At 43.5% G+C, this 72089-nt stretch overlaps 2 protein-coding genes across 3 annotated transcripts; both read left to right on the forward strand.

The window, feature by feature from the left end:
• Positions 1-1262: 1262 nt before the first annotated feature.
• LOC311114324 (tripartite motif-containing protein 16-like) lies at positions 1263-8421 on the forward strand. Its single transcript, XM_084189587.1, has 5 exons — positions 1263-1610; positions 5677-5910; positions 6017-6176; positions 6302-6361; positions 6598-8421. Exons 1-5 carry the CDS (start codon positions 1530-1532, stop codon positions 7116-7118), a joined length of 1056 nt encoding a protein of 351 aa, XP_084045713.1. The 5' UTR covers positions 1263-1529; the 3' UTR covers positions 7119-8421.
• Positions 8422-13986: 5565 nt separating this feature from the next.
• LOC311114323 (tripartite motif-containing protein 16-like) lies at positions 13987-27326 on the forward strand. 2 transcript variants are annotated; one of them, XR_014611091.1, is made up of 7 exons: positions 13987-14646; positions 15060-15155; positions 24451-24684; positions 24809-24968; positions 25094-25153; positions 25390-26086; positions 26212-27326. XR_014611091.1 is itself a non-coding variant. In XM_084189586.1 (6 exons), exons 1-6 carry the CDS (start codon positions 14050-14052, stop codon positions 25899-25901), a joined length of 1659 nt encoding a protein of 552 aa, XP_084045712.1. In that variant the 5' UTR covers positions 13987-14049; the 3' UTR covers positions 25902-27326. The 2 variants fall into 2 exon arrangements, 1 of the variants encoding a protein (XP_084045712.1); XM_084189586.1 differs by having other exon boundaries at positions 25390-27326.
• The last annotated feature ends 44763 nt before the right edge of the window (positions 27327-72089 follow it).

Below are 72089 nucleotides of genomic sequence, written 5' to 3' on the forward strand. Positions count from 1 at the left end.
CCTTTTGAGTTTTGAGTCTTTACCCGATAAAGTCATGGTAGGATATATCAGTTATCCTGTTAGAGCTTTTGTGGCGAATCCACTGCACTGTTTCAGGTGCAACGTTTATGGTCATGTTGCAGCAGTTTGTAGGAGGGAGATCCAAGATGTGGGAAGTGTGCAGGAGGGCATGGGATAGAGGATTGTGTAGTTTCGGTGGATAAAGTTGTGTGTGTCAACTGATGGGATGCCCATGTTGCTGGGGATCGGAAGTGTCCGGTGCGAGAGAGGCAGGTTGAGGTGGCTAGAGTCAGAGTAGTGCAGAAGGTGTCGTATGCTGAGGCAGTGAAGGAAGTAGAGGAGGATGGGTCAAGGGTGAGAGATCCTGAGAGGATCCCTGTGAGTAGTAGATCTGTGCCAGCACAGAGGGATAGGCCAACGAGTGATATATGCTTTAGGAAAGTTAGCTTCTTAGAGTTCATAGGAATGGTTATCAACTGTACCGTAGAAATGGAATGTAAATCACCGAAAATAGATGTTGTGGTGGCAGCTGCAGAGAAGTATTTGGGCATACAAGATTTGACTTCAGAAGAGTTCCAGGGTGTGTTGAGTGGTGGTGTCCCGTCCTCCCAGGCCGTTGGCATGGTGCAGGAGCAGATAGGGTCAAAGTAGTGGAATGGGGTAGTGGGTATTTAATGAGTGTAGGGTTAGTTGGAAGGTTTTTAATTAAATGTTCCTTTCCCCTTTTCCCATTTTGTATAACAAAGTATAATGGATTTATATTATAGTCCAGTTGGGAGCGGTAATGCAACATATTGGATGCCAACCGCCGTTAAACTCCAAAGAAGAAGAAACGTTACATTATGGCAATGTACAGTGTCTCTGCCTCTCTCATTCCATCACTTTTGCAGTAGTTGGTTGAGTAGAAAATTGTACATTGATCTCGTCATTATATCTGGTTGGCAAGCATGGGAATGGTTTGTGTCTGGAGGGTACGGTCGATGAAACGGTGGAGCATGTGTTGTTATATTGTTGTAAGTATGTTGAAGAGAGGGAAAGATTGAAGTGTAGGGTCATTGAGGTTGGACGGGGTTGGGGGGGTTTGGAAGGGATTTTGGGGATGGGGGAGGGTCTATTAGAAGTTAGTAGGGCTCTTCTTTATTTTCTCAGAAGTACTGAGTTAGGTAGGAGGATTTAGAAATGTTGGAAACCGTGATTGACCACACACTCCAGCACAGTAGGTGGCGGCATGCACCTTTAACGTTGGTTTGTGGACCGCCATTATATCATAGAAGAAGAAGTTGTTGCTGTGAGAGATTTGTGGTTCGTGAGGAGGGCTACTATTCTTTTTTCTTTTGGTTCTTGCGTTTTTTCTGAATGTATTTTCTCATGGTGGAGGGTTTGTTTATTGGTTTCCACTGTTTATCGTTTTGAGTTGAGGGGGGAGTAGGGGTAGTTTGTTAGGGCGGCGTGATGGCCTCAACCGAGTGGAGAAGAAACGCTGTCGCTTCGGGTCCGTTCCGGAGAAAGGTGTGGAGGAAGTTTTGCTCATGGTCGGCGAACAGGTTGGAGCGGAACATCTGGACTCTGCATCCAGAATGAACAAGGCGGTGGTTGTGTTAATGAAAAAGGTTTGTCTTGTTGTGAGGGGTGTGTTGGTGCAGATGTCGCCTCTTTCGATAAGAGTTGTGGTGGCTAATCTGCCTCCGTTTATTGCTTCCGAACAGACCCCAAGTAGTTGGTTAGTTTTGGTAAATTTGCAAGTGGTTTCCGTGTGCTCTCGGCTGGGTGCCAAGCGGAATCCGTTAAACATGTCTGTTTTCATAGACAAGTGTTTGTTTCTTAACAAACTTCAAGGTTACACAGGGGAGGGGTGGAACACAGGGTTTGCTAGCACAGATAGTTTTGGGTGTTTCTAGTGTGGGGATCATCAGTTATAGGCTACAAGCAGCAATATGATTGATAGGTAGGACAGGTATTGAACCCAAATAATCCCTACTCAGATGCGCTAACCTCAACCCTAGTAAACATGCATTATAAAAACCTTCTATAGAAAATGATCTCATATTGGGAGTAAATAGCCTCTGAATAGAAAAGAAAAAACACTGCATCTTCCAGCCCACCAATAAATGACATAATGCAACCTTGGCGGTTAGCATATTTACCTCAACATGCCCCTCGCTTGCCTGAGAAGGCAGAGTGCTCGATGCTGGTTGATGAATTTTACAATTAATGTACTAGGAAAATACGTTTTTGTCGACCAGAGGTGACTGAATTAATGTTTAGGCTTATTGATAATCATTATAGTAATGAAGTATAATTTCAAAACATGAGCATAAAAACAGGTAATAATAAACATGAATCATCATTATATTACTTCACAGTAATGTGTTTTCAGTCCTTCCTCTTGCGTTAGCAGTGTGGAAAGGGACAGTAAAAAGCTCAGGCAGGAGTTTTCCTGTGAAACGAACCCACAACCCTGGCGTTGCAAGCGCCATGCTCTACCAACTGAGCTACACGGTAGTAGTGCATGGCCAAGTGGTGGTGCGCAGGCCGTGGAGAAAGCGGTGGTGGGGAGGGTTGCAGCTGGGCTACATGAGCTGAGGTAGGTTTCTGTAGTAACAGAGACTCCGGTGGGCGAAGGCTTGGTGGGCTCATCCCAGGAAATATTGCCTGTCATTGGGGAAGAGGCTCTGATCAGGGGGGAAGTGCAGGGGGGCAGAGACTGGGGAGGAGGAGGACGGTACCGTGCCAATGGAGGAGGAGGAAGAGGGGGGAGGTGAGTCTGCGGGAGCGGAGGACAAGGCGTCTTGTTTTCAGACGGCTCATTGGATCCAGAGCTGACAGCCAGTCAGGCTGAGGGCCCAGTATATACGCTGAGAGAACTTTCTAGGTTCCTGATGGAGACTAAAAGGGAAAAAATAAGGTTCTGCTGGAGTCTTATTTGATTGATCCTGGAAGGTTTGTAAGGTCAGTACAACACGTGATGAAGAATGAGGGGTTTAGTGTCCTCTCACCCAGGAAGCGGTATAGGCTGAGAAAATGGGTCATGGGTTCTTAAGGGCATGTCTTCAGAATCTGCTTAAATTGATGGTTTTTTCTGGCATGGCGGCTTTATGGGCTTCTCTACTGGTTTCTGATTGTGGTGATTTCCCTCCCACCTCTTATGGAGATTTCACGGTTAGACTTCCTTAACATGAACGGCGGCAAAGACTGGGGGAATATGTAAACCAAAAACATTTAAATGCCATGGCAGAAATCTTAGTGCAGGGGTGGCAAAAGAGGTGTGTAAGGGTAGGTTGTTAGTGTTTAGAGCCCAAATAATGACCTTGTCTTTGCTTTCATAAATGTGTCTGCACCTGGTCCTCTGTAGCTCAGCTGGTAGAGCACGGCGCTTGTAACGCCAGGGTAGTGGGTTCGATCCCCGGGACCACCCATACACAACAAAAAAATATATATATGCACGCATGACTGTAAGTCGCTTTGGATAAAATTGTCTGCAAAATGGCACATTATATTACATTATAGTACAGGGCTCAGTTCTCTGTTTCACCAGAGGGGTTGGAAAAACAGAGTGGGTAAACCAAGAAAATCCCTTGTTTTACGTTTGTCTGATGGGCGGGTAACTTCTGTTGTGGGGGTGATGAGGGAGCCTGATGGGTGGGTAACTTCTGTTGTGGGGAGATGAGGGAGCCTGATGGGCGGGTAACTTCTGTTGTGGCGGAGATGAGGGAGCCTGATGGGTGGGTAACTTCTGTTGTGAGGAGATGAGGGAGCCTGATGGGTGGGTAACTTCTGTTGTGGGGAGATGAGGGAGCCTGATGGGTGGGTAACTTCTGTTGTGGGGAGATGAGGGAGCCTGATGGGTGGGTAACTTCTGTTGTTGGGAGATGAGGGAGCCTGATGGGTGGGTAACTTCTGTTGTGGGGAGATGAGGGAGCCTGATGGGTGGGTAACTTCTGTTGTGGGGAGATGAGGGAGCCTGATGGGTGGGTAACTTCTGTTGTGGGGAGATGAGGGAGCCTGATGGGTGGGTAACTTCTGTTGTGGGGAGATGAGGCTGTGGAGTTGTACTCTGATTTATAGAGGGCAGAACTCTGTGGTCCTCTGTAGAGCATGGCCCTTGTAATGCCAGGGTAGTGGGTTCGATCCCCGGGACCACCCATATGTAAAAATGTATGCACATGACTGTAAGTCGCTTTGGATAAAAGCGTCTGCTAAATGGCATATTATTATTATTATTATTATTATCCTGGGTTTTCTCAGGTTCTGCTCACAGACCTTTCCAAACTCTCTCTGTCACAGATAAATCAAATAGACATTTCCCTGGCCTTTCACAAACTCTCAGCTGCTGTCTCTCAGACGGTCTGCCTGTGGATTTTTATAAAAAGTTCTGGGGAATTATTTTACAGGACATGTGTTGCGTGAGTGCGTCGGGGTGGGGGAGCTGTCGCTAAGCTGTAGACGGGAGGCTTTGACTCTCCTGCCCAAAATAGGGATTTGAGCGACATAAAGAACTGGAGGCCTGTGGCATTGCTCTGTTTGGACTATAAGGTCTTTGCCAAGGTCCTCGTTAACAGACTGAAGTCCCACCTGGACTCTATTGTACAGAAGGACCAAACGTACTGTGTACCAGGACGCTCAAACACAGACAATCTGTTCATAATCAGGAGAAAGCCTTTGATAGGGTGGACCATGAATATCTGTTCAATGTGTTGTTTTGGTTGTGGGGAGAATTTTGTGGCCTGTGTTCAAATGTTAAATAAATAAATATAAATAATATGCCATTTAGCAGACGCTTTTATCCAAAGCGACTTACAGTCATGCGTGCATACATTTTTGTGTATGGGTGGTCCCGGGGATCGAACCCACTACCCTGGCGTTACAAGCGCCGTGCTCTATCAGCTGAGCTACAGAGGACCACATAGTTCTGCCCTCTATAAATCAGAGTACAACTCCACAGCCTCATCTCCTCACAACAGAAGGACCTGCAGCGCAAATTAGTGATTTTAAATTAGTGCACGCAAATTAGTGCACCTCCGCAGCTTCCAGGCGTTCTGCTTGTGGACCATTGCAAGTTAGTAAACATTTTATGGTCAGGGTGGCAGCGTTCTGACTCCCTCAGTGTCAATGTTAGACACATCAGGAGCTTAGCAGGAGTGAAGGGGCATCAGTGGCAGGGGGTTGTGGGGGCTGAGAGCATGGCAGGGTATAGGTGGAGGGGCTCTATAAGCTCCCAGTGCTGGAAAGGTCAGGGGTCGTCCAGTGGAGGGTATTACATGGAGCCCTGGACACCAATAGCTGGTTGGCTCGGGTTGACCTGGGAGTTGGGGAGGGGTGTCCGTTTTCTGCAATGACAGACTGTTCATCATGTTTTTTCTGTGTTGCCAGGGTAATGCCATTACTGTTGACGCCTTAGGGTTGAGTTTGAGTTGTACAAAATGATCAACAGTGTGGAGATGTTTCAGGAGGTATGGGGGCTCAGGGGGGCTGTCTGTACGGCTGGAGAGGAGGGGTTGGATGGACGGTTGGAATGTGGTGCTGGTTGGTGTATTGTACTGTGGTGTTGGGTACTGGATAATGTGATTGTGTGGAGGTTGTGGTGTCACGCAATGTGCTTTTAGGGGTGGGGGTGTTAGTGTAATGAGGATGGCTCATTAAATTAAGACAAGTCAGTCTCTCTCTCTCTCTTAACAGACCTCTGCACAGGCAGCAGTGGTGGACAGTGATAAGATCTTTACTGAGCTGATCCGCTCCATTGAGAGAAGGCGCTCTGAGGTGAAGGAGCTGATCAGAGCCCAAGAGAAGGCTCAAGTGAGTCAAGCTGAAGGACTCCTGGAGCAACTGGAGCAGGAGATAGCTGAGCTGAGGAAGAGAAGCACTGAGCTGGAGCAGCTCTCACACACAGAGGATCACATCCATTTCCTCCAGGTAACTAAACTGTCCTGTTACATGTGATATGAAATTAAAACTCAATGTGAAACTCTCAATCATTTGGTTCTGCTCCCTCTCTCTCCCTCTCTCTCTCTCTCTCCAGAGTTATCAGTCTCTCTCCGGTACCAGTGTATCTTCAGACTTACCCAGCATCGTTGTCCGTCCTCTTCAGTACTTTGGAGATGTGAGTAAGACTGTGTCTGAACTGAGAGAGAAACTAGAAGACGTCCTTAAAGGAGAATGGACCAAGATCTCCACTACAGGTGTGTTGAAAATAATAAGAACATCAACTTTAGACCATTGAAAGTTCCCTACTAGTCATATACATGTGGAATATGGTGTGATGATAACATTCCCTCTCTCTGTGAATGTGTTTGTGTGTCTGTAGTGAATATAGTGGATGTTGTACTGCCTCCAGAGCCCAAGACCAGAGAACAGTTCTTACAATGTGAGTCTCTTTATTCTGAAGTAACTAACAGTCTCTTCTTACTGACACTCCTAACAATCCCACTAGAAATATATAGCAATAGTAGATCTAATCAAAGACTGGGTATCTATCTGACTCCTCATATTTCTCTGATTTGATCTCTGCTGTGCTCTAATCAAAGACAGGGTAGATACAGTATCTGACTTCACTTATTGTTCTAACTCCCCTCATTGGTCTCTGCTCTGCTCTTCTCCCAGATTCCTGTCAGCTCACACTGGACCCAAACACAGCAGGCAAACACCTCTCTCTGTCTAAAGGGAACAGAAAGGTGACACCTACAGGCCAAGTCCAACGATATCCTGTTCATCCAGACAGATTCACAAACGACTTGATGGTTCTGTGTAGAGAGGGTCTGTCTGGACGCTGTTACTGGGAGGTGGAGTGGAGTGGGGTGTGTGTTACAGCAGTCTCATATAAAGACATCAGCAGAACAGGGACAGATGGTGGATTTGGATACAATAACAAGTCCTGGAGTTTACAGTGTTATAGTGGTGGTTATTGTTTCAGACACAATAATGTTGTGACTAAAGTATCAGGCCCTCAGTCCTCCAGAGTAGGAGTGTACCTGGATCACAAGGCAGGTACTCTGTCCTTCTACAGTGTCTCTGACACAATGACCCTCCTCCACAGAGTCCAGACCACATTCACTCAGCCCCTCTATCCTGGGTTTCTTTTAAATTGTATTTTCACTGGTGCTGCTGAGCTGGTTAAACTGTAGTAGGGTCCACATAGATACTAGTCATGCTGGTGTAGTCTATAGCTGAGCTGGTTAAACTGTAGTAGGGTCCACATAGATACTAGTAATGCTGGTGTAGTCTATAGCTGAGCTGGTTAAACTGTAGTAGGGTCCACATAGATACTAGTCATGCTGGTGTAGTCTATAGCTGAGCTGGTTAAACTGTAGTAGGGTCCACATAGATACTAGTCATGCTGGTGTAGTCTATAGCTGAGCTGGTTAAACTGTAGTAGGGTCCACATAGATACTAGTCATGCTGGTGTAGTCTATAGCTGAGCTGGTTAAACTGTAGTAGGGTCCACATAGATACTAGTCATGCTGGTGTAGTCTATAGCTGAGCTGGTTAAACTGTAGTAGGGTCCACATAGATACTAGTCATGCTGGTTTAGTCTATAGCTGAGCTGGTTAAACTGTAGTAGGGTCCACATAGATACTAGTCATGCTGGTGTAGTCTATAGCTGAGCTGGTTAAACTGTAGTAGGGTCCACATAGATACTAGTCATGCTGGTGTAGTCTATAGCTGAGCTGGTTAAACTGTAGTAGGGTCCACATAGATACTAGTCATGCTGGTGTAGTCTATAGCTGAGCTGGTTAAACTGTAGTAGGGTCCACATAGATACTAGTCATGCTGGTGTAGTCTATAGCTGAGCTGGTTAAACTGTAGTAGGGTCCACATAGATACTAGTCATGCTGGTGTAGTCTATAGCTGAGCTGGTTAAACTGTAGTAGGGTCCACATAGATACTAGTCATGCTGGTGTAGTCTATAGCTGAGCTGGTTAAACTGTAGTAGGGTCCACATAGATACTAGTCATGCTGGTGGTGATGGTCCCCAGATATAATACTCTGTTTTTCTGTACTATTATTTTTGTCTGACTGATTTAATCTTCAGAATTTAATTAAAACTTAATAACGTATTTTTTATAAAATGCAATGTTTTAATTGGGAACATTTACATTAATCATGATGTATGCTGTTAATGTATGTTGGTTGTCATTCAGAACCATTGAAATGTTTTCTCAATTGGTTCTCTGTCTCAATGTCATTTTCCTCAGTATCATGGAACAGGTAGTGTTACTTACTTGCTAATTGAACTATATGGGCCGGTTTCCTGGACACAGATGAAGCCTAGTCCTAGACTAAAAAGCATGTTTAATGGAGATGTCCGGGAAACCGGCCCTAAGTTTGGCATCTTTTATTCTCCCATACTGCTCAGTCAAGCAACATTAAACCTGTCCAGCAGGTGGTGCTATTAACCAAACAATAAAAACCCAGCAGATATCTTGACTTGTCACTCAGTATATCAGTAATGTTCAGAATTGTACTTTAATATCATTGGAGATTGATGGTCTTTTTAATCCACTACCCAGAGTCAGGAACAGATGAAGTTAGGTCTGCTACTGTTCAGTTATTAAATATGATTCATGGTGATGGGAAATAAAAAATCCATCTAGTAGTAGTTTTCCTTTGCTATTTATTCCAAGGTGTGTCTTTAACTTGTAAATGGATTGTGTTGAAGCTGGCATGTGGTGTGGATGATAGAATAGAGTGAATAGAGGAGAGAAGAGAGGAGGAGAGGAGAACATCATATAGAAGACAGATAAGATAGAGAGACAATTCATACCCAGGGGAGTTACTGACTCTGGCCCAAATGACACCCTGTTCCCTACGTATTGCACTATGCTACTTCTGATCAGATCTAAAGTAGTGCACTACATAGGGAATAGGGTGGAGATTTGCTCACTGTCATTAGAATGAAGATTTCCATCCAGGAGTTACTGTCTCTGTCCCAAATGACACCCTGTTCCCTACGTAGTGCACTAGGCTACTTCTGACCAGATCTAAAGTAGTCTTCTAGATTTTACATGTTTTCTCCCTGTCGTTAGAAAATGACAATATGGTAATGACTTTAGTGGTTTCCTCCCCCTTTGTTTTTATTGGTTGTGTGTTATGTGTGTTGTTGTGTTAGGTTTTCCCCCTGTGTTCCTAATGGAAAATCCATTAACAATGAATCACAAACAAATTATATTCCAGTTGTGTTTAGACAACTTCATGGCTGACATCCCCCAGTTCTGTTAAGACCCATTGAACTGGGTCACATTCTAAATGGTCACTTGTATTGATAGTCCATACTGGGCCTAACTGGGGTTAACCATACTGGAGGGTTTCTTTCTGCACACATATTCCCTCATCTCCAGAACTTTACCTGATGTCCCGTCTCTCTCTCTCTCTCTCTCTCTCTGTCTCTGTCTCTGTCTCTGTCTCTGTCTCTGTCTCTGTCTCTGTCTCTGTGTCTCTCTGTCTCTGTCTCTGTCTCTGTCTCTGTCTCTGTCTCTCTCTCTCTCTCTCTCTCTCTCTCTCTCTGTCTCTGTCTCTGTCTCTGTCTCTCTCTCTCTCTCTCTCTCTGCCTCTCTCTCTCTCTCTCTCTCTCTCTCTCTCTCTCTCTATCTCTCTCTCTGTCTCTCTCTCTCTCTCTCTCTCTCTCTCTCATCAAACCGTATAGAAAGCAGCCAACCTCAATATGGTTCCATTCCTGTAGTTATCAGGACACATGGGGTGTGGAACTATTATCTCCTTTCTAAGTGTGAACTTGTCCACTTCCCTTCATGGATTTAAAAGGAAATGACTGGTATATGTAAACTCCCTCTACCCCATGCCAACACCAATCCAATGCTGTACAATTAATTCCATAGCTTAACATGGGAAATGCTCACTGCCTCCCATAAGAGTCATTGAAGCGTTGGATGAGATAGGACCCTGCCTTCACCAGGGGATATTTGTTGGACCCGTCACAACAGGTGAGGAGGGCCTCATCCTCCAGCTGCCCAAAGCCAGGGACTGCCTTGTGCTCCAGTCTCCAGCAGGGGGCAGCAAAACCCTATAGACCTGAAAGGGAAAGTGAGGAGTAAAAACCTAAGGTGAATTTACATTGATGTTTCCATAGAGACCTGAGTCGTATTCACTAGGCACCAAACTGAAGATAATTAGCTGAAACAGGGAGGGACTAACTGAACGAGAAAAGTTTTTGATGTTTGTACTTTTAGGACTTTTCTATTGGTTCCATTACAACAGGCAAACTCAATCAAACACTGCTTATTAAGTATTCAACATGATTTTAAATAGTAATTGAATGCAGGTCTGTTTCCACGTGCAATAAGCCTGTAACATCTTGTATGATCTTATGAGTCAACAGTGTATCAAATGGAAGGGCAAGTCTCACCACTGAGAGGAAAACATCACTGGTCCACCTCTGCATCAGGTCAGCTATGTTGATCAGTACTGTCCCAGGGATGCTGGGAGCAGAGATGAACTCCCCTGACCTGGTACCCACCTATGGAGTTGTCATTTTAATATCAGTTTAACCCCATCACTGCTATAACACACACAAGCCATGTTAATAGAATGAAATGGATCCAGGTTCCATTTATTCTACAATAGATTTACTGCCTGTGGAACACTTCTCAAAAGTGGTCTTAAATCAAGGTGACTGCAGGTCTCAATCCCAAACGAATGGGGGAAGAATTAATGAAATGGCCACCCGGACTATTTACATTGACACCCCCCCCCCCCCCACCCCCTTTTTGATTTTACACTGCTGCTACTTGCTGTTTATCTATGTATAGTCACTTTACAAATGACCTCAACTAACCTGTACCCCCACACATTGACTGGCAGAGCTACTCCACCTCAAGAATGACCCCCTGTATATAGCCTCATTATTGGTATGTCATTTTATTGTGTTACTTTTTGATTTGATTTGTTTTTTAAATTTAGTTTATTTAGTAAATATTTTCTTAACTCTATTTCTTGAACAGCATTGTTGGTTAAGGGTTTGTAAGTAAGCATTTCACGGTAAGGTCTGCTACACCTGTAGTATTCGGTGCATGTGACAAATGTAATTACATTTTATTTTATTTTATTTGAAAGTGGCACCATCTAAGGTATGGAGAAACAAGATTCACACAACAGAGCTGACCACAACTGGACTGGACTGGCTGGGATATTTTCTTTACACATTGTCCTTTCAAGGATGGTTCCAGAACTTGGCTTGACTCAGCTCTGTAGCGTTAGCCAGCCCAGTTTGGCCCTGCTTGACTCAGCTCTGTAGTGTTAGCCAGCCCAGTTTGGCCCTGCTTGACTCAGCTCTGTAGTGTTAGCCAGCCCAGTGTGGCCCTGCTTGACTCAGCTCTGTAGCGTTAGCCAGCGCAGTTTGGCCCTGCTTGGCTTGACTCAGCTCTGTAGTGTTAGCCAGCCCAGTTTGGCCCTGCTTGACTCAGCTCTGTAGCGTTAGCCAGCCCAGTTTGGCCCTGCTTGGCTTGACTCAGCTCTGTAGTGTTAGCCAGCCCAGTTTGGCCCTGCTTGACTCAGCTCTGTAGTGTTAGCCAGCCCAGTTTGGCCCTGCTTGACTCAGCTCTTTAGTGTTCGCCAGCCCAGTTTGATCCTGCTTGACTCAGCTCTGTAGTGTTAGCCAGCCCAGTTTGGCCCTGCTTGACTCAGCTCTGTAGTGTTAGCCAGCCCAGTTTGGCCCTGCTTGACTCAGCTCTGTAGTGTTAGCCAGCCCAGTTTGGCCCTGCTTGACTCAGCTCTGTAGTGTTAGCCAGCCCAGTTTGGCCCTGCTTGACTCAGCTCTGTAGTGTTAGCCAGCCCAGTTTGGCCCTGCTTGGCTTGACTCAGCTCTGTAGTGTTAGCCAGCCCAGTTTGGCCCTGCTTGACTCAGCTCTGTAGTGTTAGCCAGCCCAGTTTGGCCCTGCTTGACTCAGCTCTGTAGTGTTAGCCAGCCCAGTTTGGCCCTGCTTGATTCAGCTCTGTAGTGTTAGCCAGCCCAGTTTGGCCCTGCTTGACTCAGCTCTGTAGTGTTAGCCAGCCCAGTTTGGCCCTGCTTGGCTTGACTCAGCTCTGTAGCGTTAGCCAGCCCAGTTTGGCCCTGCTTGACTCAGCTCTGTAGTGTTAGCCAGCCCAGTTTGGCCCTGCTTGGCTTGACTCAGCTCTGTAGCGTTAGCCAGCCCAGTTTGGCCCTGCTTGACTCAGCTCTGTAGTGTTAGCCAGCCCAGTTTGGCCCAAACCAGATGGGATGGTGTATCGCTGCAGAATGCTGTGGTAGCCATGCTCGTTAATGTGTGCCTTGAATTCTAAAGAAATTCCTGACAGTGTCATAAGTAAAGTACCCCCACACCATCACACCATCTACTCCATGCTTCACGGTGGGAACCACACATGTGGATATCATCCGTTCACCTACTCTGTGTCTCACAAAGACACTGCGGTTGGAACCCAAAATATCAAATTTGGACTCATCAGACCAAAGGACAGATTTCCACCGGTTTAATGTCCATTGCTTGTGTTTCTTGGCCCAAGCAAGTCTCTTCTTCTTATTGGTGTCCTTTAGTAGTGGTTTCTTTGCAGCAATTTGACCATGAAGGCCTGATTCTCCTCTGAACAGTTGATGTTGGGATGTGTCTGTTACTTGAACTCTGTAAAGCATTTATTTGGGCTGCAATCTGAGGTGCAGTTAACTCTAATGAACTTATCCTCTGCAGCAGAGGTAACTCTGGGTCTTCCTTTCCTATGGCGGTCCTCATGAGAGCCAGTTTCATCATAGCGCTTGATGGTTTTTGCGACTGCACTTGAAGAAACTTTCAAAGTTCTTGAAATGTTCCGTATTGACTGACCATGTCTTAAAGTAATGATGGACTGTCATTGCTCTTTGCTTATTTGAGCTCTTCTTGCCATAATATGGACTTGGTCTTTTACCAAATAGGGCTATCTTCTGTATACCACCCCTCCCTTGTCACAACACAACTGATTGGCTCAAATGCATTAAGAAGGAAAGAAATTCCACAAATTAACTTTTAAGAAGGAACACCAGTTATTTGAAATGCATTCCAGGTGACTACATCATGAAGCTGGTTGAGAGAATGCCAAGAGTGTGCAAATCTATCATCAAGGCAAAGGGTGGCTATTTGAAGAATCTCAAATATAAAGTATATTTTGATTTGTTTAACACTTATTTGGTTACTACATGATTCCATATGTGTTATTTCATAGTTTTGATGTCTTCACTGTTATTCTACAATGTAGAAAATAGTCCAAATAAAGAAAAACCCTTGAATGAGTAGGTGTTCTAAAACTGCCTTATTGCTATTAACGTACCAACGTAATTAGAGCAGTAAAATAAATGTTTTGTATATGGTCTGATATACCACGGCTGTCGGCCAATCAGCATTCAGGGCTTGAACTACCCAGTTTATAAATATATTTACACTCCAGACTCCTACATTGCTCGTCCTAATATTTATATATTTCTTAATTCCATTCCTTTACTTTTTAGATGTGTGTATTGTTAGTTATTACTGCACTGTTGGAGCCAGGAACACAAGCATTTCGCTACACCTGCAATAACATCTGCTAAATATGTGTATGCGACCAATAATTTGATTTGATTTTTGAAAGTGTTACATCATTCTCAATCCACGTTGCGTTGTGCCTAAGAACAGCCCTTAGCTGTGGTATTGTATATTGGCCATATACCACACCTCCTCAGGCCTTATTGCTTAAGTAGAACACATAAGTGTATTATAAGGCATTATAAAGGTCATTAAAATAATTATACATATGTTCTTCATAGAAACTGTTATCCTTTATATATTCTAACAACTCACATTTTAAGATTCATTATTTCATTTGTTCCATGTTAAGGACTGTAACCTAGGAACAAAACTATTTGTCTCCCTCTTCCTGTTGCATGCAGTTCCTCTCTCTCTTCCTCCATTCCTCTAACCCCTCCCTCCCTCCTTTTAACCCCACCCCTCTGGCAGAACCAGGAAGTCCCTCCCCTCCACAAACTCTCTTCTGAGGAAACGAAACTGATCTGAGTCTCTGTGTCGTCTGTCTGTGTGAGAGTGAACAACCGTCCAAATGGCTCAGCAAGGAGTTCTGCTCGACCAGGACCGGTTCTGTTGTTCTGTCTGTCTGGATCTACTGAAGGAGCCGGTCACCATCCCCTGTGGACACAGTTACTGTAGAAGCTGTATTGAGGGCTGCTGGGATCAGGATGTTCTGAAAGGGGTCTATAGCTGTCCTCAGTGCAGAGAGACCTTCACTCCAAGGCCTAATCTGAGGAAAAATAACATATTGGCTGAGTTGGTGGAGAAACTGAAGAAGACAGGACTCCAGGCTGCTCCCCCTCCTGCTCTGTGCTATGCTGGACCTGGAGATGTGGCGTGTGATTTCTGCACTGGGACCAGAAAGCAGAAAGCCCTCATGTCCTGTCTGGTGTGTCTGGCCTCTTACTGTGAGACTCACCTCCAACCTCACTATGAATCTCCTGCTTTCAAGAAGCACAAGCTGGTCAAAGCCACTGCACAACTACAGGAGAAGATCTGCTCTCATCATGACAAACTGCTGGAGGTTTTCTGTCGTACCGATCAACAGTGTATCTGTTATCAGTGTACAATGGATGAACATAAAGGCCATGATACAGTGTCAGCTGCAGCAGAGAGGACTGAGAAACAGGTAAGACCAGAACTACTTGTTGGTGACTGTCTGATAAACAAAGAATTAAAGATACAGTAGGAACTAAGGCTGTTTGAATATGAGATCATTCAAATGATATCGATCCACGGCAGAACAAATATGAACACAAACCTTGATTATATAGATATGCTAACCCAGATTCTCCAAATGTATCACCATTTTCTAAAGTCAAACACCATTATCATTCATTATCAAACACCCAATCAGCTCCCCTGTTTTGTGCACTGTTAAAACTATAATCATTCACATAACAACGTAATAATATCATTTCACACAGACACTTCCTCAACATATTAATCCCTATCTTCAATGTGCCCTATGTCCCATTACTATACTATTGATCTACTGGACAAATAAAGCTTGATAGCTCATTGAAGAGTGATTCTCCACAGAGGCAGCTGGGGATGAGTCAGCAGAAGGTCCAGCAGAGATTCCAGGAGAGAGAGAAGGAGCTGAAGGAGCTCCAACAGGCTGTGGAGTCTCTCAAGGTGAGTATTGTTGACCAGAGGAGACACACCATTTCACTTCTCTCCTCCAGTCAGAGAGAGAGAGAGAGGGAGAGAGGCCCCTATCCAATCCCACTGGCTCCACTGTTGGGAACAGGCTGTCTGGACCCCTTTCAGAGAATAGACTGCTTAATGTAACCGGTGGGATATGAACCCGGGTCTACTGAGGAGAGAAACCAACATCTTGACCGTTTCACCAAGAGGACATTCCCTATTGGGCCGAGGGCCGACACTGATTTTGAAGTCGAAGGCGGGGCTACCTCATCACATAACCACGAGTAACCATGACCGACTCATGTCCCCTATACATTAACATGGAGCTCTCTCTCTCTCTCTCTCTCTCTCTCTCTCTCTCTCTCTCTCTCTCTCTCTCTCTCTCTCTCTCTCTCTCTCTCTCTCTCTCTCTCTCTCTCTCTCTCTCTCTCTCTCTCAATTCAATTGAATTCAAAGGGCTTTATTGGCATGGGAAACATGTTTACATTGCCACAGCAAGTGAAATAGATACTAAACAAAAATGAAATAAACCAAAAAATAGATATTGTGGTGGCAGCTGCAGAGAAGTATTTGGGCATACAAGATTAGACTTCAGAAGAGTTACAGGGTGTGTTGAGTGGTGGTGTCCCGTCCTCCCAGGCCGTTGGCATGGTGCAGGAGCAGATAGGGTCAAAGTAGTGGAATGGGGTAGTGGGTATTTAATGAGTGTAGGGTTAGTTGGAAGGTTTTTAATTAAATGTTCCTTTCCCCTTTTTCCATTTTGTATCACAAAGTAAAATAGAGTTATATTATAGTCCAGTTGGGGGCGGTAATGCAACATATTGGATGCCAACCGCCGTTAAACTCCAAAGAAGAAGAAACCTTATATTATGGCAATGTACAGTGTCTCTGCCTCTCTCATTCCATCACTTTTGCAGTAGTTGGTTGTGTGGGTCTCTGTCAGCACCCCATTCATAACCAATCGTTGATGGATATTTATAGAGCTCTGATCAGGACGACAATTGATTACGGGTGTATAGTTTATCGAACAAGGCAAAACTTGGCTTCAGAAGCTGGACAGAATCAGGTATATAGCTTTAAGGATATGTATTGGTGCATTTAAATCAACATCTGTATGTGCCTTACTGGTGGAGGCAGGAGAGATGCCTTTGGATATACAGCGTAAAAATTGTCATTATCTTATTGGGTTGAAAGGCTGTGAGGTTGAGCATCCCACTGCTACTGTTCTAGATGACTGTTGGGAATATACTAGTAGACAAGGCAGTGGTTTTGGTTGGACAGTTGGAAAGCTTGCTGATGAGAGTGGTTTGAGGGAGTTGGAGGTTGGCCCTTCTGTGGTGATAGGGGATGTTCCTCCATGGTTACTCCCAGACCCTGTTGTTGATCTAACCTTGGTAGAGAAAAGGAAAGATTGGTCAGAAGTCAGTGATATAGAGAAACTGGTTGACAATTACATTGGTAGAGGTTTTTATGCTTTTTTAATGCTTTTCACAGACGGATCCAAGGACCCAGATAGTGGGCTCACAGGAGCAGGCGTTTACGTTCCTGAATTTGATGTGCAGATATGTAGAAGACTAACAGATGAACTGTCAGTATACTCAGTTGAACTGAAGGTATTAATGTTATTATGGAGAATTGAGAGAATGGGTGTAGTAGTGAGATTCTGCTGGGTCCCAGCACATTTGGGTGTGGAAGGGAATGAAATTGTAGACCAGTTAGCTAAAAGAGCTTTGAAACAAGATATAATTGATATTAATGTTCTACTGGGTAGAGGTGAGGCCAAATGTAAGATCAGAGACATTTTGATAGATGTGTGGCAGAAGAGATGGTACTCTGAGCACAAGGGCCGGCATTTATATGAATAGTTTACAGTTTTACAGAAAGGTCGATGGACCAAGATTCAAAAGTCAGATTAGGAAGGAAGATGTGGTGTTTACTAGATTGCGCTTAGGACATTGTACATTGAACTCGTCATTACATCTGGTTGGCAAGCATGGGAATGGTTTGTGTCTGGAGGGTACGTCGATGAAACGGTGGAGCATGTGTTGTTATATTGTTGTAAGTATGTTGAAGAGAGGGAAAGATGTGTAGGGTCATTGAGGTTGGACGGGGTTGGGGGGGTTTGGAAGGGATTTGGGGGATGGGGGAGGGTCTATTAGAAGTTAGTAGGGCTCTTCTTTATTTTCTCAGAAGTACTGAGTTAGGTAGGAGGATTTAGAAATGTTGGAAACCGTGATTGACCACACACTCCAGCACAGTAGGTGGCGGCATGCACCTTTAACGTTGGTTTGTGGACCGACATTATATCATAGAAGAAGAAGTTGGTTGTGTGAGAGACTTTGTGGTTCGTGAGGAGGGCTACTATTCTTTTTTCTTTTGGTTCTTGCGTATTTTCTGAATGTATTTTCTCATGGTTTGAGGGTTTGTTTATTGGTTTCCACTGTTTATCGTTTAGAGTTGAGGGGGGAGTAGGGGTAGTTTGTTAGGGCGGCGTGATGGCCTCAACCGAGTGGAGAAGAAACGCTGTCGCTTCGGGTCCGTTCCGGAGAAAGGTGTGGAGGAAGTTTTGCTCATGGTCGGCGAACAGGTTGGAGCGGAACATCTGGACTCTGCATCCAGAATGAACAAGGCGGTGGTTGGGTTAATGAAAAAGGTTTGTCTTGTTGTGAGGGGTGTGTTGGTGCAGATGTCGCCTCTTTCGATAAGAGTTGTGGTGGCTAATCTGCCTCCGTTTATTGCTTCCGAACAGACCCCAAGTAGTTGGTTAGTTTTGGTAAATTTGCAAGTGGTTTCCGTGTGCTCTCGGCTGGGTGCCAAGCGGAATCCGTTAAACATGTTGTCTCTTTTCGTAGACAAGTGTTTGTTTCTTACCAAACCTCAAGGTTACACAGGGGAGGGGTGGAACACAGGGTTTGGTAGCACAGATAGTTTTGGGTGTTTCTAGTGTGGGGATCATCAGTTATAGGCTACAAGCAGCAATATGATTGATAGGTAGGACAGGTATTGAACCCAAATCATCCCTACTCAGATGCGCTAACCTCAACCCTAGTAAACATGCATTATAAAAACCTTCTATAGAAAATGATCTCATATTGGGAGTAAATAGCCTCTGAATAGAAAAGAAAAAACACTGCATCTTCCAGCCCACCAATAAATGACATAATGCAACCTTGGCGGTCAGCATATTTACCTCAACATGCCCCTCGCTTGCCTGAGAAGGCAGAGTGCTCGATGCTGGTTGATGAATTTGACAATTAATGTACTAGGAAAATACGTTTTTGTCGACCAGAGGTGACTGAATTAATGTTCAGGCTTATTGATAATCATTATAGTAATGAAGTATAATTTCAAAACATGAAAGTTGTCAAGTGGTGGTGGTACCAGGAAGGAGGAGAGTAGAGCAGGGTCAAGTGGTGGTGGTACCAGGAAGGAGGAGAGCAGGGTCAAGTGGTGGTGGTACCAGGAAGGAGGAGAGTAGAGCAGGGTCAAGTGGTGGTGGTACCAGGAGGGAGGAGAGTAGAGCAGGGTCAAGTGGTGGTGGTACCAGGAAGGAGGAGAGTAGAGCAGGGCCAAGTGGTGGTGTTACCAGGAAGGAGGAGAGTAGAGCAGGGTCAAGTGGTGGTGGTACCAGGAAGGAGGAGAGTAGAGCAGGGTCAAGTGGTGGTGGTACCAGGAAGGAGGAGAGTAGAGCAGGGTCAAGTGGTGGTGGTACCAGGAGGGAGGAGAGTAGAGCAGGGTCAAGTGGTGGTGGTACCAGGAAGGAGGAGAGTAGAGCAGGGCCAAGTGGTGGTGTTACCAGGAAGGAGGAGAGTAGAGCAGGGTCAAGTGGTGGTGGTACCAGGAAGGAGGAGAGTAGAGCAGGGTCAAGTGGTGGTGGTACCAGGAAGGAGGAGAGTAGAGCAGGGTCAAGTGGTGGTGGTACCAGGAAGGAGGAGAGTAGAGCAGGGTCAAGTGGTGGTGGTACCAGGAAGGAGGAGAGTAGAGCAGGGTCAAGTGGTGGTGGTACCAGGAGGGAGGAGAGTAGAGCAGGGTCAAGTGGTGGTGGTGGTACCAGGAAGGAGGAGAGTAGAGCAGGATCAAGTGGTGGTGGTACCAGGAAGGAGGAGAGTAGAGCAGGGTCAAGTGGTGGTGGTACCAGGAGGGAGGAGAGTAGAGCAGGGTCAAGTGGTGGTGGTACCAGGAAGGAGGAGATTAGAGCAGGGTCAAGTGGTGGTGGTACCAGGAAGGAGGAGAGTAGAGCAGGGTCAAGTGGTGGTGGTACCAGGAAGGAGGAGAGTAGAGCAGGGTCAAGTGGTGGTGGTACCAGGAAGGAGGAGAGTAGAGCAGGGTCAAGTGGTGGTGGTACCAGGAAGGAGGAGAGTAGAGCAGGGTCAAGTGGTGGTGGTACCAGGAAGGAGGAGAGTAGAGCAGGGTCAAGTGGTGGTGGTACCAGGAAGGAGGAGAGTAGAGCAGGGTCAAGTGGTGGTGGTACCAGGAAGGAGGAGAGTAGAGCAGGGTCAAGTGGTGGTGGTACCAGGAAGGAGGAGAGTAGAGCAGGGTCAAGTGGTGGTGGTACCAGGAAGGAGGAGAGTAGAGCAGGGTCAAGTGGTGGTGGTACCAGGAAGGAGGAGAGTAGAGCAGGGTCAAGTGGTGGTGGTACCAGGAAGGAGGAGAGTAGAGCAGGGTCAAGTGGTGGTGGTACCAGGAAGGAGGAGAGTAGAGCAGGGTCAAGTGGTGGTGGTACCAGGAAGGAGGAGAGTAGAGCAGGGCCAAGTGGTGGTGCGCAGGCTGTGGAGAAAGCGGTGGTGGGGAGGGTTGCAGCTGGGCTACATGAGCTGAGGCAGGTTTCTGTAGTAACAGAGACTCCGGTGGGCGAAGGCTTGGTGGGCTCATCCCAGGAAATATTGCCTGTCATTGGGGAAGAGGCTCTGATCAGGGGGGAAGTGCAGGGGGGCAGAGACTGGGGAGGAGGAGGACGGTACCGTGCCAATGGAGGAGGAGGAAGAGGAAGAGGGGGGAGGTGAGTCTGCGGGAGCGGAGGACAAGGCGTCTCGTTTTCAGACGGCTCATTGGATCCAGAGCTGACAGCCAGTCAGGCTGAGGGCCCAGTATATACGCTGAGAGAACTTTCTAGGTTCCTGATGGAGACTAAAGGGGAAAAATAAGGTTCTGCTGGAGTCTTATTTGATTGATCCTGGAAGGTTTGTAAGGTCAGTACAACACGTGATGAAGAATGAGGGGTTTAGTGTCCTCTCACCCAGGAAGCGGTATAGGCTGAGAAAATGGGTCATGGGTTCTTAAGGGCATGTCTTCAGAATCTGCTTAAATTGATGTTTTTCTCTGGCATGGCGGCTTTATGGGCTTCTCTACTGGTTTCTGATTGTGGTGATTTCCCTCCCACCTCTTATGGAGATTTCACGGTTAGACTTCCTTAACATGAACGCCGGCAAAGACTGGGGGAATATGTCAAACAAAAACATTTAAATGCCATGGCAGAAATCTTAGTGCAGGGGTAGCAAAAGAGGTGTGTAAGGGTAGGTTGTTAGTGTTTAGAGCCCAAATAATGACCTTGTCTTTGCTTTCATAAATGTGTCTGCACCTGGTCCTCTGTAGCTCAGCTGGTAGAGCACGGCGCTTGTAACGCCAGGGTAGTGGGTTCGATCCCCGGGACCACCCATACACAAAAAAAAAAAATATATATATATATATATGCACGCATGACTGTAAGTCGCTTTGGATAAAAGCGTCTGCAAAATGGCACATTATATTATATTATAGTACAGGGCTCAGTTCTCTGTTTCACCAGAGGGGTTGGAAAAACAGAGTGGGGAAACCAAGAAAATCCCTTGTTTTACATTTGTCTGATGGGCGGGTAACTTCTGTTGTGGGGAGATGAGGGAGCCTGATGGGTGGGTAACTTCTGTTGTGGGGAGATGAGGGAGCCTGATGGGTGGGTAACTTCTGTTGTGGGGAGATGAGGGAGCCTGATGGGTGGGTAACTTCTGTTGTGGGGAGATGAGGGAGCCTGATGGGTGGGTAACTTCTGTTGTGGGGGAGATGAGGGAACCTGATGGGTGGGTAACTTCTGTTGTGGGGAGATGAGGGAGCCTGATGGGTGGGTAACTTCTGTTGTGGGGAGATGAGGGAGCCTGATGGGTGGGTAACTTCTGTTGTGGGGAGATGAGGGAGCCTGATGGGTGGGTAACTTCTGTTGTGGGGAGATGAGGGATCTTGATGGGTGGGTAACTTCTGTTGTGGGGAGATGAGGGAGCCTGATGGGTGGGTAACTTCTGTTGTGGGGAGATGAGGGAGCCTGATGGGTGGGTAACTTCTGTTGTGGGGAGATGAGGGAGCCTGATGGGCGGGTAACTTCTGTTAAGGGGGAGATGAGGGAGCCTGATGGGTGGGTAACTTCTGTTGTGGGGGAGATGAGGGAGCCTGATGGGTGGGTAACTTCTGTTGTGGGGGAGATGAGGGAGCCTGATGGGTGGGTAACTTCTGTTGTGGGGAGATTAGGGAGCCTGATGGGTGGGTAACTTCTGTTGTGGGGAGATGAGGGAGCCTGATGGGTGGGTAACTTCTGTTGTGGGGAGATGAGGAGCCTGATGGGCGGGTAACTTCTGTTAAGGGGGAGATGAGGGAGCCTGATGGGTGGGTAACTTCTGTTGTGGGGGAGATGAGGGAGCCTGATGGGTGGGTAACTTCTGTTGTGGGGGAGATGAGGGAGCCTGATGGGTGGGTAACTTCTGTTGTGGGGGAGATGAGGGAGCCTGATGGGTGGGTAACTTCTGTTGTGGGGGAGATGAGGGAGCCTGATGGGTGGGTAACTTCTGTTAAGGGGGAGATGAGGGATCCTGATGTGTGGGTAACTTCTGTAGTGGGGAGATGAGGGAGCCTGATGGGTGGGTAACTTCTGTTGTGGGGAGATGAGGGAGCCTGATGGGTGGGTAACTTCTGTTGTGGGGAGATGAGGGATCTTGATGGGTGGGTAACTTCTGTTGTGGGGAGATGAGGGAGCCTGATGGGTGGGTAACTTCTGTTGTGGGGGAGATGAGGGAGCCTGATGGGTGGGTAACTTCTGTTGTGGGGAGATGAGGGATCTTGATGGGTGGGTAACTTCTGTTGTGGGGAGATGAGGCTGTGGTCCTATGTAGAGCATGGCCCTTGTAATGCCAGGGTAGTGGGTTCGATCCCCGGGACCACCCAAATGTAAAAATGTATGCACATGACTGTAAGTCGCTTTGGATAAAAGCGTCTGCTAAATGGCATATTATTATTATTATTATTATTATGATCCTGGGTTTTCTCAGGTTCTGCTCACAGACCATTCCAAACTCTCTCTGTCACAGATAAATCAAATAGACATTTCCCTGGCCTTTCACAAACTCTCAGCTGCTGTCTCTCAGACGGTCTGCCTGTGGATTTTTATAAAAAGTTCTGGGGAATTATTTTACAGGACGTGTGTTGTGTGAGTGCGTCGGGGTGGGGGAGCTGTCGCTAAGCTGTAGACGGGAGGCTTTGACTCTCCTGCCCAAAAAAGGGGATTTGAGCAACTTAAAGTACTGGAGGCCTGTGGCATTGCTCTGTTTGGACTATAAGGTCTTTACCAAGGTCCTCGTTAACAGACTGAAGTCCCACCTGGACTCTATTGTACACAAGGACCAAACGTACTGTGTACCAGGACGCTCAATCACAGACAATCTGTTCATAATCAGGAGAAAGCCTTTGATAGGGTGGACCATGAATATCTGTTCAATGTGTTGTTTTGGTTGTGGGGAGAATTTTGTGGCCTGTGTTCAAATGTTGTATGCTGGGGCTTCATGTATGGTCAAGGTGTGGGGAGGGCTCAGTAGGCCAGTCTGGGTAGGGAGGGGCATTCACCAGGGATGCCCTCTGTCAGGGCAGCTATACACTCTTGTTATTGAGCCCTTTCTGGGCCTGCTACGCAGGAGGCTACAGGGAGTGTGGGAGCCAGGCATAGGGTTGGGGACAGGCATAGCAGTGTCAGCATACGCTGATGACGTCTGTGTTGGTTAGGGATGAGCAGAACCTACAGGCCCTGGAGAATAGTTTGAGGGTGTACGAGGGGGCGTCTTCTGCTTAGGTAAACTGGGGCAAGAGTGAGGCTCTGTTATGTGGGGCATGGAGGGACAGGGCACCTCCGCAGCTTCCAGGGGGGTTGCAGTGGGGCTGTGAGTGGCTCAAGATGCTTGGGGTGTATCTGGGCTCGGAGGGTTGGGATAGGAAGAACTGGGAAGGAGTGTCACAAGCGGTGGTGTCGAGGCTGACGAAGTGGAGGTGGCTCATCTCCCAAGTGGCATACAGAGGGATGGTGCTGATCATCAACAACTTGGTGGCATCCTCTCTATGGCTTAAATTGGCCATTCTCAACGCCCCCGGTGGTCTGCTTGTGGACCTGCAGCGCAAGTTAGTAAACATTTTCTGGTCAGGGTGGCAGCGTTCTGACTCAGCAGCACAGAGGCTACTGTACCGTACGGAGGTGGGCTGGAGGGAACCAGCATGTGCTCTGTTGAGGAGGGCTGGTGGTTTGGGGCTGGATCAGCAGCTCTTCATCATGCGGCAGGAGAGACTCAATACAGCAGGGGTCTCTGATTTCTATGCTGCAGTACTGAGGGCTGGAGCAGCCTGAGGAGGGGCCACCACCGTTTCCACCACTGCAAGTGACAGCAGAGACTGGGGACTGGCAGGAGAGTCCGGAGGACTTACTGACTTTTAACACTCTGAGCTTAGTGGGAGTGAAGGGGCATCAGTGGCAGGGGGTTGTGGGGGCTGAGAGCATGGCAGGGTATAGGTGGAGGGGCTCTATAAGCTCCCAGTGCTGGAAAGGTCAGGGGTCGTCCAGTGGAGGGTATTACATGGAGCCCTGGACACCAATAGCTGGTTGGCTCGGGTTGACCTGGGAGTTGGGGAGGGGTGTCCGTTTTCTGCAATGACAGACTGTTCATCATGTTTTTTCTGTGTTGCCAGGGTAATGCCATTACTGTTGACGCCTTAGGGTTGAGTTTGAGTTGTACAAAATGATCAACAGTGTGGAGATGTTTCAGGAGGTATGGGGGCTCAGGGGGGCTGTCTGTACGGCTGGAGAGGAGGGGTTGGATGGACGGTTGGAATGTGGTGCTGGATGGTGTATTGTACTGTGGTGTTGGGTACTGGATAATGTGATTGTGTGGAGGTTGTGGTGGCACGCAATGTGTTTTTAGGGGTGGGGGTGTTAGTGTAATGAGGATGGCTCATTAAAGTAAGACAAGTCAGTCTCTCTCTCTCTCTCTCTCTCTCTTAACAGCGCTCTGCACAGGCAGCAGTGGTGGACAGTGATAAGATCTTTACCGAGCTGATCCGCTCCATTGAGAGAAGGCACTCTGAGGTGAAGGAGCTGATCAGAGCCCAAGAGAAGGCTCAAGTGAGTCAAGCTGAAGGACTCCTGGAGCAACTGGAGCAGGAGATAGCTGAGCTGAGGAAGAGAAGCACTGAGCTGGAGCAGCTCTCACACACAGAGGATCACATCCATTTCCTCCAGGTAACTCAACTGCCTTGATACATGTGATATGAAATTAAAACTCTCAATCAATTGGTTCTGCTCCCTCTCACTCTCTCTCTCTCTCTCTCTCTCTCTCTCTCTCTCTCTCTCTCTCTCCCCCCAGAGTTATCAGTCTCTCTCCAGTACCAGTGTATCTTCAGACTTACCCAGCATCGTTGTCCGTCCTCTTCAGTACTTTGGAGATGTGAGTAAGACTGTGTCTGAACTGAGAGAGAAACTAGAAGACGTCCTTAAAGGAGAATGGACCAAGATCTCCACTACAGGTGTGTTGAAAATAATAAGAACATCAACTTTAGACCATTGAAAGTTCCCTACTAGTCATATACATGTGGAATATGGTGTGATGATAACATTCCCTCTCTCTGTGAATGTGTTTGTGTGTCTGTAGTGAATATAGTGGATGTTGTACTGCCTCCAGAGCCCAAGACCAGAGAACAGTTCTTACAATGTGAGTCTCTTTCTTCTGAAGTAACTAACAGTCTCTTTTTACTGACACTCCTAACAATCCCTCTAGAAATATATAGCAATAGTAGATCTAATCAAAGACTGGGTATCTATCTGACTCCTCATATTTCTCTGATTTGATCTCTGCTGTGCTCTAATCAAAGACAGGGTAGATACAGTATCTGACTTCACTTATTGTTCTAACTCCTCTCATTGGTCTCTGCTCTGCTCTTCTCCCAGATTCCTGTCAGCTCACACTGGACCCAAACACAGCACACAAACACCTCTCTCTGTCTGAAGGGAACAGAAAGGTGACCGATACAGACCAAGTCCAACCATATCCTGTTCATCCAGACAGATTCACATACTGGTACCAGGTTCTGTGTAGAGAGGGTCTGTCTGGACGCTGTTACTGGGAGGTGGAGTGGAGTGGGGAGGATGTTGATACAGCAGTCTCATATAAAGACATCAGCAGAACAGAGACAGATGGTGGATTTGGACTCAATGACAAGTCCTGGAGTTTAGTGTGCTCTAGAGGTGGTTATTGGTTCAGACACAATAATGTTAGGACTAAAGTATCAGGCCCTCAGTCCTCCAGAGTAGGAGTGTACCTGGATCACAAGGCAGGTACTCTGTCCTTCTACAGTGTCTCTGACACAATGACCCTCCTCCACAGAGTCCAGACCACATTCACTCAGCCCCTCTATTCTGGGTTTTGGCTCTCTGGTACTGCTGAGCTGGTTAAACTGTAGTAGGGTCCACATAGATACTAGTCATGCTGGTGTAGTCTATAGCTGAGCTGGTTAAACTGTAGTAGGGTCCACATAGATACTAGTCATGCTGGTGTAGTCTATAGCTGAGCTGGTTAAACTGTAGTAGGGTCCACATAGATACTAGTCATGCTGGTGTAGTCTATAGCTGAGCTGGTTAAACTGTAGTAGGGTCCACATAGATACTAGTCATGCTGGTGTAGTCTATAGCTGAGCTGGTTAAACTGTAGTAGGGTCCACATAGATACTAGTCATGCTGGTGTAGTCTATAGCTGAGCTGGTTAAACTGTAGTAGGGTCCACATAGATACTAGTCATGCTGGTGTAGTCTATAGCTGAGCTGGTTAAACTGTAGTAGGGTCCACATAGATACTAGTCATGCTGGTGTAGTCTATAGCTGAGCTGGTTAAACTGTAGTAGGGTCCACATAGATACTAGTCATGCTGGTGTAGTCTATAGCTGAGCTGGTTAAACTGTAGTAGGGTCCACATAGATACTAGTCATGCTGGTGTAGTCTATAGCTGAGCTGGTTAAACTGTAGTAGGGTCCACATAGATACTAGTCATGCTGGTGTAGTCTATAGCTGAGCTGGTTAAACTGTAGTAGGGTCCACATAGATACTAGTCATGCTGGTGTAGTCTATAGCTGAGCTGGTTAAACTGTAGTAGGGTCCACATAGATACTAGTCATGCTGGTGTAGTCTATAGCTGAGCTGGTTAAACTGTAGTAGGGTCCACATAGATACTAGTCATGCTGGTGTAGTCTATAGCTGAGCTGGTTAAACTGTAGTAGGGTCCACATAGATACTAGTCATGCTGGTGTAGTCTATAGCTGAGCTGGTTAAACTGTAGTAGGGTCCACATAGATACTAGTCATGCTGGTGTAGTCTATAGCTGAGCTGGTTCAACTGTAGTAGGGTCCACATAGATACTAGTTATGCTGGTGGTGATGGTCCGCAGATAAAAATGCTGAATTTTTCTGTACAATTATTTTTGTTTGACTGATTTAATCTTCAGAGTGTAATTAAAACGTAATAACGTATTTTTATCAAATGCAATGTTTTAATTGGCTACATTTACATTAATCATGATGTATGCTGTTAATGTATGTTGGTTGTCATTCAGAACCATTGAAATGTTTTCTCAATTGGTTCTCTGTCTCAATGTAATTTTCCTCAGTATCATGGAACAGGTAGTGTTACTTACTTGCTAATTGAACTATATGGGCCGGTTTCCCGGACACAGATGAAGCCTAGTCCTAGACTAAAAAGCATGTTCAATGGAGATGTCCGGGAAACCGACCCTAAGTTTGGCATCTTTTATTCTCCCGTACTGCTCAGTCAAGCAACATTAAACCTGTCCAGCAGGTGGTGCTATTAACCAAACAATAAAAACAGCAGATATCTTGACTTGCCACTCAGTATATCAGTAATGTTCAGAATTGTACTTTAATATCATTGGAGATTGATGGTCTTTTTAATCCACTACCCAGAGTCAGGAACAGATGAAGTTAGGTCTGCTACTGTTCAGTTATTAAATATGATTCATGGTGATGGGAAATAAAAAATCCATCTAGTAGTAGTTTTCCTTTGCTATTTATTCCAAGGTGTGTCTTTAACTTGTAAATGGATTGTGTTGAAGCTGGCATGTGGTGTGGATGATAGAATAGAGTGAATAGAGGAGAGAAGAGAGGAGGAGAGGAGAACATCTTATAGAAGACAGATAAGATAGAGAGACAATTCATACCCAGGGGAGTTACTGACTCTGGCCCAAATGACACCCTGTTCCCTACGTAGTGCACTAGGCTACTTCTGACCAGATCTAAAGTAGTGCACTACATAGGGAATAGGGTGGAGATTGGAGATTTGCTCACTGTCATTAGAATGAAGATTTCCATACAGGAGTTACTGTCTCTGTCCCAAATCTCTCCCTGTTCCCTACGTAGTGCACTAGGCTTCTTTTGACCTGATCTAAAGTAGTCTTCTAGATTTTACATGTTTTCTCCCTGTCGTTAGAAAATGACAATATGGTAATGACTTGAGTGGTTTCCTCCCCCTTTGTTTTTATTGGTTGTGTGTTATGTGTGTTGTTGTGTTAGGTTTTCCCCCTGTGTTCCTAATGGAAAATCCATTAACAATGAATCACAAACAAATTATGTTCCAGTTGTGTTTAGACAACTTCATGGCTGACATCCCCCAGAACTTTACCTGATGTTTTCTCTCTCTCTCAAACCATACACATTTACGGCATTTAGCAGACGCTCTTATACAGAGCAACTTACCGTTAGTGCATATATATATATATATATATATACATGACTGTAAGTCGCTTTGGAATAAAAGCGTTCGCTAAATGGCAACTTTACCTGATGTCCTCTCTCTCTCTCTCTCTCTCTCTCTCTCTCTCTCTCTCTCTCTCTCTCTCTCTCTCTCTCTCTCTCTCTGTCTCTGTCTCTGTCTCTGTCTCTGTCTCTGTCTCTGTCTCTCTCTCTCTCCCATCAAACCGTATAGAAAGCAGCCAACCTCAATATGGTTCCATTCCTGTAGTTATCAGGACACATGAGGTGTGGAACTATTATCTCCTTTCTACGTGTGAACTTGTCCACTTCCCTTCATGGATTTAAAAGGAAATGACTGGTATATGTAAACTCCCTCTACCCCATGCCAACACCAATCCAATGCTGTACAATTAATTCCATAGCTTAACAACATACATCACTCACACACACACACTCACACAGACACACCTATTCACTTGGGCCTTCTCCCTCATGCCCTGCTGACATCCATGCAGGCCCACATTGACCTTGTGACCTCTGGAGCTCCATGCATCTTGTTCTACACTCCCTGCCTAGTAAAACCCTTTCTCCCATGGGCCTGAGAGTACAGCTCATTTGAGACCATTTTGGAAAAGATTTTCTGTCATTTTTAAATGCCCATAAAAAAAATTCACATTATACTGCTGTTTTGAATGTATAGCAAAACCAGGTAGTTTTGAGGTTGAATAGCTACTTGAGTTGCTTGGTTCTACTGAAATTACCAACAGGCATTGGTCCAGGGTGATCTGGCCTATAATTTGAGACCATTTGGGTAAAGATTAGAGCTTTCTTTCCTTTTTAAATCACTCCAGGCAATATGTAATACAAATCTGATTTGGTTGCAATGCTGGGAAGAACTACACCACAGTAGATCCACGTTGCCTTTCAACTTTTTTCAAATAGGTTAAATCCTTCCAAAATGTCATATGAGGTGCAGCAGGCTAGGAGAAAGGGGGGAGAGAGTGGCCAGCCTCCACAGGGGATATAGAAATACATTGCCTGCTGCCCTAACTTCAACTTGATGCCTATGTGGGTTTATATTGCCATATCAAACTGTCTTCTTTGTCAACCCATCAGGCCACTATAAGGATTACCTGTGTTGAGTTTAAGCTTCCTGGAGCAACCGGAAGTGGGAAGATTGACCCTAAACATGGTTTAGATGTATCCACCAGCAGATAGTGAAAACGCTACATTCAACCCTCTGTAAAAAGTTTAGTTTTTCACGGATTGACCTGAAACTCAGGATTCTGTAAGAGCTTGTCCCAATGAGGATATGTGTTTAATTACAGCTTCCTGTGACAACCGGAAGTGCCTTACATTGTGGTCATAGGTGCTGTTTCGAAGGGTTTAAAAGGTCACATCCTTCCAAAATGTCACATGTGTGATTAGGCAACCCTCATGAACCCGTACATATTAGAAAACCAGGTTTTTATCCATTTGTTTTTTTATAAAGCTAGAAAAAAATATATAAAAAAAATATATATATTTGAAGAAAATATGCATCACTAACTGTAAGTCGCTCTGGATAAGAGTGTCTGCTAAATGACTACCAAAAAAATAAAAAATATTTTTTTCTCATAAATATGAAAATGAAAAAAAAGACGACTACCAGGTGAACGCATAACTTACCACGTGCCCGTAGCCAAACACGTCTTTAAATGACCAGTGGGGTCGAATCCGGGTGGCGGGGTGTGATAACTGCCTGAATGGAGGTGAAGCTTCACTTAATCTACTTTGAAGCAGAAAAAAAAATATGAAAAATAATTTTTTCAAAAATATGAAAATGAAAAAAAAGAATACATGGGGGCGTGCGGGACGCACTCGCTAAGCGGACCGGCACATTGAACGCGGGTCGGCGACTCCCCGCTTGCCAGGAGCCCTCCGAAAACGTGGACGGATCCTGCCGAGTAAGAAATGATACTCGGGAGGTGTTTACCCAGCTGCCGAGTATACCAGGTGATGTAGGACAGGTTCACTCACACACACACTCACACAGACACACCTATTCACTTGGGCCTTCTCCCTCATGCCCTGCTGACATCCATGCAGGCCCACATTGACCTTGTGACCTCTGGAGCTCCATGCATCTTGTTCTACACTCCCTGCCTAGTAAAACCCTTTCTCCCATGGGCCTGAGAGTACAGCTCATTTGAGACCATTTTGGAAAAGATTTTCTGTCATTTTTAAATGCCCACAAAAAATTTCACATTATACTGCTGTTTTGAATGTATAGCAAAACCAGGTAGTTTTGAGGTTGAATAGCTACTTGAGTTGCTTGGTTCTACTGAAATTACCAACAGGCATTGGTCCAGGGTGATCAGGCCTATAATTTGAGACCATTTGGGTAAAGATTAGAGCTTTCTTTCCTTTTTAAATCACTCCAGGCAATATGTAATACAAATCTGATTTGGTTGCAATGCTGGGAAGAACTACACCACAGTAGATCCACGTTGCCTTTCAACTTTTTTCAAATAGGTTAAATCCTTCCAAAATGTCATATGAGGTGCAGCAGGCTAGGAGAAAGGGGGGAGAGAGTGGCCAGCCTCCACAGGGGATATAGAAATACATTGCCTGCTGCCCTAACTTCAACTTGATGCCTATGTGGGTTTATATTGCCATATCAAACTGTCTTCTTTGTCAACCCATCAGGCCACTATAAGGATTACCTGTGTTGAGTTTAAGCTTCCTGGAGCAACCGGAAGTGGGAAGATTGACCCTAAACATGGTTTAGATGTATCCACCAGCAGATAGTGAAAACGCTACATTCAACCCTCTGTAAAAAGTTTAGTTTTTCACGGATTGACCTGAAACTCAGGATTCTGTAAGAGCTTGTCCCAATGAGGATATGTGTTTAATTACAGCTTCCTGTGACAACCGGAAGTTCCTTACATTGTGGTCATAGGTGCTGTTTCGAAGGGTTTAAAAGGTCACATCCTTCCAAAATGTCACATGTGTGATTAGGCAACCCTCATGAACCCGTACATATTAGAAAACCAGGTTTTTATCCGTTTGTTTTTTTATAAAGCTAGAAAAATATATATATAAAATAAATATATATATTTGAAGAAAATATGCATCACTAACTGTAAGTCGCTCTGGATAAGAGTGTCTGCTAAATGACTACCAAAAAAATAAAAAATATTTTTTTCTCATAAATATGAAAATGAAAAAAAAGACGACTACCAGGTGAACGCATAACTTACCACGTGCCCGTAGCCAAACACGTCTTTAAATGACCAGTGGGGTCGAATCCGGGTGGGGGGGGTGTGATAACTGCCTGAATGGAGGTGAAGCTTCACTTAATCTACTTTGAAGCAGAAAAAAAAATATGAAAAATTATTTTTTCAAAAATATGAAAATGAAAAAAAAGAATACATGGGGGCGTGCGGGACGCACTCGCTAAGCGGACCGGCACATTGAACGCGGGTCGGCGACTCCCCGCTTGCCAGGAGCCCTCCGAAAACGTGGACGGATCCTGCCGAGTAAGAAATGATACTCGGGAGGTGTTTACCCAGCTGCCGAGTATACCAGGTGATGTAGGACAGGTTCACTCACACACACACTCACACAGACACACCTATTCACTTGGGCCTTCTCCCTCATGCCCTGCTGACATCCATGCAGGCCCACATTGACCTTGTGACCTCTGGAGCTCCATGCATCTTGTTCTACACTCCCTGCCTAGTAAAACCCTTTCTCCCATGGGCCTGAGAGTACAGCTCATTTGAGACCATTTTGGAAAAGATTTTCTGTCATTTTTAAATGCCCACAAAAAATTTCACATTATACTGCTGTTTTGAATGTATAGCAAAACCAGGTAGTTTTGAGGTTGAATAGCTACTTGAGTTGCTTGGTTCTACTGAAATTACCAACAGGCATTGGTCCAGGGTGATCAGGCCTATAATTTGAGACCATTTGGGTAAAGATTAGAGCTTTCTTTCCTTTTTAAATCACTCCAGGCAATATGTAATACAAATCTGATTTGGTTGCAATGCTGGGAAGAACTACACCACAGTAGATCCACGTTGCCTTTCAACTTTTTTCAAATAGGTTAAATCCTTCCAAAATGTCATATGAGGTGCAGCAGGCTAGGAGAAAGGGGGGAGAGAGTGGCCAGCCTCCACAGGGGATATAGAAATACATTGCCTGCTGCCCTAACTTCAACTTGATGCCTATGTGGGTTTATATTGCCATATCAAACTGTCTTCTTTGTCAACCCATCAGGCCACTATAAGGATTAGGCGGCAGGTAGCTTAGTGGGTAAGAGCGTTGTGCCAGTAACCGAAAGGTCGCTGGTTCTAATCCCCGAGCCAACTAGGTGAAAAATCTGTCGATGTGCCCTTGAGCAAGGCACTTAACCCTAATTGCTCCTGTAAGTCGCTCTGGATAAGAGCGTCTGCTAAATAAAAAAAATAAAAATAAAAAAATTGAGTTTAAGCTTCCTGGAGCAACCGGAAGTGGGAAGATTGACCCTAAACATGGTTTAGATGTATCCACCAGCAGATAGTGAAAACGCTACATTCAACCCTCTGTAAAAAGTTTAGTTTTTCACGGATTGACCTGAAACTCAGGATTCTGTAAGAGCTTGTCCCAATGAGGATATGTGTTTAATTACAGCTTCCTGTGACAACCGGAAGTGCCTTACATTGTGGTCATAGGTGCTGTTTCGAAGGGTTTAAAAGGTCACATCCTTCCAAAATGTCACATGTGTGATTAGGCAACCCTCATGAACCCGTACATATTAGAAAACCAGGTTTTTACCCGTTTGTTTTTTTATAAAGCTAGAAAAATATATATATAAAATAAATATATATATTTGAAGAAAATATGCATCACTAACTGTAAGTCGCTCTGGATAAGAGTGTCTGCTAAATGACTACCAAAAAAATAAAAAATATTTTTTTCTCATAAATATGAAAATGAAAAAAAAGACGACTACCAGGTGAACGCATAACTTACCACGTGCCCGTAGCCAAACACGTCTTTAAATGACCAGTGGGGTCGAATCCGGGTGGGGGGGGTGTGATAACTGCCTGAATGGAGGTGAAGCTTCACTTAATCTACTTTGAAGCAGAAAAAAAAATATGAAAAATTATTTTTTCAAAAATATGAAAATGAAAAAAAAGAATACATGGGGGCGTGCGGGACGCACTCGCTAAGCGGACCGGCACATTGAACGCGGGCCGGCGACTCCCCGCTTGCCAGGAGCCCTCCGAAAACGTGGACGGATCCTGCCGAGTAAGAAATGATACTCGGGAGGTGTTTACCCAGCTGCCGAGTATACCAGGTGATGTAGGACAGGTTCACTCACACACACACTCACACAGACACACCTATTCACTTGGGCCTTCTCCCTCATGCCCTGCTGACATCCATGCAGGCCCACATTGACCTTGTGACCTCTGGAGCTCCATGCATCTTGTTCTACACTCCCTGCCTAGTAAAACCCTTTCTCCCATGGGCCTGAGAGTACAGCTCATTTGAGACCATTTTGGAAAAGATTTTCTGTCATTTTTAAATGCCCACAAAAAATTTCACATTATACTGCTGTTTTGAATGTATAGCAAAACCAGGTAGTTTTGAGGTTGAATAGCTACTTGAGTTGCTTGGTTCTACTGAAATTACCAACAGGCATTGGTCCAGGGTGATCAGGCCTATAATTTGAGACCATTTGGGTAAAGATTAGAGCTTTCTTTCCTTTTTAAATCACTCCAGGCAATATGTAATACAAATCTGATTTGGTTGCAATGCTGGGAAGAACTACACCACAGTAGATCCACGTTGCCTTTCAACTTTTTTCAAATAGGTTAAATCCTTCCAAAATGTCATATGAGGTGCAGCAGGCTAGGAGAAAGGGGGGAGAGAGTGGCCAGCCTCCACAGGGGATATAGAAATACATTGCCTGCTGCCCTAACTTCAACTTGATGCCTATGTGGGTTTATATTGCCATATCAAACTGTCTTCTTTGTCAACCCATCAGGCCACTATAAGGATTACCTGTGTTGAGTTTAAGCTTCCTGGAGCAACCGGAAGTGGGAAGATTGACCCTAAACATGGTTTAGATGTATCCACCAGCAGATAGTGAAAACGCTACATTCAACCCTCTGTAAAAAGTTTAGTTTTTCACGGATTGACCTGAAACTCAGGATTCTGTAAGAGCTTGTCCCAATGAGGATATGTGTTTAATTACAGCTTCCTGTGACAACCGGAAGTTCCTTACATTGTGGTCATAGGTGCTGTTTCGAAGGGTTTAAAAGGTCACATCCTTCCAAAATGTCACATGTGTGATTAGGCAACCCTCATGAACCCGTACATATTAGAAAACCAGGTTTTTATCCGTTTGTTTTTTTATAAAGCTAGAAAAATATATATATAAAATAAATATATATATTTGAAGAAAATATGCATCACTAACTGTAAGTCGCTCTGGATAAGAGTGTCTGCTAAATGACTACCAAAAAAATAAAAAATATTTTTTTCTCATAAATATGAAAATGAAAAAAAAGACGACTACCAGGTGAACGCATAACTTACCACGTGCCCGTAGCCAAACACGTCTTTAAATGACCAGTGGGGTCGAATCCGGGTGGGGGGGGTGTGATAACTGCCTGAATGGAGGTGAAGCTTCACTTAATCTACTTTGAAGCAGAAAAAAAAATATGAAAAATTATTTTTTCAAAAATATGAAAATGAAAAAAAAGAATACATGGGGGCGTGCGGGACGCACTCGCTAAGCGGACCGGCACATTGAACGCGGGTCGGCGACTCCCCGCTTGCCAGGAGCCCTCCGAAAACGTGGACGGATCCTGCCGAGTAAGAAATGATACTCGGGAGGTGTTTACCCAGCTGCCGAGTATACCAGGTGATGTAGGACAGGTTCACTCACACACACACTCACACAGACACACCTATTCACTTGGGCCTTCTCCCTCATGCCCTGCTGACATCCATGCAGGCCCACATTGACCTTGTGACCTCTGGAGCTCCATGCATCTTGTTCTACACTCCCTGCCTAGTAAAACCCTTTCTCCCATGGGCCTGAGAGTACAGCTCATTTGAGACCATTTTGGAAAAGATTTTCTGTCATTTTTAAATGCCCACAAAAAATTTCACATTATACTGCTGTTTTGAATGTATAGCAAAACCAGGTAGTTTTGAGGTTGAATAGCTACTTGAGTTGCTTGGTTCTACTGAAATTACCAACAGGCATTGGTCCAGGGTGATCAGGCCTATAATTTGAGACCATTTGGGTAAAGATTAGAGCTTTCTTTCCTTTTTAAATCACTCCAGGCAATATGTAATACAAATCTGATTTGGTTGCAATGCTGGGAAGAACTACACCACAGTAGATCCACGTTGCCTTTCAACTTTTTTCAAATAGGTTAAATCCTTCCAAAATGTCATATGAGGTGCAGCAGGCTAGGAGAAAGGGGGGAGAGAGTGGCCAGCCTCCACAGGGGATATAGAAATACATTGCCTGCTGCCCTAACTTCAACTTGATGCCTATGTGGGTTTATATTGCCATATCAAACTGTCTTCTTTGTCAACCCATCAGGCCACTATAAGGATTAGGCGGCAGGTAGCTTAGTGGGTAAGAGCGTTGTGCCAGTAACCGAAAGGTCGCTGGTTCTAATCCCCGAGCCAACTAGGTGAAAAATCTGTCGATGTGCCCTTGAGCAAGGCACTTAACCCTAATTGCTCCTGTAAGTCGCTCTGGATAAGAGCGTCTGCTAAATAAAAAAAATAAAAATAAAAAAATTGAGTTTAAGCTTCCTGGAGCAACCGGAAGTGGGAAGATTGACCCTAAACATGGTTTAGATGTATCCACCAGCAGATAGTGAAAACGCTACATTCAACCCTCTGTAAAAAGTTTAGTTTTTCACGGATTGACCTGAAACTCAGGATTCTGTAAGAGCTTGTCCCAATGAGGATATGTGTTTAATTACAGCTTCCTGTGACAACCGGAAGTGCCTTACATTGTGGTCATAGGTGCTGTTTCGAAGGGTTTAAAAGGTCACATCCTTCCAAAATGTCACATGTGTGATTAGGCAACCCTCATGAACCCGTACATATTAGAAAACCAGGTTTTTACCCGTTTGTTTTTTTATAAAGCTAGAAAAATATATATATAAAATAAATATATATATTTGAAGAAAATATGCATCACTAACTGTAAGTCGCTCTGGATAAGAGTGTCTGCTAAATGACTACCAAAAAAATAAAAAATATTTTTTTCTCATAAATATGAAAATGAAAAAAAAGACGACTACCAGGTGAACGCATAACTTACCACGTGCCCGTAGCCAAACACGTCTTTAAATGACCAGTGGGGTCGAATCCGGGTGGCGGGGTGTGATAACTGCCTGAATGGAGGTGAAGCTTCACTTCATCTACTTTGAAGCAGAAAAAAAAATATGAAAAATTATTTTTTCAAAAATATGAAAATGAAAAAAAAGAATACATGGGGGCGTGCGGGACGCACTCGCTAAGCGGACCGGCACATTGAACGCGGGCCGGCGACTCCCCGCTTGCCAGGAGCCCTCCGAAAACGTGGACGGATCCTGCCGAGTAAGAAATGATACTCGGGAGGTGTTTACCCAGCTGCCGAGTATACCAGGTGATGTAGGACAGGTTCACTCACACACACACTCACACAGACACACCTATTCACTTGGGCCTTCTCCCTCATGCCCTGCTGACATCCATGCAGGCCCACATTGACCTTGTGACCTCTGGAGCTCCATGCATCTTGTTCTACACTCCCTGCCTAGTAAAACCCTTTCTCCCATGGGCCTGAGAGTACAGCTCATTTGAGACCATTTTGGAAAAGATTTTCTGTCATTTTTAAATGCCCACAAAAAATTTCACATTATACTGCTGTTTTGAATGTATAGCAAAACCAGGTAGTTTTGAGGTTGAATAGCTACTTGAGTTGCTTGGTTCTACTGAAATTACCAACAGGCATTGGTCCAGGGTGATCAGGCCTATAATTTGAGACCATTTGGGTAAAGATTAGAGCTTTCTTTCCTTTTTAAATCACTCCAGGCAATATGTAATACAAATCTGATTTGGTTGCAATGCTGGGAAGAACTACACCACAGTAGATCCACGTTGCCTTTCAACTTTTTTCAAATAGGTTAAATCCTTCCAAAATGTCATATGAGGTGCAGCAGGCTAGGAGAAAGGGGGGAGAGAGTGGCCAGCCTCCACAGGGGATATAGAAATACATTGCCTGCTGCCCTAACTTCAACTTGATGCCTATGTGGGTTTATATTGCCATATCAAACTGTCTTCTTTGTCAACCCATCAGGCCACTATAAGGATTACCTGTGTTGAGTTTAAGCTTCCTGGAGCAACCGGAAGTGGGAAGATTGACCCTAAACATGGTTTAGATGTATCCACCAGCAGATAGTGAAAACGCTACATTCAACCCTCTGTAAAAAGTTTAGTTTTTCACGGATTGACCTGAAACTCAGGATTCTGTAAGAGCTTGTCCCAATGAGGATATGTGTTTAATTACAGCTTCCTGTGACAACCGGAAGTTCCTTACATTGTGGTCATAGGTGCTGTTTCGAAGGGTTTAAAAGGTCACATCCTTCCAAAATGTCACATGTGTGATTAGGCAACCCTCATGAACCCGTACATATTAGAAAACCAGGTTTTTATCCGTTTGTTTTTTTATAAAGCTAGAAAAATATATATATAAAATAAATATATATATTTGAAGAAAATATGCATCACTAACTGTAAGTCGCTCTGGATAAGAGTGTCTGCTAAATGACTACCAAAAAAATAAAAAATATTTTTTTCTCATAAATATGAAAATGAAAAAAAAGACGACTACCAGGTGAACGCATAACTTACCACGTGCCCGTAGCCAAACACGTCTTTAAATGACCAGTGGGGTCGAATCCGGGTGGGGGGGGTGTGATAACTGCCTGAATGGAGGTGAAGCTTCACTTAATCTACTTTGAAGCAGAAAAAAAAATATGAAAAATTATTTTTTCAAAAATATGAAAATGAAAAAAAAGAATACATGGGGGCGTGCGGGACGCACTCGCTAAGCGGACCGGCACATTGAACGCGGGTCGGCGACTCCCCGCTTGCCAGGAGCCCTCCGAAAACGTGGACGGATCCTGCCGAGTAAGAAATGATACTCGGGAGGTGTTTACCCAGCTGCCGAGTATACCAGGTGATGTAGGACAGGTTCACTCACACACACACTCACACAGACACACCTATTCACTTGGGCCTTCTCCCTCATGCCCTGCTGACATCCATGCAGGCCCACATTGACCTTGTGACCTCTGGAGCTCCATGCATCTTGTTCTACACTCCCTGCCTAGTAAAACCCTTTCTCCCATGGGCCTGAGAGTACAGCTCATTTGAGACCATTTTGGAAAAGATTTTCTGTCATTTTTAAATGCCCACAAAAAATTTCACATTATACTGCTGTTTTGAATGTATAGCAAAACCAGGTAGTTTTGAGGTTGAATAGCTACTTGAGTTGCTTGGTTCTACTGAAATTACCAACAGGCATTGGTCCAGGGTGATCAGGCCTATAATTTGAGACCATTTGGGTAAAGATTAGAGCTTTCTTTCCTTTTTAAATCACTCCAGGCAATATGTAATACAAATCTGATTTGGTTGCAATGCTGGGAAGAACTACACCACAGTAGATCCACGTTGCCTTTCAACTTTTTTCAAATAGGTTAAATCCTTCCAAAATGTCATATGAGGTGCAGCAGGCTAGGAGAAAGGGGGGAGAGAGTGGCCAGCCTCCACAGGGGATATAGAAATACATTGCCTGCTGCCCTAACTTCAACTTGATGCCTATGTGGGTTTATATTGCCATATCAAACTGTCTTCTTTGTCAACCCATCAGGCCACTATAAGGATTAGGCGGCAGGTAGCTTAGTGGGTAAGAGCGTTGTGCCAGTAACCGAAAGGTCGCTGGTTCTAATCCCCGAGCCAACTAGGTGAAAAATCTGTCGATGTGCCCTTGAGCAAGGCACTTAACCCTAATTGCTCCTGTAAGTCGCTCTGGATAAGAGCGTCTGCTAAATAAAAAAAATAAAAATAAAAAAATTGAGTTTAAGCTTCCTGGAGCAACCGGAAGTGGGAAGATTGACCCTAAACATGGTTTAGATGTATCCACCAGCAGATAGTGAAAACGCTACATTCAACCCTCTGTAAAAAGTTTAGTTTTTCACGGATTGACCTGAAACTCAGGATTCTGTAAGAGCTTGTCCCAATGAGGATATGTGTTTAATTACAGCTTCCTGTGACAACCGGAAGTGCCTTACATTGTGGTCATAGGTGCTGTTTCGAAGGGTTTAAAAGGTCACATCCTTCCAAAATGTCACATGTGTGATTAGGCAACCCTCATGAACCCGTACATATTAGAAAACCAGGTTTTTACCCGTTTGTTTTTTTATAAAGCTAGAAAAATATATATATAAAATAAATATATATATTTGAAGAAAATATGCATCACTAACTGTAAGTCGCTCTGGATAAGAGTGTCTGCTAAATGACTACCAAAAAAATAAAAAATATTTTTTTCTCATAAATATGAAAATGAAAAAAAAGACGACTACCAGGTGAACGCATAACTTACCACGTGCCCGTAGCCAAACACGTCTTTAAATGACCAGTGGGGTCGAATCCGGGTGGCGGGGTGTGATAACTGCCTGAATGGAGGTGAAGCTTCACTTAATCTACTTTGAAGCAGAAAAAAAAATATGAAAAATTATTTTTTCAAAAATATGAAAATGAAAAAAAAGAATACATGGGGGCGTGCGGGACGCACTCGCTAAGCGGACCGGCACATTGAACGCGGGCCGGCGACTCCCCGCTTGCCAGGAGCCCTCCGAAAACGTGGACGGATCCTGCCGAGTAAGAAATGATACTCGGGAGGTGTTTACCCAGCTGCCGAGTATACCAGGTGATGTAGGACAGGTTCACTCACACACACACTCACACAGACACACCTATTCACTTGGGCCTTCTCCCTCATGCCCTGCTGACATCCATGCAGGCCCACATTGACCTTGTGACCTCTGGAGCTCCATGCATCTTGTTCTACACTCCCTGCCTAGTAAAACCCTTTCTCCCATGGGCCTGAGAGTACAGCTCATTTGAGACCATTTTGGAAAAGATTTTCTGTCATTTTTAAATGCCCACAAAAAATTTCACATTATACTGCTGTTTTGAATGTATAGCAAAACCAGGTAGTTTTGAGGTTGAATAGCTACTTGAGTTGCTTGGTTCTACTGAAATTACCAACAGGCATTGGTCCAGGGTGATCAGGCCTATAATTTGAGACCATTTGGGTAAAGATTAGAGCTTTCTTTCCTTTTTAAATCACTCCAGGCAATATGTAATACAAATCTGATTTGGTTGCAATGCTGGGAAGAACTACACCACAGTAGATCCACGTTGCCTTTCAACTTTTTTCAAATAGGTTAAATCCTTCCAAAATGTCATATGAGGTGCAGCAGGCTAGGAGAAAGGGGGGAGAGAGTGGCCAGCCTCCACAGGGGATATAGAAATACATTGCCTGCTGCCCTAACTTCAACTTGATGCCTATGTGGGTTTATATTGCCATATCAAACTGTCTTCTTTGTCAACCCATCAGGCCACTATAAGGATTAGGCGGCAGGTAGCTTAGTGGGTAAGAGCGTTGTGCCAGTAACCGAAAGGTCGCTGGTTCTAATCCCCGAGCCAACTAGGTGAAAAATCTGTCGATGTGCCCTTGAGCAAGGCACTTAACCCTAATTGCTCCTGTAAGTCGCTCTGGATAAGAGCGTCTGCTAAATAAAAAAAATAAAAATAAAAAAATTGAGTTTAAGCTTCCTGGAGCAACCGGAAGTGGGAAGATTGACCCTAAACATGGTTTAGATGTATCCACCAGCAGATAGTGAAAACGCTACATTCAACCCTCTGTAAAAAGTTTAGTTTTTCACGGATTGACCTGAAACTCAGGATTCTGTAAGAGCTTGTCCCAATGAGGATATGTGTTTAATTACAGCTTCCTGTGACAACCGGAAGTGCCTTACATTGTGGTCATAGGTGCTGTTTCGAAGGGTTTAAAAGGTCACATCCTTCCAAAATGTCACATGTGTGATTAGGCAACCCTCATGAACCCGTACATATTAGAAAACCAGGTTTTTACCCGTTTGTTTTTTTATAAAGCTAGAAAAATATATATATAAAATAAATATATATATTTGAAGAAAATATGCATCACTAACTGTAAGTCGCTCTGGATAAGAGTGTCTGCTAAATGACTACCAAAAAAATAAAAAATATTTTTTTCTCATAAATATGAAAATGAAAAAAAAGACGACTACCAGGTGAACGCATAACTTACCACGTGCCCGTAGCCAAACACGTCTTTAAATGACCAGTGGGGTCGAATCCGGGTGGGGGGGGTGTGATAACTGCCTGAATGGAGGTGAAGCTTCACTTAATCTACTTTGAAGCAGAAAAAAAAATATGAAAAATTATTTTTTCAAAAATATGAAAATGAAAAAAAAGAATACATGGGGGCGTGCGGGACGCACTCGCTAAGCGGACCGGCACATTGAACGCGGGCCGGCGACTCCCCGCTTGCCAGGAGCCCTCCGAAAACGTGGACGGATCCTGCCGAGTAAGAAATTATACTCGGGAGGTGTTTACCCAGCTGCCGAGTATACCAGGTGATGTAGGACAGGTTCACTCACACACACACTCACACAGACACACCTATTCACTTGGGCCTTCTCCCTCATGCCCTGCTGACATCCATGCAGGCCCACATTGACCTTGTGACCTCTGGAGCTCCATGCATCTTGTTCTACACTCCCTGCCTAGTAAAACCCTTTCTCCCATGGGCCTGAGAGTACAGCTCATTTGAGACCATTTTGGAAAAGATTTTCTGTCATTTTTAAATGCCCACAAAAAATTTCACATTATACTGCTGTTTTGAATGTATAGCAAAACCAGGTAGTTTTGAGGTTGAATAGCTACTTGAGTTGCTTGGTTCTACTGAAATTACCAACAGGCATTGGTCCAGGGTGATCAGGCCTATAATTTGAGACCATTTGGGTAAAGATTAGAGCTTTCTTTCCTTTTTAAATCACTCCAGGCAATATGTAATACAAATCTGATTTGGTTGCAATGCTGGGAAGAACTACACCACAGTAGATCCACGTTGCCTTTCAACTTTTTTCAAATAGGTTAAATCCTTCCAAAATGTCATATGAGGTGCAGCAGGCTAGGAGAAAGGGGGGAGAGAGTGGCCAGCCTCCACAGGGGATATAGAAATACATTGCCTGCTGCCCTAACTTCAACTTGATGCCTATGTGGGTTTATATTGCCATATCAAACTGTCTTCTTTGTCAACCCATCAGGCCACTATAAGGATTACCTGTGTTGAGTTTAAGCTTCCTGGAGCAACCGGAAGTGGGAAGATTGACCCTAAACATGGTTTAGATGTATCCACCAGCAGATAGTGAAAACGCTACATTCAACCCTCTGTAAAAAGTTTAGTTTTTCACGGATTGACCTGAAACTCAGGATTCTGTAAGAGCATGTCCCAATGAGGATATGTGTTTAATTACAGCTTCCTGTGACAACCGGAAGTGCCTTACATTGTGGTCATAGGTGCTGTTTCGAAGGGTTTAAAAGGTCACATCCTTCCAAAATGTCACATGTGTGATTAGGCAACCCTCATGAACCCGTACATATTAGAAAACCAGGTTTTTATCCGTTTGTTTTTTTATAAAGCTAGAAAAAAATATATAAAAAAAAAAAATAATATGAAGAAAATATGCATCACTAACTGTAAGTCGCTCTGGATAAGAGTGTCTGCTAAATGACTACCAAAAAAATATATATATATATTTTTTCATAAATATGAAAATGAAAAAAAAGACGACTACCAGGTGAACGCATAACTTACCACGTGCCCGTAGCCAAACACGTCTTTAAATGACCAGTGGGGTCGAATCCGGGTGGCGGGGTGTGATAACTGCCTGAATGGAGGTGAAGCTTCACTTAATCTACTTTGAAGCAGAAAAAAAAATATGAAAAATTATTTTTTCAAAAATATGAAAATGAAAAAAAAGAATACATGGGGGCGTGCGGGACGCACTCGCTAAGCGGACCGGCACATTGAACGCGGGTCGGCGACTCCCCGCTTGCCAGGAGCCCTCCGAAAACGTGGACGGATCCTGCCGAGTAAGAAATGATACTCGGGAGGTGTTTACCCAGCTGCCGAGTATACCAGGTGATGTAGGACAGGTTCACTCACACACACACTCACACAGACACACCTATTCACTTGGGCCTTCTCCCTCATGCCCTGCTGACATCCATGCAGGCCCACATTGACCTTGTGACCTCTGGAGCTCCATGCATCTTGTTCTACACTCCCTGCCTAGTAAAACCCTTTCTCCCATGGGCCTGAGAGTACAGCTCATTTGAGACCATTTTGGAAAAGATTTTCTGTCATTTTTAAATGCCCACAAAAAATTTCACATTATACTGCTGTTTTGAATGTATAGCAAAACCAGGTAGTTTTGAGGTTGAATAGCTACTTGAGTTGCTTGGTTCTACTGAAATTACCAACAGGCATTGGTCCAGGGTGATCAGGCCTATAATTTGAGACCATTTGGGTAAAGATTAGAGCTTTCTTTCCTTTTTAAATCACTCCAGGCAATATGTAATACAAATCTGATTTGGTTGCAATGCTGGGAAGAACTACACCACAGTAGATCCACGTTGCCTTTCAACTTTTTTCAAATAGGTTAAATCCTTCCAAAATGTCATATGAGGTGCAGCAGGCTAGGAGAAAGGGGGGAGAGAGTGGCCAGCCTCCACAGGGGATATAGAAATACATTGCCTGCTGCCCTAACTTCAACTTGATGCCTATGTGGGTTTATATTGCCATATCAAACTGTCTTCTTTGTCAACCCATCAGGCCACTATAAGGATTACCTGTGTTGAGTTTAAGCTTCCTGGAGCAACCGGAAGTGGGAAGATTGACCCTAAACATGGTTTAGATGTATCCACCAGCAGATAGTGAAAACGCTACATTCAACCCTCTGTAAAAAGTTTAGTTTTTCACGGATTTCCTGAAACTCAGGATTCTGTAAGAGCTTGTCCCAATGAGGATATGTGTTTAATTACAGCTTCCTGTGACAACCGGAAGTGCCTTACATTGTGGTCATAGGTGCTGTTTCGAAGGGTTTAAAAGGTCACATCCTTCCAAAATGTCACATGTGTGATTAGGCAACCCTCATGAACCCGTACATATTAGAAAACCAGGTTTTTATCCGTTTGTTTTTTTATAAAGCTAGAAAAAAATATATAAAAAATATAAAAAATATGAAGAAAATATGCATCACTAACTGTAAGTCGCTCTGGATAAGAGTGTCTGCTAAATGACTACCAAAAAAAAATATATATATATTTTTTCATAAATATGAAAATGAAAAAAAAGACGACTACCAGGTGAACGCATAACTTACCACGTGCCCGTAGCCAAACACGTCTTTAAATGACCAGTGGGGTCGAATCCGGGTGGGGGGGTGTGATAACTGCCTGAATGGAGGTGAAGCTTCACTTAATCTACTTTGAAGCAGAAAAAAAAATATGAAAAATTATTTTTTCAAAAATATGAAAATGAAAAAAAAGAATACATGGGGGCGTGCGGGACGCACTCACTAAGCGGACCGGCACATTGAACGCGGGTCGGCGACTCCCCGCTTGCCAGGAGCCCTCCGAAAACGTGGACGGATCCTGCCGAGTAAGAAATTATACTCGGGAGGTGTTTACCCAGCTGCCGAGTATACCAGGTGATGTAGGACAGGTTCACTCACACACACACTCACACAGACACACCCAGTGGTGTAGTGGTCCCTGGAGAAGTGGGTATACTCTCAGTATTCACCTTTTTTTTTTTTAAGTAGTCCAGAAAAAAGCCCTGTTTTAGAAACAGTGACATGTAAGACTATGATTTAGTTTACCCAAAAATATGTAATTTCTACTTGCACACTATTATAAAATGATCATGACTTGATTAGGAGCAGTTTGTAGTTACTACTGGTCACAAGAGCAGCCTGGATGAATGTAAAATGTATTTATCATGAGGCAAACAGGAAATGGTGTTTCGATTATTTTTTGCACATTTATTTAAATAAAATACTTCAAATCTGAAGGTGACAATGCATCCTTGTTCATATTGCTATATGCTTTGTTTTGAACATGTTCATTTACCGGTAAATCATTCAACAAAATATGTTACAACAATATTTAGTTAACAATTAACAAAAATATATGCATTAACAACACATCAACAGTGATATACTCTCTCAACCCAGCACTGGGTTTCTGACCTTTGCTCATACTACAGTATATTCCAGACAAATTTGCTTTCTGCAGGAGCTTTCACACTGCACTGTCTAGAACGCACCGAAGAGGCAGCACGATGGCTCTTCAACCAGGTCCTTGTATATTTTCTAGGATCAAACTTGGAAGTTGGTGGGCCGTTGATATTAATCATCATCAAGTTTGATATGTTTGAGATCAGAAGGACAGCCCTCTTGTCTGAGCTTATATTGTTCATAAGGCTAAAATTCCTCTCACACTCTGCTGTACCGACAGGGAATGTTTTCATACAGTTCATAAGTGGTTTTAGGTCCTTGGGCTCACTACTGGGCTCTTCCAGTAGGTCCCGCATCCCATTCAGTGCTTGGTCTGTGCACAAGTTAAATCGCTTGCACAGTCGCTTAACTTGTTCTTCACCATGGCGGATGCTGGGCTTTGATGGCCACTTACTCTGATCAAGGATGCTGAGGTCCATGATGGTCTCATCTTCAAAAGACAAGCGTTTCTCCAGATTGTTCACAAGGCTTTGTAAGAACTGGCCTGGATTGATAGACTTCAGCTTTGCATTTGTTTTCAGGGCTATAGACCGATACTCCCCAGTCTGTTTTGCTTCTAAAGCCTCACTATATTTCTCACCTGGACTCTCTTTGAATGACTGGATCACTCTGATTGAGCGTTTCAGCAGATGCTCTGCTCTGAGGAGCGTTATAGAACGAGACTGAAGCTCCTGTGACAGGAGACTTAGTTCATGGAGAGTGTCGTACATGAGGCCAAGGTCACAAATGAATTCTGGACTTTGAACACGGTCTAACAAACCTCTGTACATCTGCCTCTCTTTGGTGGACCTCATCTCATCACTGCAAGCATTTTTAAAGTGCTGCACAAGAGCTCCCAGGGATGTCCAAACAGCACGAACAGTCCGAAAGCTACTGGCCACCCAGCGTACATCCAAGATTCTGCCAATGCGAAGAAGTTGTGAGCCTACTTCAGCTGCTGCATTAACAAGTTCACGTTCATTTTTGTTTGACACACTATACAGAGAGTATAGCTTCTGGATAAAAGTTTTAAAGTGATTGACAGAGTTTACCTCATCAACTGCATCTGACACAGCAAGTTCAAGTCTATGGTTCATGCAGTGCCATACAAAAAGCTTTGGGAATCTCAAAGTCAGTCTGGTTGCTACTCCTGACTTCTTTCCTAGCATGACACTGGCTCCATCAGATACAAATGTTACCCAGTTTTCATGAAGCCACTCTTCTGTAAAGCCAGCATTAGTTAAACAGGTGAGTAACGCCTGTAATATGCCATCTGCTCTCTGATTTTCCAGTTCAACAAGTTCCAGGAATATGAACTCAGGGCTTTCTTCTTGAATTGATGCTTTAATAGAAACTGTCATGACAGCTTTGTGACTTAAAGAAGATGCCTCGTCAATTAGGACAGCTAACTTACTGGATGATGCTATAATGCTACTGATGATTTTGCTCTGCATCTCACTAGCAACATGTTGTATTATTTGTGTTGCACTGTAACGTGAATGAAGTATTGAGCCCATTTTTACACCATTCAGTTCCTGCAGCTCAATGAGGCTCTCATGGTCAGAAAAGGGTCGGTTCTTTTTGGCCAGATGGTAGGCTGTTCGAAACACAGCTTCAGTTTCCTTCATGTAGGACTCAGTCATAGTCTCCACTGCATTCTCAATGGCAGCTTCTTTCTGTTGCTCTGCCACCTTCACAGCCTGAGTGTGGGCCTTGGACAACGCATGTTTCCTCACCTTATTTCTCAAGATTGACAAACTTGTTGTTCTACTTCCCTGGCCAGACACTTGAATTTCAAAGTTCATCCATTCTCTTGAGAGCGATACACCTTGTCCTTGCTCCTTGTCGATCCCAATGGAGTTCACACTGCTACAGACCAGACATCCTGCGAAGCATAAACAAACAATGTAACTACTCCTGTATCCACAGCTGTACGTGTGCATGGTCCTTTACACACACACACACACACACACACACACACACACACAAAGTTATCTGTGCCCACTGTTTCAGAAGTTACCCAAACTAGCAATCTACCTAAACTTACCCAATTTTTTGTTTTTGGATCCCAACCAGGGGTTCTTGGATTTGAAGTCTTCTGTTTGTTTAGCACTCCACAGGTCTGGCCAGTCATTATTGATGTCTACAGACAACAACAAAACTAATTATGCATCTCCCTGTCTCTCTCTCTCTCACACACTTACACACACACACACACACACACACACTACTGTGATCACAATAGTCATCAGCAAGACATGGGTCCCCCTCTTTACATTAACAATCTGCATAACCAAGTGGAAATATTTTCAGCAAGTGAAGCTGAAGCATACAGGAGATTAGTGAGTGAAATACTTGGGAGAGTTTATTTAACAAAAAAACAACAAATTTAACACAAAATGTTATATAACAGTAGCATTGTAAAAAACAAACATGGATACAGACAAAATAAATAGAAGGGCAATAAAATAAATAACATCACACAGAAATTCAAAATGAGGCTTAATCTGTCAAAATCACCTTTTGTTACAGTGTGAGGCTTCACTTTTCAATAAACTGGAGATGCAATTTACTGCCTGTGTGTTCTGACCTGGTGGTGGTAGACTGGATCCTTCTCTATGCTCACACTGACTTGCCTGGCTAGCTCCCGGTTGAGAGCTGCCAGGGCTGCTGGTTTTAGGGGTGGGGTCTGCCTGGGCCTGATCTGGGCCTGATTTGTGCCTCTTTACAAAAAAGTCTGCAATATCTCCCTTCCTTTTCATGGTTACCTGTCCCTATACAAAATAAGACAGCCTGATTAGACCTCAATATTGTTTTAGGCTGAATCTTAAACTATTTGTCCCCATTCTTGTGTTTTAACTTACTTAAAAATCAACTACCAGCTTAGCTACTATGCAATTAAACTAGATCATATAGGTTAGTTAGGGCTAAGTAACTTGGCTAATGTTATAATTTAGGGCTTAGTAACTTGGCTAACGTTATAATTTAGACCTTTACAATAATAAACAAGCTTCATAAACATTGAGATAATCAGTTTCATCAGTCTGGTATGAAATTCTTATGAACTGGGTTGATTAAACACTTACTGAAAACCAACAATGCCCCGGTTTCCCCACATTATCCCAATCTACGTAGCTAGCTTCATAACGTTAGCCGACTCGCACTAACTATTGGCGGCAACATCTCTTCTCCTCTAAATGTGCAGTCACTGGCAATTTGCCAGTAGTTTAAAATAATGATTCATTTGGAAACCACCTTAAAACTTACCTCAGAATGATGTCTTCCATCAACTGGGGTGGCACACCGCCGCTTGTGTCCTTTCTTCATCCGTTGTTTGGTCTGCTGCCGTTATCGTAGTCAAGTGGCACCGGCACCTGAGTTTTTTTTTTTTTTTTTTTCACTGGCACCTGAGGTATTAGCGATATTTTCCTCGGCATGACCCGCCCTACTCTGCCTCTGATTGGCTCATCAGTCCTCATGCCTAAAGTTAACCAATCTAATCAGTGAAAGCAGCGAGTACCAGCCAATTAGAGGCAGAGGAGGGTGGGTCATGGCTTCACTATCCCCGAGGAAGAAAATAGGCAATCTGACTCACAGATATTACTGAATGATGCGCATCAGGGGGGATTTAGAAGTGGGTATACGCAATGCTGACTGAAAAATAAGTAGGTATACGCCGTATACCAGCGTATACCCTGGACTACACCTCTGGACACACCTATTCACTTGGGCCTTCTCCCTCATGCCCTGCTGACATCCATGCAGGCCCACATTGACCTTGTGACCTCTGGAGCTCCATGCATCTTGTTCTACACTCCCTGCCTAGTAAAACCCTTTCTCCCATGGGCCTGAGAGTACAGCTCATTTGAGACCATTTTGGAAAAGATTTTCTGTCATTTTTAAATGCCCACAAAAAATGTCATATTATACTGCTGTTTTGAATGTATAGCAAAACCAGGTAGTTTTGAGGTTGAATAGCTACTTGAGTTGCTTGGTTCTACTGAAATTACCAACAGGCATTGGTCCAGGGTGATCAGGCCTATAATTTGAGACCATTTGGGTAAAGATTAGAGCTTTCTTTCCTTTTTAAATCACTCCAGGCAATATGTAATACAAATCTGATTTGGTTGCAATGCTGGGAAGAACTACACCACAGTAGATCCACGTTGCCTTTCAACTTTTTTCAAATAGGTTAAATCCTTCCAAAATGTCATATGAGGTGCAGCAGGCTAGGAGAAAGGGGGGAGAGAGTGGCCAGCCTCCACAGGGGATATAGAAATACATTGCCTGCTGCCCTAACTTCAACTTGATGCCTATGTGGGTTTATATTGCCATATCAAACTGTCTTCTTTGTCAACCCATCAGGCCACTATAAGGATTACCTGTGTTGAGTTTAAGCTTCCTGGAGCAACCGGAAGTGGGAAGATTGACCCTAAACATGGTTTAGATGTATCCACCAGCAGATAGTGAAAACGCTACATTCAACCCTCTGTAAAAAGTTTAGTTTTTCACGGATTGACCTGAAACTCAGGATTCTGTAAGAGCTTGTCCCAATGAGGATATGTGTTTAATTACAGCTTCCTGTGACAACCGGAAGTGCCTTACATTGTGGTCATAGGTGCTGTTTCGAAGGGTTTAAAAGGTCACATCCTTCCAAAATGTCACATGTGTGATTAGGCAACCCTCATGAACCCGTACATATTAGAAAACCAGGTTTTTATCCGTTTGTTTTTTTATAAAGCTAGAAAAATATATATATAAAATAAATATATATATTTGAAGAAAATATGCATCACTAACTGTAAGTCGCTCTGGATAAGAGTGTCTGCTAAATGACTACCAAAAAAATAAAAAATATTTTTTTCTCATAAATATGAAAATGAAAAAAAAGACGACTACCAGGTGAACGCATAACTTACCACGTGCCCGTAGCCAAACACGTCTTTAAATGACCAGTGGGGTCGAATCCGGGTGGGGGGGGTGTGATAACTGCCTGAATGGAGGTGAAGCTTCACTTAATCTACTTTGAAGCAGAAAAAAAAATATGAAAAATTATTTTTTCAAAAATATGAAAATGAAAAAAAAGAATACATGGGGGCGTGCGGGACGCACTCGCTAAGCGGACCGGCACATTGAACGCGGGTCGGCGACTCCCCGCTTGCCAGGAGCCCTCCGAAAACGTGGACGGATCCTGCCGAGTAAGAAATGATACTCGGGAGGTGTTTACCCAGCTGCCGAGTATACCAGGTGATGTAGGACAGGTTCACTCACACACACACTCACACAGACACACCTATTCACTTGGGCCTTCTCCCTCATGCCCTGCTGACATCCATGCAGGCCCACATTGACCTTGTGACCTCTGGAGCTCCATGCATCTTGTTCTACACTCCCTGCCTAGTAAAACCCTTTCTCCCATGGGCCTGAGAGTACAGCTCATTTGAGACCATTTTGGAAAAGATTTTCTGTCATTTTTAAATGCCCACAAAAAATTTCACATTATACTGCTGTTTTGAATGTATAGCAAAACCAGGTAGTTTTGAGGTTGAATAGCTACTTGAGTTGCTTGGTTCTACTGAAATTACCAACAGGCATTGGTCCAGGGTGATCAGGCCTATAATTTGAGACCATTTGGGTAAAGATTAGAGCTTTCTTTCCTTTTTAAATCACTCCAGGCAATATGTAATACAAATCTGATTTGGTTGCAATGCTGGGAAGAACTACACCACAGTAGATCCACGTTGCCTTTCAACTTTTTTCAAATAGGTTAAATCCTTCCAAAATGTCATATGAGGTGCAGCAGGCTAGGAGAAAGGGGGGAGAGAGTGGCCAGCCTCCACAGGGGATATAGAAATACATTGCCTGCTGCCCTAACTTCAACTTGATGCCTATGTGGGTTTATATTGCCATATCAAACTGTCTTCTTTGTCAACCCATCAGGCCACTATAAGGATTACCTGTGTTGAGTTTAAGCTTCCTGGAGCAACCGGAAGTGGGAAGATTGACCCTAAACATGGTTTAGATGTATCCACCAGCAGATAGTGAAAACGCTACATTCAACCCTCTGTAAAAAGTTTAGTTTTTCACGGATTGACCTGAAACTCAGGATTCTGTAAGAGCTTGTCCCAATGAGGATATGTGTTTAATTACAGCTTCCTGTGACAACCGGAAGTGCCTTACATTGTGGTCATAGGTGCTGTTTCGAAGGGTTTAAAAGGTCACATCCTTCCAAAATGTCACATGTGTGATTAGGCAACCCTCATGAACCCGTACATATTAGAAAACCAGGTTTTTATCCGTTTGTTTTTTTATAAAGCTAGAAAAAAATATATAAAAAAAAAAAAAATATGAAGAAAATATGCATCACTAACTGTAAGTCGCTCTGGATAAGAGTGTCTGCTAAATGACTACCAAAAAAATATATATATATATTTTTTCATAAATATGAAAATGAAAAAAAAGACGACTACCAGGTGAACGCATAACTTACCACGTGCCCGTAGCCAAACACGTCTTTAAATGACCAGTGGGGTCGAATCCGGGTGGCGGGGTGTGATAACTGCCTGAATGGAGGTGAAGCTTCACTTAATCTACTTTGAAGCAGAAAAAAAAATATGAAAAATTATTTTTTCAAAAATATGAAAATGAAAAAAAAGAATACATGGGGGCGTGCGGGACGCACTCGCTAAGCGGACCGGCACATTGAACGCGGGTCGGCGACTCCCCGCTTGCCAGGAGCCCTCCGAAAACGTGGACGGATCCTGCCGAGTAAGAAATGATACTCGGGAGGTGTTTACCCAGCTGCCGAGTATACCAGGTGATGTAGGACAGGTTCACTCACACACACACTCACACAGACACACCTATTCACTTGGGCCTTCTCCCTCATGCCCTGCTGACATCCATGCAGGCCCACATTGACCTTGTGACCTCTGGAGCTCCATGCATCTTGTTCTACACTCCCTGCCTAGTAAAACCCTTTCTCCCATGGGCCTGAGAGTACAGCTCATTTGAGACCATTTTGGAAAAGATTTTCTGTCATTTTTAAATGCCCACAAAAAATTTCACATTATACTGCTGTTTTGAATGTATAGCAAAACCAGGTAGTTTTGAGGTTGAATAGCTACTTGAGTTGCTTGGTTCTACTGAAATTACCAACAGGCATTGGTCCAGGGTGATCAGGCCTATAATTTGAGACCATTTGGGTAAAGATTAGAGCTTTCTTTCCTTTTTAAATCACTCCAGGCAATATGTAATACAAATCTGATTTGGTTGCAATGCTGGGAAGAACTACACCACAGTAGATCCACGTTGCCTTTCAACTTTTTTCAAATAGGTTAAATCCTTCCAAAATGTCATATGAGGTGCAGCAGGCTAGGAGAAAGGGGGGAGAGAGTGGCCAGCCTCCACAGGGGATATAGAAATACATTGCCTGCTGCCCTAACTTCAACTTGATGCCTATGTGGGTTTATATTGCCATATCAAACTGTCTTCTTTGTCAACCCATCAGGCCACTATAAGGATTACCTGTGTTGAGTTTAAGCTTCCTGGAGCAACCGGAAGTGGGAAGATTGACCCTAAACATGGTTTAGATGTATCCACCAGCAGATAGTGAAAACGCTACATTCAACCCTCTGTAAAAAGTTTAGTTTTTCACGGATTGACCTGAAACTCAGGATTCTGTAAGAGCTTGTCCCAATGAGGATATGTGTTTAATTACAGCTTCCTGTGACAACCGGAAGTGCCTTACATTGTGGTCATAGGTGCTGTTTCGAAGGGTTTAAAAGGTCACATCCTTCCAAAATGTCACATGTGTGATTAGGCAACCCTCATGAACCCGTACATATTAGAAAACCAGGTTTTTATCCGTTTGTTTTTTTATAAAGCTAGAAAAAAATATATAAAAAAAATAAAAAATATGAAGAAAATATGCATCACTAACTGTAAGTCGCTCTGGATAAGAGTGTCTGCTAAATGACTACCAAAAAAATATATATATATATTTTTTCATAAATATGAAAATGAAAAAAAAGACGACTACCAGGTGAACGCATAACTTACCACGTGCCCGTAGCCAAACACGTCTTTAAATGACCAGTGGGGTCGAATCCGGGTGGGGGGGTGTGATAACTGCCTGAATGGAGGTGAAGCTTCACTTAATCTACTTTGAAGCAGAAAAAAAAATATGAAAAATTATTTTTTCAAAAATATGAAAATGAAAAAAAAGAATACATGGGGGCGTGCGGGACGCACTCGCTAAGCGGACCGGCACATTGAACGCGGGTCGGCGACTCCCCGCTTGCCAGGAGCCCTCCGAAAACGTGGACGGATCCTGCCGAGTAAGAAATGATACTCGGGAGGTGTTTACCCAGCTGCCGAGTATACCAGGTGATGTAGGACAGGTTCACTCACACACACACTCACACAGACACACCTATTCACTTGGGCCTTCTCCCTCATGCCCTGCTGACATCCATGCAGGCCCACATTGACCTTGTGACCTCTGGAGCTCCATGCATCTTGTTCTACACTCCCTGCCTAGTAAAACCCTTTCTCCCATGGGCCTGAGAGTACAGCTCATTTGAGACCATTTTGGAAAAGATTTTCTGTCATTTTTAAATGCCCACAAAAAATTTCACATTATACTGCTGTTTTGAATGTATAGCAAAACCAGGTAGTTTTGAGGTTGAATAGCTACTTGAGTTGCTTGGTTCTACTGAAATTACCAACAGGCATTGGTCCAGGGTGATCAGGCCTATAATTTGAGACCATTTGGGTAAAGATTAGAGCTTTCTTTCCTTTTTAAATCACTCCAGGCAATATGTAATACAAATCTGATTTGGTTGCAATGCTGGGAAGAACTACACCACAGTAGATCCACGTTGCCTTTCAACTTTTTTCAAATAGGTTAAATCCTTCCAAAATGTCATATGAGGTGCAGCAGGCTAGGAGAAAGGGGGGAGAGAGTGGCCAGCCTCCACAGGGGATATAGAAATACATTGCCTGCTGCCCTAACTTCAACTTGATGCCTATGTGGGTTTATATTGCCATATCAAACTGTCTTCTTTGTCAACCCATCAGGCCACTATAAGGATTACCTGTGTTGAGTTTAAGCTTCCTGGAGCAACCGGAAGTGGGAAGATTGACCCTAAACATGGTTTAGATGTATCCACCAGCAGATAGTGAAAACGCTACATTCAACCCTCTGTAAAAAGTTTAGTTTTTCACGGATTGACCTGAAACTCAGGATTCTGTAAGAGCTTGTCCCAATGAGGATATGTGTTTAATTACAGCTTCCTGTGACAACCGGAAGTGCCTTACATTGTGGTCATAGGTGCTGTTTCGAAGGGTTTAAAAGGTCACATCCTTCCAAAATGTCACATGTGTGATTAGGCAACCCTCATGAACCCGTACATATTAGAAAACCAGGTTTTTATCCGTTTGTTTTTTTATAAAGCTAGAAAAATATATATATAAAATAAATATATATATTTGAAGAAAATATGCATCACTAACTGTAAGTCGCTCTGGATAAGAGTGTCTGCTAAATGACTACCAAAAAAATAAAAAATATTTTTTTCTCATAAATATGAAAATGAAAAAAAAGACGACTACCAGGTGAACGCATAACTTACCACGTGCCCGTAGCCAAACACGTCTTTAAATGACCAGTGGGGTCGAATCCGGGTGGGGGGGGTGTGATAACTGCCTGAATGGAGGTGAAGCTTCACTTAATCTACTTTGAAGCAGAAAAAAAAATATGAAAAATTATTTTTTCAAAAATATGAAAATGAAAAAAAAGAATACATGGGGGCGTGCGGGACGCACTCGCTAAGCGGACCGGCACATTGAACGCGGGTCGGCGACTCCCCGCTTGCCAGGAGCCCTCCGAAAACGTGGACGGATCCTGCCGAGTAAGAAATGATACTCGGGAGGTGTTTACCCAGCTGCCGAGTATACCAGGTGATGTAGGACAGGTTCACTCACACACACACTCACACAGACACACCTATTCACTTGGGCCTTCTCCCTCATGCCCTGCTGACATCCATGCAGGCCCACATTGACCTTGTGACCTCTGGAGCTCCATGCATCTTGTTCTACACTCCCTGCCTAGTAAAACCCTTTCTCCCATGGGCCTGAGAGTACAGCTCATTTGAGACCATTTTGGAAAAGATTTTCTGTCATTTTTAAATGCCCACAAAAAATTTCACATTATACTGCTGTTTTGAATGTATAGCAAAACCAGGTAGTTTTGAGGTTGAATAGCTACTTGAGTTGCTTGGTTCTACTGAAATTACCAACAGGCATTGGTCCAGGGTGATCAGGCCTATAATTTGAGACCATTTGGGTAAAGATTAGAGCTTTCTTTCCTTTTTAAATCACTCCAGGCAATATGTAATACAAATCTGATTTGGTTGCAATGCTGGGAAGAACTACACCACAGTAGATCCACGTTGCCTTTCAACTTTTTTCAAATAGGTTAAATCCTTCCAAAATGTCATATGAGGTGCAGCAGGCTAGGAGAAAGGGGGGAGAGAGTGGCCAGCCTCCACAGGGGATATAGAAATACATTGCCTGCTGCCCTAACTTCAACTTGATGCCTATGTGGGTTTATATTGCCATATCAAACTGTCTTCTTTGTCAACCCATCAGGCCACTATAAGGATTACCTGTGTTGAGTTTAAGCTTCCTGGAGCAACCGGAAGTGGGAAGATTGACCCTAAACATGGTTTAGATGTATCCACCAGCAGATAGTGAAAACGCTACATTCAACCCTCTGTAAAAAGTTTAGTTTTTCACGGATTGACCTGAAACTCAGGATTCTGTAAGAGCTTGTCCCAATGAGGATATGTGTTTAATTACAGCTTCCTGTGACAACCGGAATTGTGGTCATAGGTGCTGTTTCGAAGGGTTTAAAAGGTCACATCCTTCCAAAATGTCACATGTGTGATTAGGCAACCCTCATGAACCCGTACATATTAGAAAACCAGGTTTTTATCCGTTTGTTTTTTTATAAAGCTAGAAAAAAATATATAAAAAAAAAAAATAATATGAAGAAAATATGCATCACTAACTGTAAGTCGCTCTGGATAAGAGTGTCTGCTAAATGACTACCAAAAAAATATATATATATATTTTTTCATAAATATGAAAATGAAAAAAAAGACGACTACCAGGTGAACGCATAACTTACCACGTGCCCGTAGCCAAACACGTCTTTAAATGACCAGTGGGGTCGAATCCGGGTGGCGGGGTGTGATAACTGCCTGAATGGAGGTGAAGCTTCACTTAATCTACTTTGAAGCAGAAAAAAAAATATGAAAAATTATTTTTTCAAAAATATGAAAATGAAAAAAAAGAATACATGGGGGCGTGCGGGACGCACTCGCTAAGCGGACCGGCACATTGAACGCGGGTCGGCGACTCCCCGCTTGCCAGGAGCCCTCCGAAAACGTGGACGGATCCTGCCGAGTAAGAAATGATACTCGGGAGGTGTTTACCCAGCTGCCGAGTATACCAGGTGATGTAGGACAGGTTCACTCACACACACACTCACACAGACACACCTATTCACTTGGGCCTTCTCCCTCATGCCCTGCTGACATCCATGCAGGCCCACATTGACCTTGTGACCTCTGGAGCTCCATGCATCTTGTTCTACACTCCCTGCCTAGTAAAACCCTTTCTCCCATGGGCCTGAGAGTACAGCTCATTTGAGACCATTTTGGAAAAGATTTTCTGTCATTTTTAAATGCCCACAAAAAATTTCACATTATACTGCTGTTTTGAATGTATAGCAAAACCAGGTAGTTTTGAGGTTGAATAGCTACTTGAGTTGCTTGGTTCTACTGAAATTACCAACAGGCATTGGTCCAGGGTGATCAGGCCTATAATTTGAGACCATTTGGGTAAAGATTAGAGCTTTCTTTCCTTTTTAAATCACTCCAGGCAATATGTAATACAAATCTGATTTGGTTGCAATGCTGGGAAGAACTACACCACAGTAGATCCACGTTGCCTTTCAACTTTTTTCAAATAGGTTAAATCCTTCCAAAATGTCATATGAGGTGCAGCAGGCTAGGAGAAAGGGGGGAGAGAGTGGCCAGCCTCCACAGGGGATATAGAAATACATTGCCTGCTGCCCTAACTTCAACTTGATGCCTATGTGGGTTTATATTGCCATATCAAACTGTCTTCTTTGTCAACCCATCAGGCCACTATAAGGATTACCTGTGTTGAGTTTAAGCTTCCTGGAGCAACCGGAAGTGGGAAGATTGACCCTAAACATGGTTTAGATGTATCCACCAGCAGATAGTGAAAACGCTACATTCAACCCTCTGTAAAAAGTTTAGTTTTTCACGGATTGACCTGAAACTCAGGATTCTGTAAGAGCTTGTCCCAATGAGGATATGTGTTTAATTACAGCTTCCTGTGACAACCGGAATTGTGGTCATAGGTGCTGTTTCGAAGGGTTTAAAAGGTCACATCCTTCCAAAATGTCACATGTGTGATTAGGCAACCCTCATGAACCCGTACATATTAGAAAACCAGGTTTTTATCCGTTTGTTTTTTTATAAAGCTAGAAAAAAATATATAAAAAAAAAAAATAATATGAAGAAAATATGCATCACTAACTGTAAGTCGCTCTGGATAAGAGTGTCTGCTAAATGACTACCAAAAAAATATATATATATATTTTTTCATAAATATGAAAATGAAAAAAAAGACGACTACCAGGTGAACGCATAACTTACCACGTGCCCGTAGCCAAACACGTCTTTAAATGACCAGTGGGGTCGAATCCGGGTGGCGGGGTGTGATAACTGCCTGAATGGAGGTGAAGCTTCACTTAATCTACTTTGAAGCAGAAAAAAAAATATGAAAAATTATTTTTTCAAAAATATGAAAATGAAAAAAAAGAATACATGGGGGCGTGCGGGACGCACTCGCTAAGCGGACCGGCACATTGAACGCGGGTCGGCGACTCCCCGCTTGCCAGGAGCCCTCCGAAAACGTGGACGGATCCTGCCGAGTAAGAAATGATACTCGGGAGGTGTTTACCCAGCTGCCGAGTATACCAGGTGATGTAGGACAGGTTCACTCACACACACACTCACACAGACACACCTATTCACTTGGGCCTTCTCCCTCATGCCCTGCTGACATCCATGCAGGCCCACATTGACCTTGTGACCTCTGGAGCTCCATGCATCTTGTTCTACACTCCCTGCCTAGTAAAACCCTTTCTCCCATGGGCCTGAGAGTACAGCTCATTTGAGACCATTTTGGAAAAGATTTTCTGTCATTTTTAAATGCCCACAAAAAATTTCACATTATACTGCTGTTTTGAATGTATAGCAAAACCAGGTAGTTTTGAGGTTGAATAGCTACTTGAGTTGCTTGGTTCTACTGAAATTACCAACAGGCATTGGTCCAGGGTGATCAGGCCTATAATTTGAGACCATTTGGGTAAAGATTAGAGCTTTCTTTCCTTTTTAAATCACTCCAGGCAATATGTAATACAAATCTGATTTGGTTGCAATGCTGGGAAGAACTACACCACAGTAGATCCACGTTGCCTTTCAACTTTTTTCAAATAGGTTAAATCCTTCCAAAATGTCATATGAGGTGCAGCAGGCTAGGAGAAAGGGGGGAGAGAGTGGCCAGCCTCCATAGGGGATATAGAAATACATTGCCTGCTGCCCTAACTTCAACTTGATGCCTATGTGGGTTTATATTGCCATATCAAACTGTCTTCTTTGTCAACCCATCAGGCCACTATAAGGATTACCTGTGTTGAGTTTAAGCTTCCTGGAGCAACCGGAAGTGGGAAGATTGACCCTAAACATGGTTTAGATGTATCCACCAGCAGATAGTGAAAACGCTACATTCAACCCTCTGTAAAAAGTTTAGTTTTTCACGGATTGACCTGAAACTCAGGATTCTGTAAGAGCTTGTCCCAATGAGGATATGTGTTTAATTACAGCTTCCTGTGACAACCGGAAGTGCCTTACATTGTGGTCATAGGTGCTGTTTCGAAGGGTTTAAAAGGTCACATCCTTCCAAAATGTCACATGTGTGATTAGGCAACCCTCATGAACCCGTACATATTAGAAAACCAGGTTTTTATCCGTTTGTTTTTTTATAAAGCTAGAAAAAAATATATAAAAAAAATAAAAAATATGAAGAAAATATGCATCACTAACTGTAAGTCGCTCTGGATAAGAGTGTCTGCTAAATGACTACCAAAAAAAAATATATATATATTTTTTCATAAATATGAAAATGAAAAAAAAGACGACTACCAGGTGAACGCATAACTTACCACGTGCCCGTAGCCAAACACGTCTTTAAATGACCAGTGGGGTCGAATCCGGGTGGGGGGGTGTGATAACTGCCTGAATGGAGGTGAAGCTTCACTTAATCTACTTTGAAGCAGAAAAAAAAATATGAAAAATTATTTTTTCAAAAATATGAAAATGAAAAAAAAGAATACATGGGGGCGTGCGGGACGCACTCGCTAAGCGGACCGGCACATTGAACGCGGGTCGGCGACTCCCCGCTTGCCAGGAGCCCTCCGAAAACGTGGACGGATCCTGCCGAGTAAGAAATTATACTCGGGAGGTGTTTACCCAGCTGCCGAGTATACCAGGTGATGTAGGACAGGTTCACTCACACACACACTCACACAGACACACCTATTCACTTGGGCCTTCTCCCTCATGCCCTGCTGACATCCATGCAGGCCCACATTGACCTTGTGACCTCTGGAGCTCCATGCATCTTGTTCTACACTCCCTGCCTAGTAAAACCCTTTCTCCCATGGGCCTGAGAGTACAGCTCATTTGAGACCATTTTGGAAAAGATTTTCTGTCATTTTTAAATGCCCACAAAAAATGTCATATTATACTGCTGTTTTGAATGTATAGCAAAACCAGGTAGTTTTGAGGTTGAATAGCTACTTGAGTTGCTTGGTTCTACTGAAATTACCAACAGGCATTGGTCCAGGGTGATCAGGCCTATAATTTGAGACCATTTGGGTAAAGATTAGAGCTTTCTTTCCTTTTTAAATCACTCCAGGCAATATGTAATACAAATCTGATTTGGTTGCAATGCTGGGAAGAACTACACCACAGTAGATCCACGTTGCCTTTCAACTTTTTTCAAATAGGTTAAATCCTTCCAAAATGTCATATGAGGTGCAGCAGGCTAGGAGAAAGGGGGGAGAGAGTGGCCAGCCTCCACAGGGGATATAGAAATACATTGCCTGCTGCCCTAACTTCAACTTGATGCCTATGTGGGTTTATATTGCCATATCAAACTGTCTTCTTTGTCAACCCATCAGGCCACTATAAGGATTACCTGTGTTGAGTTTAAGCTTCCTGGAGCAACCGGAAGTGGGAAGATTGACCCTAAACATGGTTTAGATGTATCCACCAGCAGATAGTGAAAACGCTACATTCAACCCTCTGTAAAAAGTTTAGTTTTTCACGGATTGACCTGAAACTCAGGATTCTGTAAGAGCTTGTCCCAATGAGGATATGTGTTTAATTACAGCTTCCTGTGACAACCGGAAGTGCCTTACATTGTGGTCATAGGTGCTGTTTCGAAGGGTTTAAAAGGTCACATCCTTCCAAAATGTCACATGTGTGATTAGGCAACCCTCATGAACCCGTACATATTAGAAAACCAGGTTTTTATCCGTTTGTTTTTTTATAAAGCTAGAAAAATATATATATAAAATAAATATATATATTTGAAGAAAATATGCATCACTAACTGTAAGTCGCTCTGGATAAGAGTGTCTGCTAAATGACTACCAAAAAAATAAAAAATATTTTTTTCTCATAAATATGAAAATGAAAAAAAAGACGACTACCAGGTGAACGCATAACTTACCACGTGCCCGTAGCCAAACACGTCTTTAAATGACCAGTGGGGTCGAATCCGGGTGGGGGGGGGTGTGATAACTGCCTGAATGGAGGTGAAGCTTCACTTAATCTACTTTGAAGCAGAAAAAAAAATATGAAAAATTATTTTTTCAAAAATATGAAAATGAAAAAAAAGAATACATGGGGGCGTGCGGGACGCACTCGCTAAGCGGACCGGCACATTGAACGCGGGTCGGCGACTCCCCGCTTGCCAGGAGCCCTCCGAAAACGTGGACGGATCCTGCCGAGTAAGAAATGATACTCGGGAGGTGTTTACCCAGCTGCCGAGTATACCAGGTGATGTAGGACAGGTTCACTCACACACACACTCACACAGACACACCTATTCACTTGGGCCTTCTCCCTCATGCCCTGCTGACATCCATGCAGGCCCACATTGACCTTGTGACCTCTGGAGCTCCATGCATCTTGTTCTACACTCCCTGCCTAGTAAAACCCTTTCTCCCATGGGCCTGAGAGTACAGCTCATTTGAGACCATTTTGGAAAAGATTTTCTGTCATTTTTAAATGCCCACAAAAAATTTCACATTATACTGCTGTTTTGAATGTATAGCAAAACCAGGTAGTTTTGAGGTTGAATAGCTACTTGAGTTGCTTGGTTCTACTGAAATTACCAACAGGCATTGGTCCAGGGTGATCAGGCCTATAATTTGAGACCATTTGGGTAAAGATTAGAGCTTTCTTTCCTTTTTAAATCACTCCAGGCAATATGTAATACAAATCTGATTTGGTTGCAATGCTGGGAAGAACTACACCACAGTAGATCCACGTTGCCTTTCAACTTTTTTCAAATAGGTTAAATCCTTCCAAAATGTCATATGAGGTGCAGCAGGCTAGGAGAAAGGGGGGAGAGAGTGGCCAGCCTCCACAGGGGATATAGAAATACATTGCCTGCTGCCCTAACTTCAACTTGATGCCTATGTGGGTTTATATTGCCATATCAAACTGTCTTCTTTGTCAACCCATCAGGCCACTATAAGGATTACCTGTGTTGAGTTTAAGCTTCCTGGAGCAACCGGAAGTGGGAAGATTGACCCTAAACATGGTTTAGATGTATCCACCAGCAGATAGTGAAAACGCTACATTCAACCCTCTGTAAAAAGTTTAGTTTTTCACGGATTGACCTGAAACTCAGGATTCTGTAAGAGCTTGTCCCAATGAGGATATGTGTTTAATTACAGCTTCCTGTGACAACCGGAAGTGCCTTACATTGTGGTCATAGGTGCTGTTTCGAAGGGTTTAAAAGGTCACATCCTTCCAAAATGTCACATGTGTGATTAGGCAACCCTCATGAACCCGTACATATTAGAAAACCAGGTTTTTATCCGTTTGTTTTTTTATAAAGCTAGAAAAAAATATATAAAAAAAATAAAAAATATGAAGAAAATATGCATCACTAACTGTAAGTCGCTCTGGATAAGAGTGTCTGCTAAATGACTACCAAAAAAATATATATATATATTTTTTCATAAATATGAAAATGAAAAAAAAGACGACTACCAGGTGAACGCATAACTTACCACGTGCCCGTAGCCAAACACGTCTTTAAATGACCAGTGGGGTCGAATCCGGGTGGGGGGGTGTGATAACTGCCTGAATGGAGGTGAAGCTTCACTTAATCTACTTTGAAGCAGAAAAAAAAATATGAAAAATTATTTTTTCAAAAATATGAAAATGAAAAAAAAGAATACATGGGGGCGTGCGGGACGCACTCGCTAAGCGGACCGGCACATTGAACGCGGGTCGGCGACTCCCCGCTTGCCAGGAGCCCTCCGAAAACGTGGACGGATCCTGCCGAGTAAGAAATTATACTCGGGAGGTGTTTACCCAGCTGCCGAGTATACCAGGTGATGTAGGACAGGTTCACTCACACACACACTCACACAGACACACCTATTCACTTGGGCCTTCTCCCTCATGCCCTGCTGACATCCATGCAGGCCCACATTGACCTTGTGACCTCTGGAGCTCCATGCATCTTGTTCTACACTCCCTGCCTAGTAAAACCCTTTCTCCCATGGGCCTGAGAGTACAGCTCATTTGAGACCATTTTGGAAAAGATTTTCTGTCATTTTTAAATGCCCACAAAAAATGTCATATTATACTGCTGTTTTGAATGTATAGCAAAACCAGGTAGTTTTGAGGTTGAATAGCTACTTGAGTTGCTTGGTTCTACTGAAATTACCAACAGGCATTGGTCCAGGGTGATCAGGCCTATAATTTGAGACCATTTGGGTAAAGATTAGAGCTTTCTTTCCTTTTTAAATCACTCCAGGCAATATGTAATACAAATCTGATTTGGTTGCAATGCTGGGAAGAACTACACCACAGTAGATCCACGTTGCCTTTCAACTTTTTTCAAATAGGTTAAATCCTTCCAAAATGTCATATGAGGTGCAGCAGGCTAGGAGAAAGGGGGGAGAGAGTGGCCAGCCTCCACAGGGGATATAGAAATACATTGCCTGCTGCCCTAACTTCAACTTGATGCCTATGTGGGTTTATATTGCCATATCAAACTGTCTTCTTTGTCAACCCATCAGGCCACTATAAGGATTACCTGTGTTGAGTTTAAGCTTCCTGGAGCAACCGGAAGTGGGAAGATTGACCCTAAACATGGTTTAGATGTATCCACCAGCAGATAGTGAAAACGCTACATTCAACCCTCTGTAAAAAGTTTAGTTTTTCACGGATTGACCTGAAACTCAGGATTCTGTAAGAGCTTGTCCCAATGAGGATATGTGTTTAATTACAGCTTCCTGTGACAACCGGAAGTGCCTTACATTGTGGTCATAGGTGCTGTTTCGAAGGGTTTAAAAGGTCACATCCTTCCAAAATGTCACATGTGTGATTAGGCAACCCTCATGAACCCGTACATATTAGAAAACCAGGTTTTTATCCGTTTGTTTTTTTATAAAGCTAGAAAAAAATATATAAAAAAAAAAAAAATATGAAGAAAATATGCATCACTAACTGTAAGTCGCTCTGGATAAGAGTGTCTGCTAAATGACTACCAAAAAAATATATATATATATTTTTTCATAAATATGAAAATGAAAAAAAAGACGACTACCAGGTGAACGCATAACTTACCACGTGCCCGTAGCCAAACACGTCTTTAAATGACCAGTGGGGTCGAATCCGGGTGGCGGGGTGTGATAACTGCCTGAATGGAGGTGAAGCTTCACTTAATCTACTTTGAAGCAGAAAAAAAAATATGAAAAATTATTTTTTCAAAAATATGAAAATGAAAAAAAAGAATACATGGGGGCGTGCGGGACGCACTCGCTAAGCGGACCGGCACATTGAACGCGGGTCGGCGACTCCCCGCTTGCCAGGAGCCCTCCGAAAACGTGGACGGATCCTGCCGAGTAAGAAATGATACTCGGGAGGTGTTTACCCAGCTGCCGAGTATACCAGGTGATGTAGGACAGGTTCACTCACACACACACTCACACAGACACACCTATTCACTTGGGCCTTCTCCCTCATGCCCTGCTGACATCCATGCAGGCCCACATTGACCTTGTGACCTCTGGAGCTCCATGCATCTTGTTCTACACTCCCTGCCTAGTAAAACCCTTTCTCCCATGGGCCTGAGAGTACAGCTCATTTGAGACCATTTTGGAAAAGATTTTCTGTCATTTTTAAATGCCCACAAAAAATTTCACATTATACTGCTGTTTTGAATGTATAGCAAAACCAGGTAGTTTTGAGGTTGAATAGCTACTTGAGTTGCTTGGTTCTACTGAAATTACCAACAGGCATTGGTCCAGGGTGATCAGGCCTATAATTTGAGACCATTTGGGTAAAGATTAGAGCTTTCTTTCCTTTTTAAATCACTCCAGGCAATATGTAATACAAATCTGATTTGGTTGCAATGCTGGGAAGAACTACACCACAGTAGATCCACGTTGCCTTTCAACTTTTTTCAAATAGGTTAAATCCTTCCAAAATGTCATATGAGGTGCAGCAGGCTAGGAGAAAGGGGGGAGAGAGTGGCCAGCCTCCACAGGGGATATAGAAATACATTGCCTGCTGCCCTAACTTCAACTTGATGCCTATGTGGGTTTATATTGCCATATCAAACTGTCTTCTTTGTCAACCCATCAGGCCACTATAAGGATTACCTGTGTTGAGTTTAAGCTTCCTGGAGCAACCGGAAGTGGGAAGATTGACCCTAAACATGGTTTAGATGTATCCACCAGCAGATAGTGAAAACGCTACATTCAACCCTCTGTAAAAAGTTTAGTTTTTCACGGATTGACCTGAAACTCAGGATTCTGTAAGAGCTTGTCCCAATGAGGATATGTGTTTAATTACAGCTTCCTGTGACAACCGGAAGTGCCTTACATTGTGGTCATAGGTGCTGTTTCGAAGGGTTTAAAAGGTCACATCCTTCCAAAATGTCACATGTGTGATTAGGCAACCCTCATGAACCCGTACATATTAGAAAACCAGGTTTTTATCCGTTTGTTTTTTTATAAAGCTAGAAAAATATATATATAAAATAAATATATATATTTGAAGAAAATATGCATCACTAACTGTAAGTCGCTCTGGATAAGAGTGTCTGCTAAATGACTACCAAAAAAATAAAAAATATTTTTTTCTCATAAATATGAAAATGAAAAAAAAGACGACTACCAGGTGAACGCATAACTTACCACGTGCCCGTAGCCAAACACGTCTTTAAATGACCAGTGGGGTCGAATCCGGGTGGGGGGGGTGTGATAACTGCCTGAATGGAGGTGAAGCTTCACTTAATCTACTTTGAAGCAGAAAAAAAAATATGAAAAATTATTTTTTCAAAAATATGAAAATGAAAAAAAAGAATACATGGGGGCGTGCGGGACGCACTCGCTAAGCGGACCGGCACATTGAACGCGGGTCGGCGACTCCCCGCTTGCCAGGAGCCCTCCGAAAACGTGGACGGATCCTGCCGAGTAAGAAATGATACTCGGGAGGTGTTTACCCAGCTGCCGAGTATACCAGGTGATGTAGGACAGGTTCACTCACACACACACTCACACAGACACACCTATTCACTTGGGCCTTCTCCCTCATGCCCTGCTGACATCCATGCAGGCCCACATTGACCTTGTGACCTCTGGAGCTCCATGCATCTTGTTCTACACTCCCTGCCTAGTAAAACCCTTTCTCCCATGGGCCTGAGAGTACAGCTCATTTGAGACCATTTTGGAAAAGATTTTCTGTCATTTTTAAATGCCCACAAAAAATTTCACATTATACTGCTGTTTTGAATGTATAGCAAAACCAGGTAGTTTTGAGGTTGAATAGCTACTTGAGTTGCTTGGTTCTACTGAAATTACCAACAGGCATTGGTCCAGGGTGATCAGGCCTATAATTTGAGACCATTTGGGTAAAGATTAGAGCTTTCTTTCCTTTTTAAATCACTCCAGGCAATATGTAATACAAATCTGATTTGGTTGCAATGCTGGGAAGAACTACACCACAGTAGATCCACGTTGCCTTTCAACTTTTTTCAAATAGGTTAAATCCTTCCAAAATGTCATATGAGGTGCAGCAGGCTAGGAGAAAGGGGGGAGAGAGTGGCCAGCCTCCACAGGGGATATAGAAATACATTGCCTGCTGCCCTAACTTCAACTTGATGCCTATGTGGGTTTATATTGCCATATCAAACTGTCTTCTTTGTCAACCCATCAGGCCACTATAAGGATTACCTGTGTTGAGTTTAAGCTTCCTGGAGCAACCGGAAGTGGGAAGATTGACCCTAAACATGGTTTAGATGTATCCACCAGCAGATAGTGAAAACGCTACATTCAACCCTCTGTAAAAAGTTTAGTTTTTCACGGATTGACCTGAAACTCAGGATTCTGTAAGAGCTTGTCCCAATGAGGATATGTGTTTAATTACAGCTTCCTGTGACAACCGGAAGTGCCTTACATTGTGGTCATAGGTGCTGTTTCGAAGGGTTTAAAAGGTCACATCCTTCCAAAATGTCACATGTGTGATTAGGCAACCCTCATGAACCCGTACATATTAGAAAACCAGGTTTTTATCCGTTTGTTTTTTTATAAAGCTAGAAAAAAATATATAAAAAAAATAAAAAATATGAAGAAAATATGCATCACTAACTGTAAGTCGCTCTGGATAAGAGTGTCTGCTAAATGACTACCAAAAAAATATATATATATATTTTTTCATAAATATGAAAATGAAAAAAAAGACGACTACCAGGTGAACGCATAACTTACCACGTGCCCGTAGCCAAACACGTCTTTAAATGACCAGTGGGGTCGAATCCGGGTGGGGGGGTGTGATAACTGCCTGAATGGAGGTGAAGCTTCACTTAATCTACTTTGAAGCAGAAAACAAAAATATGAAAAATTATTTTTTCAAAAATATGAAAATGAAAAAAAAGAATACATGGGGGCGTGCGGGACGCACTCGCTAAGCGGACCGGCACATTGAACGCGGGTCGGCGACTCCCCGCTTGCCAGGAGCCCTCCGAAAACGTGGACGGATCCTGCCGAGTAAGAAATGATACTCGGGAGGTGTTTACCCAGCTGCCGAGTATACCAGGTGATGTAGGACAGGTTCACTCACACACACACTCACACAGACACACCTATTCACTTGGGCCTTCTCCCTCATGCCCTGCTGACATCCATGCAGGCCCACATTGACCTTGTGACCTCTGGAGCTCCATGCATCTTGTTCTACACTCCCTGCCTAGTAAAACCCTTTCTCCCATGGGCCTGAGAGTACAGCTCATTTGAGACCATTTTGGAAAAGATTTTCTGTCATTTTTAAATGCCCACAAAAAATTTCACATTATACTGCTGTTTTGAATGTATAGCAAAACCAGGTAGTTTTGAGGTTGAATAGCTACTTGAGTTGCTTGGTTCTACTGAAATTACCAACAGGCATTGGTCCAGGGTGATCAGGCCTATAATTTGAGACCATTTGGGTAAAGATTAGAGCTTTCTTTCCTTTTTAAATCACTCCAGGCAATATGTAATACAAATCTGATTTGGTTGCAATGCTGGGAAGAACTACACCACAGTAGATCCACGTTGCCTTTCAACTTTTTTCAAATAGGTTAAATCCTTCCAAAATGTCATATGAGGTGCAGCAGGCTAGGAGAAAGGGGGGAGAGAGTGGCCAGCCTCCACAGGGGATATAGAAATACATTGCCTGCTGCCCTAACTTCAACTTGATGCCTATGTGGGTTTATATTGCCATATCAAACTGTCTTCTTTGTCAACCCATCAGGCCACTATAAGGATTACCTGTGTTGAGTTTAAGCTTCCTGGAGCAACCGGAAGTGGGAAGATTGACCCTAAACATGGTTTAGATGTATCCACCAGCAGATAGTGAAAACGCTACATTCAACCCTCTGTAAAAAGTTTAGTTTTTCACGGATTGACCTGAAACTCAGGATTCTGTAAGAGCTTGTCCCAATGAGGATATGTGTTTAATTACAGCTTCCTGTGACAACCGGAAGTGCCTTACATTGTGGTCATAGGTGCTGTTTCGAAGGGTTTAAAAGGTCACATCCTTCCAAAATGTCACATGTGTGATTAGGCAACCCTCATGAACCCGTACATATTAGAAAACCAGGTTTTTATCCGTTTGTTTTTTTATAAAGCTAGAAAAATATATATATAAAATAAATATATATATTTGAAGAAAATATGCATCACTAACTGTAAGTCGCTCTGGATAAGAGTGTCTGCTAAATGACTACCAAAAAAATAAAAAATATTTTTTTCTCATAAATATGAAAATGAAAAAAAAGACGACTACCAGGTGAACGCATAACTTACCACGTGCCCGTAGCCAAACACGTCTTTAAATGACCAGTGGGGTCGAATCCGGGTGGGGGGGGTGTGATAACTGCCTGAATGGAGGTGAAGCTTCACTTAATCTACTTTGAAGCAGAAAAAAAAATATGAAAAATTATTTTTTCAAAAATATGAAAATGAAAAAAAAGAATACATGGGGGCGTGCGGGACGCACTCGCTAAGCGGACCGGCACATTGAACGCGGGTCGGCGACTCCCCGCTTGCCAGGAGCCCTCCGAAAACGTGGACGGATCCTGCCGAGTAAGAAATGATACTCGGGAGGTGTTTACCCAGCTGCCGAGTATACCAGGTGATGTAGGACAGGTTCACTCACACACACACTCACACAGACACACCTATTCACTTGGGCCTTCTCCCTCATGCCCTGCTGACATCCATGCAGGCCCACATTGACCTTGTGACCTCTGGAGCTCCATGCATCTTGTTCTACACTCCCTGCCTAGTAAAACCCTTTCTCCCATGGGCCTGAGAGTACAGCTCATTTGAGACCATTTTGGAAAAGATTTTCTGTCATTTTTAAATGCCCACAAAAAATTTCACATTATACTGCTGTTTTGAATGTATAGCAAAACCAGGTAGTTTTGAGGTTGAATAGCTACTTGAGTTGCTTGGTTCTACTGAAATTACCAACAGGCATTGGTCCAGGGTGATCAGGCCTATAATTTGAGACCATTTGGGTAAAGATTAGAGCTTTCTTTCCTTTTTAAATCACTCCAGGCAATATGTAATACAAATCTGATTTGGTTGCAATGCTGGGAAGAACTACACCACAGTAGATCCACGTTGCCTTTCAACTTTTTTCAAATAGGTTAAATCCTTCCAAAATGTCATATGAGGTGCAGCAGGCTAGGAGAAAGGGGGGAGAGAGTGGCCAGCCTCCACAGGGGATATAGAAATACATTGCCTGCTGCCCTAACTTCAACTTGATGCCTATGTGGGTTTATATTGCCATATCAAACTGTCTTCTTTGTCAACCCATCAGGCCACTATAAGGATTACCTGTGTTGAGTTTAAGCTTCCTGGAGCAACCGGAAGTGGGAAGATTGACCCTAAACATGGTTTAGATGTATCCACCAGCAGATAGTGAAAACGCTACATTCAACCCTCTGTAAAAAGTTTAGTTTTTCACGGATTGACCTGAAACTCAGGATTCTGTAAGAGCTTGTCCCAATGAGGATATGTGTTTAATTACAGCTTCCTGTGACAACCGGAAGTGCCTTACATTGTGGTCATAGGTGCTGTTTCGAAGGGTTTAAAAGGTCACATCCTTCCAAAATGTCACATGTGTGATTAGGCAACCCTCATGAACCCGTACATATTAGAAAACCAGGTTTTTATCCGTTTGTTTTTTTATAAAGCTAGAAAAAAATATATTAAAAAAATAAAAAATATGAAGAAAATATGCATCACTAACTGTAAGTCGCTCTGGATAAGAGTGTCTGCTAAATGACTACCAAAAAAATATATATATATATTTTTTCATAAATATGAAAATGAAAAAAAAGACGACTACCAGGTGAACGCATAACTTACCACGTGCCCGTAGCCAAACACGTCTTTAAATGACCAGTGGGGTCGAATCCGGGTGGGGGGGTGTGATAACTGCCTGAATGGAGGTGAAGCTTCACTTAATCTACTTTGAAGCAGAAAAAAAAATATGAAAAATTATTTTTTCAAAAATATGAAAATGAAAAAAAAGAATACATGGGGGCGTGCGGGACGCACTCACTAAGCGGACCGGCACATTGAACGCGGGTCGGCGACTCCCCGCTTGCCAGGAGCCCTCCGAAAACGTGGACGGATCCTGCCGAGTAAGAAATTATACTCGGGAGGTGTTTACCCAGCTGCCGAGTATACCAGGTGATGTAGGACAGGTTCACTCACACACACACTCACACAGACACACCCAGTGGTGTAGTGGTCCCTGGAGAAGTGGGTATACTCTCAGTATTCACCTTTTTTTTTTTTAAGTAGTCCAGAAAAAAGCCCTGTTTTAGAAACAGTGACATGTAAGACTATGATTTAGTTTACCCAAAAATATGTAATTTCTACTTGCACACTATTATAAAATGATCATGACTTGATTAGGAGCAGTTTGTAGTTACTACTGGTCACAAGAGCAGCCTGGATGAATGTAAAATGTATTTATCATGAGGCAAACAGGAAATGGTGTTTCGATTATTTTTTGCACATTTATTTAAATAAAATACTTCAAATCTGAAGGTGACAATGCATCCTTGTTCATATTGCTATATGCTTTGTTTTGAACATGTTCATTTACCGGTAAATCATTCAACAAAATATGTTACAACAATATTTAGTTAACAATTAACAAAAATATATGCATTAACAACACATCAACAGTGATATACTCTCTCAACCCAGCACTGGGTTTCTGACCTTTGCTCATACTACAGTATATTCCAGACAAATTTGCTTTCTGCAGGAGCTTTCACACTGCACTGTCTAGAACGCACCGAAGAGGCAGCACGATGGCTCTTCAACCAGGTCCTTGTATATTTTCTAGGATCAAACTTGGAAGTTGGTGGGCCGTTGATATTAATCATCATCAAGTTTGATATGTTTGAGATCAGAAGGACAGCCCTCTTGTCTGAGCTTATATTGTTCATAAGGCTAA

This window comes from Coregonus lavaretus (genome assembly GCF_964263955.1).
Source record: "Coregonus lavaretus genome assembly, contig: HAP1_SCAFFOLD_934, whole genome shotgun sequence".
Taxonomy (NCBI): Eukaryota; Metazoa; Chordata; class Actinopteri; order Salmoniformes; family Salmonidae; genus Coregonus; species Coregonus lavaretus.

Excerpts from the sequence above, each read along its gene's own strand:
- LOC311114324 (XM_084189587.1), top strand. The coding sequence starts at position 1,530 with ATGGTCGGCGAACAGGTTGGAGCGGAACATCTGGACTCTGCATCCAGA. Across the intron at positions 6,177-6,301 it reads GACCAAGATCTCCACTACAG|TGAATATAGTGGATGTTGTA; the intron begins GTGTGTTGAAAA and ends GTGTGTCTGTAG. Across the intron at positions 6,362-6,597 it reads CAGAGAACAGTTCTTACAAT|ATTCCTGTCAGCTCACACTG; the intron begins GTGAGTCTCTTT and ends CTCTTCTCCCAG.
- LOC311114323 (XM_084189586.1), top strand. The coding sequence starts at position 14,050 with ATGGCTCAGCAAGGAGTTCTGCTCGACCAGGACCGGTTCTGTTGTTCT. Across the intron at positions 14,647-15,059 it reads CAGAGAGGACTGAGAAACAG|AGGCAGCTGGGGATGAGTCA; the intron begins GTAAGACCAGAA and ends GATTCTCCACAG. Across the intron at positions 24,685-24,808 it reads ATCACATCCATTTCCTCCAG|AGTTATCAGTCTCTCTCCAG; the intron begins GTAACTCAACTG and ends CTCTCCCCCCAG.